Genomic DNA, 71,304 nt, shown 5'->3' on the forward strand with positions numbered 1-71,304 from the left:
CTAGGATTGGAAGGGACCACGAGAGGTCATCGAGTCCAGTCCCCTGTCCTCATGGCAGGACCAAATACTGTCTAGACCATCCCTGATACACATTTATCTAACCTACTCTTAAATATCTCCAGAGCTGGAGATTCCACAACCTCCCTAGGCAGTTTATTCCAATGTTTAACCACCCTGACAGTTAGGAACTTTTTCCTAATGTCCAACCTAAACCTCCCTTGCTGCAGTTTAAGCCCATTGCTGCTTGTTCTATCCTTAGAGGCTAAGATGAAAAAGTTTTCTCTCACCTCCTTATGACGCCCTTTTAGATACCTGAAAACTGCTATCATGTCCCCGCTCAGTCTTCTCTTTTCCAAACTAAACAAACCCAATTCTTTCAGCCTCCTTCATAGGTCATGTTCTCTAGACCTTCTTGTTGCTCTTCTCTGCACCCTCTCCAATTTCTCCACATCTTTCTTGAAATGCAGTGCCCAGAACTGGACACAATACTCCAGCTGAGGCCTGACCAGTGCAGAGTAGAGCAGAAGAATGACTTCTCGAGTCTTCCTCACAACACACCTGTTAATGCATCCCAGAATCATGTTTGCTTTTTTTGCAACAGCATCACACTGTTGAGACGTATTTAGCTTGTGGTCCACTATAACCTCTAGATCCCTTTCTGCCATACTCTTTCCTAGACAGTCTCTTCCCATTCTGTATGTGTGAAACTGATTGTTCCTGCCTAAGTGGAGCACTTTGCATTTGTCTTTATTAAGCTTCATCCTGTTTACCTCAGACCATTTCTCCAATTTGTCCAGATCATTTTGAATTTTGACCCTATCCTCCAAAGCAGTTGCAATCCTTCCCAGTTTGGTATCATCTGCAAACTTAATAAGCATACTTTCGATGCCAATATCTAAGTCATTGATGAAGATATTGAACAGAGCCGGTCCCAAAAGACCCCTGCGGAACCCCCCTCGTTATACCTTTCCAGGAGGATTGGAAACCATTAATAACTACTCTCTGAGTACAGTTATCCAGCCAGTTATGCACCCACCTTATAGTAGCCCCCTCTAAGTTGTATTTGCCTAGTTTATCAATAAGAATATCATGCGAGACCGTATCAAATGCCTTACTAAAGTCTAGGTATACCACATCCACCGCTTCTGCCTTATCCACAAGGCTCATTATCCTATCAAAGAAAGCTATGAGATTGGTTTGACATGATTTGTTCTTTACAAATCCATGCCAGCTATTCCCTATCACCTTACCACCTTCCAAGTGTTTGCAGATTATTTCCTTAATTACTTGCTCCATTATCTTCCCTGGCACAGAAGTTAAACTAACTGGTCTGTAGTTTCCTGGGTTGTTTTTATTTCCCTTTTTGTAGATGGGCACTACGTTTGCCCTTTTCCAGTCTTCTGGAATCTCTCCTGTCTCCCATGATTTTCCAAAGGTAATAGCTAGAGGCTCAGATACCTCCTCTGTTAGCTCCTTGCATATTCTAGGATGCATTTCATCAGGCCCTGGTGACTTGCAGGCATCTAATTTTTCTAAGAGATTTTTAACTTGTTCTTTTTTCATTTTCTCTTCTAAACCTACTCCGTTCCCATTAACATTCACTATGTTAGGCATTCCTTCAGACTTCTCGGTGCAGACCGAAACAAAGAAGTCATTAAGCATCTCTGCCATTTCCAAGTTTCCTGTTACTGTTTCTCCCTCCTCACTGAGCAGTGGGCCTACCCTGTCTTTGGTCTTCCTCTTGCTTCTAATGTATTGATAAAGTCTTCTTGTTTCCCTTTATTCCCGTAGCTAGTTTGAGCTCATTTTGTGCCTTTGCCTTTCTAATCTTGCCCCTGCATTCTTGTGCTGTTTGCCTATATTCATCCTTTGTAATTTGTCCTAGTTTCCATTTTTTATATGACTTTTTATTTTTTAGATCATACAAGATCTCATGGTTAAGCCTAGGTGGTCTTTTGCCACATTTTCTATCTATCTTACCCTGTTTTTAAGATCCTTGATGCCCTATAAGAGTCTGGGAACCCAGTTACCACTAGGTTTGGTTATGCTTGCTGTGTATATGGCGCCCAAATCAATTTTTTTTTTTTTTAAGGAACAAAGTCAAAGGAGATTGTTCCCATGGAATACTACATACATGGCAAGGCTGGATTTTTTTTTTAAATAATGCATTTCAGCTCTGAAAGTGCAAAGTAAACCTCACCTTTCCAGGCAAGAATTTGAATAATTCTTTCAACTATGACACATATGACCTGAAGAAACTTGTGAATAATTATAATTTTGAAGATTAAATGCCAGAAAACAGTGGTTTGTAATACATCTGCATCAGAACTAACATACATACTATTAGGACTCTTCAGACTCAGGTTCAATTCTCTATACCACAGCAGACTTCCTGTGTGTGACCGTTGGCAAGTCACTTAGCCTCTCTCTGCGTCATTTCCTTATCTGTAAAATGGGGGAAATACTTTTCTACCTCACAGGAGTGTTGCAAGGATAAATACATTAATGCATTTGCAGTCTACTGCTGAAAAGCTCTCTAACAGCTAGCTAGCTATTATTACTAGTGATATGAAATAAACATCCTCCATCTTTTCCCCTACAGCTCCTACCAGTCAATTGTAAGTCTTACAGCTCAACAATTGTTTTCCCAAGCTTCATATCAATACAGTTATACTTGATAACAAAAGAACAATGAATACTGAACACTTGGAAAATGCTTCTCTTTATAAGACTGTAAACTGAAGCAAACTATATTAGTTTATTAATTATAGTAAATAATTAATACTTTACCATTAGGGAAAAAAGGCATTCATTTCAATGAGAAGAAATGGGCTACTACTATACAGTTAGGTCTTTATTGTCTCAGGGGCTACCTGCAGTTATTAGTTTGTTACTCCTTTTCCCCATCATCTTCATTGGATCAGGCACTAAATGTTATATACTATGGGCTAGGTCCTTAGTTGGTATAAGTTGACATAGCCCTCTAAACCTACAAAAACCATAGCTGAATCATGGCTTTTCAATCAACACTTGCAGTAGGAGAAGACTAGATTGGGGCAGAAGTCCCCTCCACCAGAGCTGGCTGAGGCAGTCACCACACTTCTGGGCGCATGTGTCACTTTCAATATATACTTTTCCCTAGATGTGCCAACCCAATTTTGCTGGTCAGTGCAGAGAAGATAGCCATCACACTGTCCTTGCCCCCTCCCTACCTTTAAGAAAGATATCATTTTAGGCACTAGTTTTCAATGCTCAGCATTTGTGAAGGACTGAATGTGACTGTGACTAATACCTGCACAGGAGTGAGGGCCTTTTGTGTTCTCCCCCAATGTATGGTTAGTCTAAATTTAGGCCAGAGTACTCCATGTGGAGTACACACTGCAATCTTCTTGCTAACATTTTGGTATTACCTTGATTTTTGCATGTCCTCAGTAGTATGGAATTTGCCTGTGTATGTGCTGAGAATCCATTAAAAAGACAAATTTCACCAAGAAAAAATTAGAAGTCATTATGAATTTATTATTTACACAATTGGTAAAGTACACAAATACAGTGATAGTACAAATGAGATGTTCCGAGATATTGGTTACCAATACACACGTTTATACAGACATTGTAACTATTTTTTGCAGGTGATGGGATATAACTATTGTGAAAGGGCAAGAACAGCCCACAACCAAGAACAATTCTAGAAATTTGCATGAGTCAGCTTTTAAGTACAGTACAGCAATTTAAGGTTCTGGATACAGAGGAAGGAAAAAAAGTCGGCCTTTCTACATCTCTCTAACATTACATCATTAACCACACATATTTACAAAAAAAGTACAGTGAAATGTAGACCTGTACAAATGGTAGTGCACATGCCTTAAGTCCTGAAATCTACAGTAACTGAGTAAGGGATTCTGTTATGCAAAATTAACCACGGACCAAACTTTTAAACCTTTCCATTGCACTCCCCCAAAACACAGGTTTCCCCCAATGAGATCTAGAGCAAGCACAAGCAATTAGTTAGCATTCTGAAATCTCAAGAAAAGTGACTGACAGATTTAGTCCGTGGATTTTGGATAGAAAAGGAATTTGCAAAACTCTGGAACAATAAAAACTATCCTAACAAAGTTTGAGGCAAAAGGAAAACATTAATCGATTTGTTTTTAGCCAATGTTTCCAAATAGGAGGGAATCTTTCTAATAACACTTATGTATTGCACTTTCATTTTCAAGAGGGAAACTGACATTAACTTTGCTTGAGTATGACTAATAATTCTACTTTTCTAGTTCCTGCAAGGATAAAATATTTAGCATTACTTTATGAAAATGTTTTAAGTTAGAAACAATGTAAAGATCCTTCCCCATCTGCCAAGGGCACTTTTTATTTTGGAAATTCTAGGCATATGAACAAGTTATTTAACTCCAGAAAAAGAATAGCAATCCCAGAAATATACAACTTGTATTATATTACGAATGTAATTCATGCCTGAGAATCAGTTCTCAGGATTTCACAGCAGGAATATTTTGTTTATAATTCCTTTTTGAGTCTTGGTAATACACAGCAGACCAGAATTACTTGTTTTTATGTCTGTGGATACTGAAGCAAATGTACACAAATTCATTCAGTCTGCAATGGCAGTAATTCTTGTTCCACTTGCAACTGTCTTCAAACCAGCCAATCTCACAATGTAGAAAACTAGATCTTACCAAGGAAGAGTGTTTTATACACAATCCTCCTCCTCTAATGAAGGAGATACACATGCCATGCTTACCATCTCTAAACTCCAACAAATTTCTCTTAAATATCAGAGCCCTTCTCCCTCTTTATTCTTCACATTCTTTAGGAATAAGTTATCTATCAATATCACCATCTCTAAAAAGCCCAGACAATTCTTTTGTATCTTCAGTATCTTTTGTTTTCTCTGACTGTACTAGAGAAGAGTAAAAATTCAAAAATGTTTCTGTGTTGCATGGAGAGTTCCATTTAAAATGTGGAAGAAGCAAAGTAATAAAACTAATGCATATTAAAAAACTTTCAGGAGAACTTCCCCACCCCACATCCCAAATGGGACCATACAAAAAAAAGTAAACAGTTTAAATAAAATCAAATGGTTTTAATTAATTTACATATTCCCTGCCAGGCTAAATTTTACAAGAAATTTCAAGTCATTGTCTTTAATTCAGGATTGTTCATATTTGACATTTTTAAATCAGACAAAAGCAAGACAGAATTCTTTACACAGAATTAAGCCAATAATCTTAGCAAAATGATATAAAATTTTCTTAAACCAACCGGGTAAAAGACTTATAGTTACAGTAGAATAATAAAAAGGGGTAAAGTCTGCCACCTGTGGAGGGAGAACTGAAATGGCTATTCAACAACAGGCGGTTAACTCTGTAAACCATCTCTTCCTTTTCCAGCCCTGTTACTACAGAGTTCACTTAAGGTCATTGGGTTTCTGGCAAGAGCCTCTTTTAATGGCAGCTGTTGGTGTCTGTCCATGTTCCTGCAAGTATCTCTTTGTAAGTGGCATGGAGAGCTCCAGTTGTAATGTTTCTGCTCTAGGTTGGGGTATTTTTGCTAATAAAGCCATTGGTAACATAGGCGATCAGCCATGCATTATCTGCCCTCTGTGGCAAAATTATTTTCATCGGTGCACAGCAGACTGGAGAACACTGGTAGTCACACGAGCAGGAATCTATTAGAGCCAAAGAACAAGGTAACATCAGCACAAGTTATTTTAAGTAGCATAGATGGTGATACCAAAATTGTTTCAGTCACTTGTTGCAAAACATCTGGGCATAAAAACCCTGTTAAAAGAAAAAAAAAAGATCTTTCTAGAATCTGTAATCCAATGGACTACACAGGTTATTTCATACCTACCTGTAGCCACATCACATTATCTGCATTTTCCTTCTGTATTAAGGTTAACACAGAAAATGCACCTCTTCAGCAAAAACAGAGTTTGGAGAACAAATAAATCACAGCAAAAACATGCACGCAAAAAAAGAACAAAACCAGATTAAACTGCTGAGCTCTCAAAATAAAACTGATAGTGATTCAAGGCTGAAGAAACCCATATCGAAGCATAAAGTTAAAAATATGTTTAAAAAATAGAGCTCTTTGGCTTTTTACTGGTGATGCCATATTAAACACATTTCACAATATTATTTACTTAGCTTGAGCTTGTCTTAAGTAACATACTGCCCACAGAAAGTTAAAGGCATCACACATCAGTACATTTAATTTAAGAAGTTACAACTGTCAAAGTAGCAATATCACTCTAAGATAGAGAAGCAGAGTCTTAAATAGCTACCACATTTTTCACACATAAAGGTCAAGCACAACAGACAAGATCTTGATCCGGCTGGTTTCCTGCTGTCGTAACTCATGCAAGATTTGCATTGACTTCAGTGGGCGCTTTGCTTGAGTAAGGCCTAATGACTGGGGCTCTAAAGTAAACTATCATTTGCAGACAGTTTTGAATATTACAACAACAATTCAAGAAAGAAGCAGCTTCTGGAGTGAGCCAAGTACACAGAAATGGAGAAAATTAAATAAAAAAGAGGAAGAGAAGGATGCTACACCAACTGCAGATGTAGAATTAGTGCAAGCTGGAGCTTTATAGAGAAAGTAAAGCAGCAGAAAGAACTACAGAATTTAACAAGGAACAGAAAAATAGGATTGCCTTTTTAATATATAGCAAAGAAGCAGCTTCTAAAATAATTTAAGAGTCAGTATCCTTCAACAGTGAGGTACAGATTTTGACCCACAAATGTTTCTATTGCTAAAATACAATTGGCTTAAATACTAGAAAACTGCGCACAAAGGCAGAAATTATTTCACTATCCACTGGCAAAGGATTTTGAGTGTCCAAGTTCAAGCCTGCCTATATTTAAGGTGCTCATGTTTCAGCTACACTAAAGAGAAGTTCATCTGAAAATGTTTTTAATCTCTGGCAGCTCATAAGGGATGGAAGAGAATTTAAAAACATAGAAAAATGAAGGCTACTTTAATAACTTGTTCCACTCATGCCAAGATAAAGCCTTACTTGAATTAGTTAATTTTGTTCTCCAAGACAAGTCTTCAGAACAAGTAATCTGTTTTCATAATTTTAAAAGATCAAACTAGTTTAGAATGGATGTCTGAGATTGTGAGCATAATTATGGTGTGACCTTCAGGCTGATAGCAAAAAAATGGGCTATACCTGGAACCAGCTAGAGCGAATGGCCCAGGATAGAAGACTCTGGAGATCTGTGGTTGGCGGCCCATACCCTGATTGGGGTGACGGGCATGAGTGAGTGAGTGAGTGGTTCTAGGATAGACTTGGTTTAGAGTTGCTGGTCTGCTTATTTTATTAGCAATGCCTTAATAGCCATAGGAGCTTCCCAAACCACCAATTTTAATTAATTCTACTAAAGAATTTAGGAAGAATAGTAGTAAATACTTCAGCTCTTGGAAGGATGTTTACTTTTACAGTCAGAAGGAATCCTAATGCCATGTCAAGTACCTGACATCTGAGTGTAGGGCACAGAGATAAAGTGTACAATTGTAAGAGTTAATGTGAAGAGGAAGAGCCAAATCCGATGTTTCCACAGGATTTAATCCCACCCCATCCAAAAAGATTTGGGTCTAACAAGAAGGGACTCACCCAGTGCTGCCTTCCAACGAGGAGACGAGCAGCTACTTGCCATGATGTTCGAAGGGAATGCTATTCTGAGGTGGGGGGAAAAGACAGCAATTTGTAACAGTTCTACTGTCCAAATATATAAAGTTGACTACAAAATCCAACCTAAATTTGCAGTTGAACCTACATACACTTTCCAAAGACTTTAATTTCAGATTGCTACAAGACTTGTTTTTGTACGAATAGCTATTTTAAAAGGAACAAAAACATTCTTCCTCAAAGAAAGATGAAATCTCAGAGTTAGAGGAGTTATGTAGAAAATGATCCCTATAAAGATTAACATATGAATAAAGGTTTTCTCATTAGGAAGTGAACTGTATTTTGGGAGTGCATTTTTGTTCCAGCCTCTATTTTAGTCCAATAAAGTGAAACACACAGATTGTTAATTGCCAGTGCTGGCCATTGATTTAAAAACATTTTCCTTTGTCAAAGAGACTTATTCCATTATTCCTTTACTCTAAGTATTCTAAACCTTTTCCTCTCAACTAGAGAGAGAATTCTCAATCTACTATTAACATAAATATGAGTTGTGCAAGAGCTAGATCCTGCAAGGTGCTATGCATTCTGCATCCAGCAAAGCACTTACGCACGTGCTTAACTTTAAGCACATGAGAAGTTCCATTGAAATAGTCTTACAGAATTGAGCCCTGAAGAGAAACAAAGGTTACTCACCTGTTACTGGAGTTCAAGACAACCTCTGCACATTCACTTGCCTGAGATGTGCCCGATTGTACAGTCTGGACTGGAAATTTTAGTAGCAGTGCCCATGGGAGCGCTTATGCACCCACTATCCTTCCATCACTACTCTTAACACTCAAAGGGTGTAGCTATAAAAGGTAGGATGGCATGCTGACTGCCTCAGATACTTCCACCACCTTCTCAGATCCAAAGTTCATAGATTCATTTTAAGGCCAGAAGAGACCATTAGTTCATCTAGTACAATATCCTGCTTCACAGAGGCCATTTCTTCCAGTTACCTCTGTGCAGCCCATTAACTTGTGCTTGACTAGAGCATATCCTCCAGAAAGGAATCCAGTCTTGGATTTCAAGACATTAAGAGATGGAGAATCCACCATATTCTTTTGTAGTTTGTTCCAGTAGTTCATAATCCTCCCTGTTAAAATATTGTGCCTTATTTCTAATTTGAATTTGTCTAGCTTTAACTTCCAGTCACTGGTTCTTCTCATGCGTTTCTCTGATAGATTTAAGAGTCCTTTCGTAGCAAGTATTTTCTCCCCATGAAGGAACTTGTATACATAGTGATCAAGTAATCTCTTGAACTTTTTGATAAGCTAAACAGACTGAGCTCCATATCTCTCACTGTAAGGCATTTTTTCCAGCCCTCAAATCATTTGAGGCTTTTGTCTGCATCCTCTCCTTTCGAAATGTGAACACCGAAATGGGACAAAGTATTCCAGTATCACTCTCATCAATGCCATATACACCTCTACCCAGTGATGAGCTGCCAAAATCTTAACAACCGGTTCCCTACCGGGTCCTTCATTCATACCAGTTCTTCAGCAGCACTTCAGCGGCGGGTCCTTCAGTGCCGCCAAAGACCCGGAGCGAGTGAAGGACCCGCCGCCAAAGTGCCACCGAAGACTTGGAGCGCCACCCGGTGAGTAAGCCCCATGTGTTTTTTGTTTTTTTTTAAGTCATCCCTGCCGGGGCCCTGTCAAAACTGTTAAAATCGGGCCCCGCACTTCCTAAAGCTGGCCCCCGCACATCGGGGTTGCAAAATTGTATCAGAGGCCAGGTAGGGAAGGCTGTGCCTCCCAAAACAGCTGTCTCCCCCATCCAACACCCTTCCCACGTCCTGCCTCTGACTGCCCCCCTCAGAACCTGCAATCCATCAACCCCCCCGCTCCTTGTCCCCTGACAGCTCCCCCCAGAACCTCACTGTTGAATAATAGCTGACTGCATCTCCAAATGTAATACGTAGGTAGCCAATAAGTCAGATTTAATAGTCTTTATTGGATTCTGATATTTATTGCAAAATTGAACTAAGTGCTTTGAAGAAGTAGTTTTTACAAGCACTAGTATGAATTGAAGCTAGCAGTTACATTAATTTAATCTCTGTTCTGTGGATATGATGAAAAGCTTGGCAAAAATTTAGACAGTAGCCATGGCAAATGTTACAGAACACCATTGTGGGTAAGGGATTATATAGTAACTTACATGCTGAATAGCAGTGGGCCTAGAACTGATCCTTGCAGAACTCTACTAGAAACACCTCTATTTAATGATTCCCCACTGACAGCTACTTTTTGAAGATCTGTCAGTTAGCCAGGTCTTAATCCATTTAACATGTGCTTCATTATTGTTGTATAGGGCTAGTTATTTAATCAGAATGTCATGTAGTACCAAGTCAAATGCCTTACAAAACTTTATTACATCTATGCAGTTACTTTTATCATCCAAAAATCTCAAAGAATGAAATAAAATTTGCTTGACAAGACGTATTTTCCATAAAACCATGTTAATTAGCATTATATTGCCTTCTTTCAATTCTTTATTAATGGAAACCTGTAGCAGCTTTTCCATAATTTTGCCCAAATTGATGTAGTTGAAATCAGCATTCCAACCAAGAAGGGAAAGTGGGCTGGGAGTGTGAATTTGCAGAGGTCATCTGTAATAACCCTGGTTACAGGTGAGTAGCTTTTGTTTCTTCTTCGAGTACCTTTTTGGTATAGTCCCACTCTTGGGAATTTGGCAAGTAGTGCTCCTCTCTCTGCATGATCGGATGAGAATGCCTGGTTAAGTAAGGAGTGCAGTACTGTCTTATCAACTGAGCATCTGATCTAGATGCCAAATGGCAGATCTACAGATTTCTAATATGAGAGTATGTCTAAGGCAAGCCACAGAGAGTGCTCTGTTGCTTTTCATTAAGGATTTAGGGGTATTTTAACACTCCTCAATACATAGGGGTTTGGCTTCCTTGACGACAGGTTACTGTTCCAGGAAGGACAGCTGAGTGGAGATGGGGTCCATTTGTCAAGGAAGGAGAAGAGTGTCTTTGGAGAGAGACTGGCTAACCTAGTGAGAAGGGCTTTAAACTAGTTTTAATGGGGACAGGAGACAAAAGCCTACAAGTAAATCACAAACATGGACACCTGGGAAAAGGGTTGGAATGGGGGGGGGGGAGGGGAAGCATGGTCAATTATAGCAAGGATAAAGGAGAAACAAGAGGGAACAGAGAGGGAAAAATCAAATCATTATCTTAGATGTCTTTATACTAATTCAAGAGGTATGGGGAATAAACAGGAAGAACTAGAAATATTCATGAATAAACACAGAACAAAAAGATGGCTACTGAATCATGGAGCTTGCAATAACCTACAATTTGAAGGACGCAATATATGTTTTATTAGGCTTCTGATTAATTTTCAAGCTAACTGTTGGCTCTGGATCAGGGGCAGGGTATGGCTCTATATTACAACCTTGGTCCTCTATAATAACCATTTGATTTGCCTCTGGCTTCCACCTTGATGGAACAATTTTGGATTTTGTTGTAAGGAACAAGATTCTTAATGGCATGCTCTCGTACTCTGGCTCTTTCATAAGAGTCTGACACCTGTGAGGCTAGGGATTTCTCCACAGTATGATCCAATGAAGTGGATTCACCCTGACTGGCACCTTAGGACTGGCTCCAGTTAAGAAGATAGACCCCTGCACCAGAGAACTGTTGGGCTTTCTGGACCCATCATCATTTGTCAGAGGGGAATCGGGTCTCCAACACTTGTGGATCCCTTAGACTTGGAGCCAGAAAGTTTAGTTGCTAATGCTTCCTCCAGTAGCAATGCTTGGAGTTGATTTTGAAACTTCTTGCTAGCCCTGGTGGTCAGTCTGCTGCATACAGAGGATTAAGATAGTGAATTACCTTCCTCCAAGAAGGCCAAACAGTTCACACGTGCATCTGAAATAAGAAAGATAGCAGGGCAAAAGGCATATCTCTTGAACCCCAACTTTGTGGTCTTCGGTTCCACAGTTGGGAACTGGGGGATCTGAGCCTCTGTGAAATCCTCACCAAAAGAAAGAAATTAAAATTGCTACATAATAAACTAAAGACAGCACTGGGAATGATCTGTTCCATCAAATGCAGGTTGGGGGAGATGGCCAGATTCCTGGTTTGACTGCTATCAGGGTTGGAAAGAACTGAGGTGGTTGGCGGGACAAGCCCCCTTTTATAGCCATTCACTCCAAATATGTGTAGCAGCGAGAAGAGAGGCAGCACGTGTGAGAGAGCACTCTGACAAGCACTGCTACTAGAAAGTTACTTTGGTCCAGGCAGTACCATTGGTGCATCCCAGGAATGGGGATGTGTACAGACTACCTATATCTTTCCAGATATCTTCATCTCTTACAGATAAAACAAAACTAAAAGTAACCTGCAACATTCTCCTGGAGAACCCTTGACTGAAGTGAGACATGGCACATTTTCCTGATTAAAAAGATCCCAAATACCAATCAAGTTTATTTTATCTTATATAAAAAGGATTCTGTACCTTTGGAGTTAAATGTGGAAAATATCTCTTTTAGTCTGGTTGGACTGTAACAGTTAGAAAACAAAAATTCCCTAAACTAAGAGATGATTCACTATTCAAATAAAAAATTCTGAAACTTATTTCTGTAGTGTCAATGCAAATGAGAACCTTTAACACTTTCTGCTTTATTTTGGAGCTATCACAACCAACCTGAATCCAATTTTTCAGTGTCAAAAGAGGAACAATCAGCAATTTAAACGGCAGGATTCCTTAATCATATAAGATAATCTTAAATACATGCTTTGAAGAACATCTTGTGTCTGGAATTATCAATGAGGAAACTGACAACAAATCTGGATGGTTCAAGATATTCACATTCTCAAATATTGTATATGATATATATTTAAATTAGAAATTGATATTAAACATTTTCCTTAACTATTCTTATAGTATCATCTATATTACATTACAAAAGTGTGATTCAAATCTGAAATACTTGAAACATTTAGGAAGTCTCTGAGATCAGTGAAATTCGATAAATGCTAAATATGTTTGAAGTTTAATGGAGACCTGAAATGTTTTAAACTATGCACTAAAGTAAATAAGTGTATAGACTGAGAAACTACAGGACTTTTAAACAAAGTTTGAAATCCTTGGCTAGCTACCATGGTATGAAAATAGATTATTCTTTTCTATACTCCCTTTGGCTCCAAAATTGCAAAGGGATTCATGTATCCAGGCGGGCAAGTCCCAATATCTACATGGATCCATTTGGAAAGAATAGGGCTTCATATTTATAAAACTCTAGATGTAACAGGATTATGTTACTATACTCCTTGTACTTTAATACAGAAATGCTTTAGAAAAATGCAATGCACGAATTTGAGCCAAATATTCCATAACTACAGCCACGCTAAAGAACTAGAATGAATTACTAACCACACCAGGATTAAGAACGCTCTGAAACTTTACCATCGGGAGTTTTATTCCTTCATTACAAACAAGATACACTCAGACATGAAAGGGAATAAGAATAAAACACCACTTACTGCAATTTTTGCCCACTAATGACTTGCTTTTATGTCAACTGTTACAAAGACAATCTCAAATTCTATCAAATCTGAGAGTTAAACACTGAGTAAATACTGAAATAATGCCTATTGGGCTAGAAAAGACAATCATCTTTTCATCTGAAGACCTCCAAGGGATTTAATAATAATAACAATACTTTGCCAAATCTCTGAACATAATAAAACCATCACATATGGGGCAGTGAAAGCTATATGATAAGCTGTATTTAATGTCCAGATATAACCACCTCACTTACATTATTCTCACTATCTCAGCTAGGATTTATACAAATCCAGATTTAAGATTTCTCAAAATAGCTGCTTTCTGTCCTCCCAATCTGCTGAAAAAGCACCTCCTCCCTCTCCCCAACTGTACAACTCCAATCCTCCCCTGCTTTAAATTAAAGGGACCATGAGACAGGTCAGTGATCTGGGACTCAAATTTCAGTAACTTGCCCTTCAGAGCTAAAAATGGAGACCATTCTCAGATTTCAAAACAGATAAACAGGACTTGTTTCTAAACCTGGATGGGTCCTGGAATATCAGACTTTAAAAGTCATAAAATTTCTGTGTGTGAAGAATTTAAGGTAATTTTAAAAGAGGCTTTAAAAATATATTTCCCTCTTACTCAGATCTGTGGGAGTAATGATATTAAGAGAGTTTGGCTTTACAAGTGAAGGAACACAAAAAACAGTCCAAATAAAGATTTTATAAACTTAACTATTTCTAAAATGTATTAAGGGTAGCTATTACTTTATATATTTATGACATGCACGCATAAATAGAAAGTTTTCCACTTCCCCATTCACTGGGCAAGTTCAATGGTGAGAGAGGCAGAGAGCTCTGTATTGTCTGTGGCTGAAGCCCAGAGGAATGCGGCCTCCTTTGCTACAGAATTTGAACAGTGTAGATTGAATTAAACTGTGTTTTGCATAATCCTGGCTCATTCAATGGGAGATGCATGATGTGCAGAGTACTGACTCTCGCATCTACAACCCTCTTTCAATTATTTGTAATCTTTGATTCCCTCCTTCACTCTCTACTGCCAAAATCCACATTGAGGATAGTTTCCCCTGCTACAGTTTAGTATATTTCTAAAGCCAAGTAAAGTGAGAGCTCTCTGCATTGTTTTTTTTTGTTTGTTTGCAATGTCCAATTTTTGCAAGATTTTGGTAGGGAGAAAGCTTTTAAGTTCACTTTCAAAATAAACGTATTTGCAATTAATTCTGAATGCATTAATTCTATTATAAAATCCCAGATCATTAAATTCATTTTTTAAAATGGAAAATGTTGATTAGCACTTAGCATCTCAAAATTTGACACATTTGCAAGGAAAACAAAGTGGAATGCCAACCATGACAGCTGAATTTACTTCCCTGATAACAATACTCCTGTATATCAACTAAGGCTGTTAAAGAATTAGAAAAATTAATTATGATTAATTGTAACATTAAAAAAAACCACAATTTATTGCAGTTTTAATTGCACTGTTAAACAATAACAGAATACTATTATTTAAATATTTATGGATGTTTTCTACATTTCCAAATGTTGATTTCAATTATAACACACAATATGAAGTATACAGTGCTCACTTAATTTTATTACAAATATTTGCACTGTAAAAAAAGAAATAATATTTTTCAATTCATCTCATACAAATACTATAGTGCAATCTCTTTGATGTCAAAGTGCAACTTTGAATTATTTTTTTCCCAACTGCACTCAAAAATAAAACAATATAAAACTTCAGAGCCTACAAGTCCACTCAGTCCTACTTCTTGTTCAGCCAATCACTAAGACAAACACATTTACATTTTTGGGAGATAATGCTGCCCACTTATTTACAATATCACCTGAAAGTGAGAACAGGCATTTGCATGGGACTTTTGTAGCTGGAGTTGCATTCGTATGCCCCTTCATGCTTCAGCCACCATTCCAAAGGACACACTTCCATACTGATGAAGGGCTCTGCTCGATGACCTTCCAACGCCAGTTACAAGAGTGCCATGTGAATGCGTGTTCTCACTTTCAGGTGACATTCTAAGTTCCCTGTAAGCTGCATGGCTGTGCAGCAGGCTCTCAAGGGCTGTGCAGGTGGGGGGAGGACCCCCTCCCCCACCCAGCCACACCTCACTGGAGCTGAGGAGAAGAGGAACCTCTCCCCCAGCCCAGCCACGCTGCACTGGAGCTGAGGAGAAAAGGAACCCCTCCCCCAGCCCAGCTCAGCACCACCAGAGCTGCCGCCGCCAGGGAGAGGTGCCTCTCACCGGGCCCCAAGCTTCTGCGGGGAGAGAGGGCTGGAGAGAGTCTTCTCTCCCCCCTCAGTCCTGGGGCAGCCTGCACCCCAAACCCTTCATCCCCAGCCCCACCCCAGAGCCTGCACCTCCCTGCACCCCAACCCTCTACCCCAGCCCTGATCCCCCTCCTGCACTCTGAACCCCTCAATCCCAGCCCAGAGCACCTTCCTGCACCCCAAACCCCTTAGCCCCAGCCTCACCCCAGAGCCTGAACCTCCAGGTGGAGCCTGCATCCATTCACACACCCCAGGCCCCTGCCCCAGTCCTGATCCCCCTCCGAGCCCAGAGCACCCTCCTACACCCCAAACTCATCCCCAGCCCCACCCAAGAGCCCTCACCCCCCCCCACTGCCCCAGTCCAGAGCCCTCTCCTGAATCCTGAACTCCCCATTTCTGGCCCCTGAACTCCTCATTTCTGGAGCCCGCACCCCCAACCAGAGCCCTCATCCCCTCATGAACTCCAACCCCAATTTTGTAAGCATCCATGGCCCGCCATACAATTTCTAATCCCAGATGAGGCCCTTGGGCCAAAAAGTTTGCCCACTCCACTGTACGGGGTGAACTGCAAATATTTCTTTTGTTTATCTGTAATAAATATTTGTAACAAATATCTGTAATAAAAATAATAAAGTGAGAACTGTACACTTTGTATTCTCTGTTGTAACTGAAATAAATTGGTATTCTATTATCGTTTAACAGTACGATTACAATTGCGATTAATCAAGATTATTTTAATAGCGTTAATTTGTTTTGAGTTAATCGTGATTAATTGATAGCCCTAATATTAACTAAACTACCTGAACAATAGACGGACACTGTCAATAACTGATATTTCAAAGCAAATGTACCGCTGAAGTCTCCAGATAAGTTTGTATTCTAGAGAACCCTAAGACAAGCCATGTGTATACTAAAATTTAAGATACAGGTTCTGTTGGGTCTAGAATTTCTCATCTTCTCTATACACTAAGAATGCTGTATTGATTTAAAGGCAATTCTATAGTGAGCACTACCACAGTATGACCATTTACACTATAGCCTACTACCATGCTACACAGGTTGCACTTAAACAGTCAGTAAAGCACTTTAGGCACAATTTTAACTATGTGTGTAGGAAAAACAATGGCATTATAAATTTTAAAAAGCGTATTAATTTCACTAATTAAAAAGCTACTGTTAACTCCGAACCTTGTTAAAAAGTCTATTAACTCAGAGAACTTTTCAGAAGGCATACAAATTGAATACTGACAGAATTATGTCACCCTAACTAAAGACAGTGATGATGTGCTTGTCAAATAAGTATTAAATACTCAATTAGCAGTTTTGTTTCTCCTAGAAATCCACAGATGGGAAGAAATAAGCCAATGTTTACAAAATGTCCAAGAGACTAGTAAAGTTAAGAAAATTTTACTTTTACACTTTTAAATGGGAACTACGAGTACTGGGAAAGTTATAAATGAAAGGTACCTGATAGCTAGGTAGAACCCTTAAAGCAAGATATAGTGAAAGAAGGAACAAGGTAGAAGTGGAATAGAAAAGTAAAAGATTACATGGAAGAAAAAAAATGTTGTTCAAGACTTAATTATCTTGACTAAGTATACCACATCACCATATTTCCACCTCAGAATCACAGCATTTGCTATATTTCTACAATATTAGATCCTCTCAGCAGTAAAAAAAAAATAAAATAAAATGCACAAGCCATGTTTTCTAGATTGTGCAAGACTTTTGAATTCTGTAGTTAAAATTGCTAAGATAATTTTAAGATCCTGAATATTATACTACTTGTAATCATGTCTAATGCGACATTGTTCGGACTGCTTCAGTGAAACAAATATATAGCATATGTTCCACCAAATAGCACACACAACTCTTTGGGCTCCTACTGTATACTGAACATCTTCTCAAATGTCTCTTTAATACAGCCCTGGCATTAAAAGGCTTGCCACTGGGCATACAAAGAAACAGAAAGATGGAGATTAAACAAACAAATTGCCCTTGTTCAGTTCTTTAGAGATAAATATGGTACTTTGTTATATATTGTATTGATATCGTAAGACAAAGGCCTTATGAGTGGTGCCTCCAACAAAGCAAAAAGGTAGGAACTACATACCTAAATATTCTAAACTCTTTTATAAAATAATGAAGTGAATATTCTTCAGTATGAAATTCCATTGATTAACTGGTAAACTGACATAGGAAAGTACAACAGCCTGATCAAAATAAGTACTCTCAAATTAAACCCCTCCCTTTCCCATAAAAAGGTGTTTATTCTGTACCTGTGAAGTTGACATGCGAGAAGTATCTTGGTGGCCTGTTAAATCAGATGAAGAGATATTGACAGGGGCACCACGATGCAATCTCATACTCACTTTCCGTTCTCGCTCCATTCCAGACACTGGCCGAGGAGAGGCGTTAGCTGTGAGAAAGACTGTATTAGCCTTATCACTTAACTTTCTTGTAATACAGTTTTAAACAGGATTTAAAGAGGTGTTAGTTTTTAAGACCTTTAAAAAAAACAAACACCAAACTTTCACCAGGGAACGGACAAACACCTAAGGGTACATCCAGACTACCCACCGTATTGGTGGGTAGCGATCGATTTATCGGGGATCGATATATCGTGTCTCACCTAGATGCGATATATCGATCCTGAACGCGCTCCCCGTCGACTCCGGAACTCCACCGGAGCGATCAGCGGTAGCGGAGTCGGCGGGGCAGCCGCGGACGTCGATCCTGCGCGGTGAGGACGGGAGGTCAGTCGGGATAAGATACTTCAACTTCAGCTATGGTATTCCCATAGCTGAAGTTGCGTATCTTACATCGACACCCTCCCCTAGTGTAGACCAGGCCTAAGTCTCTTTTGCAGTGACAGTAGGCAGAAACAGCAGTTAAGTTATATGTAATAACCAGGTGTTGGATTTGATAACAGCAGAGAGAGAGAAAAGAAAAGTATACACTCATTTAAAGTGGACAGAAGACCAGGTCAAGATTTAAGAACAAAAGAGCTTCCACGCTGGTTCAGACCATGGCTTATCCTGCCCAGCACCCTGTCTCCAACAGTGGCCCATACCAGAGCTCCAGGGCAATTATGAAGTGATCCATCCCTATTTATCTCTTCTGGCTTCTGACATTCAGAGGTTTAGGGTCATCCTGAGCATGGTGGTATGTCCCTGACCATCATGGGTAATAGCTATTTATGGATCTATATGAACTTAGTTTTTTTTTTTTTTTTAAACATCACAACATTCCACGATAATGAGTTCCACAGGTTAGCTGTGCATCATGTGAAGAAGTACTTCCTCTTGTTTGTGTTAAACCTGCTACCTATTATTTTTATTGGGTGACCTCTGATTTATGTAGGAAAGGGTAAAAAACACTCCTCTATTCACTTTTTCCACACTGTCTATGATTTTATAGACCTCTATCAGATTCCCCCCCTTAGTCCTCTCTTTTCTAAGCTGAACAGCCCTAATCTTTTTAGTTCCTTGTATGGAAGTTTCCATATTCTTAATCACCTTTGTTGATTTTCTTTGAACCTTTTCCAGTTCTTTGGCGATGGGCTGACCAGAACCGGACACATTATTCAAGGTGTAGGCGCACCATATATTTATGTAGGAGCATTATGATTCTATAATTATGATATTTTCTGTCTTATTTTCTATACCTTTCCTAATCGTTCCTAACAGACTTTTAGTCTTTTTGACCGCTGCTGTGTATTGAGTGGACCTTTTCAGAGAGCTGTCCACAGTGATGCCAAGATCTCTTTCTTGGGTGGCAATAGCTAATTCAGAATCCATCACTGTGTATATATAGTTGGGATTATTTTTTCCAATGTTCATTACTTTGCACTTAACATTGAATTTGATCTGCCATCTTGTTGCCCAATCACCCACCTTTATGAGATTCCCGTGTAACTCCTCAGAGTCTGCTTTGGACTTGACTATCTTGAATTAATTCTGTGTTGTCCAGAAACATTGCCATGTCTGTTCGCCCCCTTTTGCAGATCATTCATTAATATGCTGAATAGATACAGATTGCTGGGGGAACCCGCTATTCACTTCTTTTCACTAGGAAAATTGATCATTTATTCCTATCCTTTAATAAACCCTTTAAACCTGTTTTATTTAGAAGACGACAAACAGGACTGTCTCGATCTCAGATCAAGTATAAAACATCAAGCTCTAGAAATTCATGAGTTATGCTGTCAAGTATCAGAGGGGTAGCCATGTTAGCATAAGCTTTTGTGGGTAAATACCCACTTCGTCAGATGTCGCTTTATGAGCTATGTTGTTAGCTGAGGGACCAGCAGTCAGTTGCACCAGATGCTGTTCTCCTGTGACAAGAAATCTTGTATTGGAGGAAGCAGGGAGAAGAGGGAAGAGAAGATCGATCTTTGGACAGATGCAGGAACTTGGATATAACCAGGTCTGCCATGTCCAGGTTGGTGAGACTAAGATCATGCTGGGTCTCTTCTGCCAAATCTCCATAAATATTTCAAGGATGAATGGAAATGTGGAGGAAAGGTGTAAGAGGAGCTCTTTCTTGTCAATGTAAAAAAGGTGTCTAATACACATGGGATCCCTGCTTGGTCTCAAACAGATCTTCACATGAGCCACCAAAGGTCTGAATGCTCACTTGTGATGGATGATGTGTCCCCTTCCATTTGATGTAAGCAACTTAAAAAAAAAAAAAAAAGAGTGTCAAGTGCAGAGCAGATATTTTTTTAATGAACCATCCACTTTGACCGATTACTTTCTGACACAGGATTCTTTGCTGCTTCTACAGAACCAGACTAACACGGCTACCCCTCTGATACTTTCTGACAGAGGCAACACAATTATGTTTCTGATCTGTGGTGAAAAGATTTGTAAGCCAGCCTGATGGCCCTCAGCTCTAGCAAATTTATGTGGAGCTGCAGCTCATTAGGCTTCCGAAGACCCCAGACAGAGATCCTAAATGTGTTCCCCGACCTAGACTGGCAGCATTCATGACATTTGTTATCAGAACAGGCTGAGATAAATGCATTTTTTTAAAAGACATTCCCTGGTTTTAGCCACTACCATAGTGAGGTCTGAGGGAGAAACGATAATAAAATGGGACATGATAGAAGTATATAAAATAATGGTCTAGAGAATGCAGATTAGAAGCTTCTGTTTTCCCTATCTCATAACACAAGAACAGGGGACATACAATGATATAAGGAAATACTCTCTTGTTTAATGCATAATTTAACTGTGGAACTCACTGCCATAGGATGTTGATGAGGCTACTACTTTAGCACACTTCAGAAAGAGAGCAAACATTTATACGGATAAAAATAATATCTAGAGTTATAATGGCTAATATTAAAGAGTATGGAAGGATTATAAAATTTGTGCTTCAGAGTTTAACCCAATTTCTCATGGATTGGTAACTGGTTAAAAGATAGGAAACAAAGGGTAGGTTTAATTGGTCAGTTTTCAGAATGGAGAGAGGTAAATAGTGGTTTCCCCCAGGGGTCTGTTCTGGGACCAGTCCTATTCAACATATTCATAATTGATCTGGAAAACAGCGAGGTGGCAAAATTTGCAGATGATACAAAATTACTAAAGATAGTTAAGACCCAGGCAGACTGCGAAGAGCTACAAAAGGATCTCTCAAAATTGGGTGACTGGGCAACAAAATGGCAGATGAAATTTCATGTTTATAAATGCAAAGTAATGCACATTGGAAAGCATAATCCCAACTATTCCTATAAAATGATGGGGTCTAAATTAACTGAAGAAAGAGATCTTGGAGTCACTGTGGATAGTTCTCTGAAAACATCCACATGTGCAGCGGCAGTCAAAAAGCCAAACAGAATGCTGGGAATAATTAAGGGATTGATAATAGGACAGAAAATATCATGTTGCCTCTATATAAATCCATGGGATGCCCACATCTTGAATAATATGTGCAGATGTGATCATCTCATCACAAAGAAGATATATTGGAATTGAAAAAGGTTCAGAAAAGGGCAACAAAAATTATTAGGGGTATGGAATGGCTTCTATATGAGGAGAGATTAAGACTGGGACTATCAGTTTATGAAAGAGATGACTATGGGGAGATATGATTGAGGTCTATAAAATCATGACTGGTGTAGAGAAAGTAGATAAGGAAGTGTTGTTTACTACTTTTCATAACACAAGAGCTAAGGGTCACCAGATGAAATAAATAGGCAGCAGGTTTAAAACAAATAAAAGGAAGTATTTCTTAACACAACACACAGTCAACCTGTGGAACTCCTTGCCGGAGAATGTTGTGAAGGCCAAGACCATAACAGGGCTCCAAAAAACCCCACAAACAAACTAGATAAATTCATGGAGGATAGGTCCATCAATGGCATCCCTAGCCTCTGTTTGCCAGAAGCTGGGAATGAGCGACAGGGGATGGATCACTTGATTACCTGTTCTGTTCATTCCCTCTGGGGCACCTGGCATTGGCCACTATCGGAAGACAGGATACTGGGCTAGATGGACCTTTGGTCTGACCAAGTAGGGCCATTCTTATGTTATTTTAATTAGGGAATAGGATAAAATTTTCAGGGGGGGGGGGAAGAGGGGGAAGGGGGCAGATTATCCCACATCTGTCTACTGAGAGCTTTCTCACCCCTTCCTGTGAAGCATCTAGTACTGACTACAGTCTAAACAACAAAGAGTCCTTGTGGCACTTTAGAGACTAACATGTTTATTTTGTTAGTCTCTAAGGTGCCACAAGGAATTCTCATTGTTTTTGCTGATACAGACTAACATGGCTACCACTCTGAAACCTGACTACAGTCTGAAACAGAATGCTAAACTAGATGGATCACATGTCTGATTTGGAATTTCCTAATTTTGGGTAAAAATATCAAAAATCTGAAAAAGTGAACTTTTCAGCCTAAAATTGACAATGAGATTTGTTTGTGTAATATGAAGCAAAAAGGGAGAGGTTGGTTCCAGCAGGAGGATGGGGCTTGAGGGAGCGCTCTGCTTCCCTTCAACTACTGCTCCAATGTGTTCAGTAGCAGAATGTCTTGACATATGATTTCTGCGGTGAGGTTCTACGGAGGTAATACCATGAAAAAGAAATTGATTTTATTATCTGAATAAGTGGAAGTCAGTATGGAACTACTGATCTGTTATGTAACAGCAAGATCAAAGTGTATCTGAAGTCATTTCAGTGTGCCACTGAGCTGGAAATCTATTTTCTCATAACTATGCTGAGGTGCAATAAAAGAAGATCTAAGCCCAACTTCAGTACACTAGGCGATTATTTAAATCTTTAACAAAGCCTTAAAGAAAAAATAGATCAGTTCTATGGAATCTTATGTTATTCCTTACATAAGTAGAAAATCATTTTGGTATACAATTAAAATAAAATCACCATTAGGGAAAATCTCTTTACATACAAATGTTTACATTTATTAGTCTGAATTGGGGACTCAGCAAAACACTTAAAAATGTAATGACTTTATAAATGGAATGTCCTGAGAATAAGTTCACTTGGAAAAGGTGATCCTTCTAGAGTGAGTAAAGTGTGTAATTGTTACCAAACCACAGCAGGTATTTAAGGCAACAATCTAAATCAGACTAGCATGTAGCAAGGCAATTATTACGTGCAGCAGAAAGGAAAACCTGTCCAGTAATTTATGGAAAGAAAGCATTTACAGAGAGTATATTTATAAAATATTTCCCTAATCCTGGTTATTTACTCAAGTTGATTTTGAAGGATGGCAAAATGGTATAGTTCAGTAACCAGGAAGTAGCTGAAGAATAGCATAGTCTGCAAGATGAGTCTGCCCCAGGAATCTGATTACTTACCAGTATGCGAAGTTGGAGTAAGGGGAGGAGGAGGAGCTACGTCTTGCGTTCCCCTCAGCCTCCCAGAGGCAGTGGAGGGTAAACCACGTACTGCAGAATTTCGTGTATGTCTCAATCTTTCCTCTCGTTCTCTCCTTTCACGTTCAGCATCTTCAGCGGCTCTGCTTGCACCCTGTAAGTCATGAAACTAGTTAACAATTAGGATGAGTATTGAGCTTAGAACTCCATTTCATATAAATACTAATTACGAAAATAACATTTGACACATGGAGTGTGAAACGGAACCTGACAGTTTGTTCCTGCTCCTGTAAGTTCCCATAAAAACTATGGTATTGAATTTAATTTGTATTTCATTATAGCATCCAGATATTATAGTTATGAGGAGGACTAGGGTGTCAGAAATCCTATCTAACACATGTCCATTGTCATGGCATCTGGGTACCTCACAATAGTTACAAGTAATAGTAATTGCCTTCATCCAAAAATTCAGAAGTTGACCTCACAAACCCCAGAACCTGCTTTGATGGGAAAATACCAATTAAAGATCTGGTTGTACTTGATCTTACTTTGTACCCTGAAGCTGATCACACTCGCAGACCACAAGAGGAGTGGAATTCATAGGTGAAGGCCTTGACTGAGAACACCCTTTTCCTGGGTCTGAAAAATACACCAGAAACAACCCTGCTGATATTAGGGCTTGTCTTCTCTACGGGAAGATCAATGCTGGCGTAATCGATGAAACGGGTCGATTTAGCGGGTCTAGTGAAGACCCGCTAAATCAATGGCAGAGCGATCTCTGGTCGACTCCAGTAGTCCAGCATTCTGAGAAGAGTAAGGGAAGTCAACTGAAGAGCGTCTCCCATCGACAGAGCGCAGTGAAGACACCAGGGTAAATCGACCTAAGCTACGTCGAATCCAGCTACGTTATTCACTTAGCTGGAGTAGCATAACTTGGGTTGAATTATCCCAGTAGTGAAGACAAGGCCTTAGTCATTGTGACAGGACATAGTGGAAAAGCAATCTTTAGGGTTCCATGTCACTCAAGACTTACATCAATCAGCACCTGAAGCTGCACTCTGAAGTATGAAACACTGGTATAATATACTCTTAGAAAAATCACCCTCTCAAGAGCTGAACCATTTCATTCTCCACAAGCTGAGTCCGCTTGAAACTCTTAGGGAAGCTACTGGCAGAGGACATTGCAGTAATCTAGTTTTTAAGTGAAAAACAAGGATCACCATTAGGTCAGCATCTGATTAGAAGCTGGTTCAAGCTACTGCCAACTTTCAAAAAATCCAGGAGTAGGGCACTTATCAAAGAATAATCTGAACTGGCAAACTAAGTTATGTAACTTGCACAAATTTCTGTAGCTCTCATTCAATCCATATAAAATGCAACTGCTAAGCTTTCCTTACCAGTTGATCTGATCACATCCCTGGCCCCCTCTGAATATGCAGAATGATTCCCTTCACTTATGTACTGCATCAACTTTTGCTGGCATGGGCTTCTATTTAGCACTTTTTTGTTCTTGTATCTTCTGTCAAGGGTGTCTAAGGGTTTGAATAATGATAACTGACACCCTCTTGTCCATGCCTCTCAGCTATCACTAAGGTTTCTTTTATGTTGTCCTCTATGCATGCAATTCCATTGCTGAACTGATTTACAAAGCCACTTTCCTCTCTTTCATTTAAATCCCTCTTGAAGGTACACCTCTTTCTGGAGGCATAACAAAAGCAGCTGACAAAATCACTGACTTACTTCCTTCACTTATTTAACTTGTACTTTAAACTGCTCATCCATGCTGAAGGACTCAATGCAGAACATAAGAACATTGCAACTGAACTGTAAATTGGTCTCAGGGAAATACATGTGAGGTTGAATGGTGGATAATTAGAATTTCACTTAAAAACCAATCATATAGCAAGAAGCATTCAGTCACCCCCTGATCATTTTGCTTATACATTTTATCCCTTTCCTCCACCCTTGATGATCCTTGGTGTTTTTTTTTCCCCCTCAAGATTATAAGCCTTTCCAAGCAAGGTGTGTGTCTTCTTCTATGTTTGGGAGGGACACAGCATGGGAACTAATGCAATATAAAGTTTTAAAAGTTATTTGTTTTTGTAGATGTTTTATAAGCTTGGGTAGTTTGCATTTTCTGATAACTAGATGCAGCACATTTTTCTTTGAATGATTTGAGATTAATAGTAATGAAACTGGGATGGAGAGCAGCAAGATCAGAAATTTTGTTTCAACAAATAGCTTAAAGAAAACTGGGATGGAGATTGCCAGAATTAGAGCTACAATAGCAGAATTATATTTTTCCAAACATCCCCTACATCTCTCCAGAATGCAGGACTGATCAGGTGTCCCAAGAGCGACAGGCTCGGCAACTTTGAAAACCCTTTCTGTACAAAAGCATAATGAAAACTCCAATAAATATTATTCTAAGCACAGAGATTCAATCAAAAGATTTCCTACTTTGGGGAAGACCACTTGTGGCAAATTTCTCCCTCGTGATCAATTACTGTCCTGTTCCTCCTACTCTAGGTATTAGACATCCATTATTCTGGTACAGTGATTGGGAACCAACAGGTTCAATGGCGTAGACTTCACTGTGGTCGTGCACCTTTCCGTTCTGGTGGAGGACCGCTCGGGCCAAATGCCCAGGTGCCGGCTGCCACGGTCATCCTACAAAAACAGTCAGGAATCACACAGCCCCAGTGAAGACGGTTGCCATCTCGGTAGAACCTCCAAATTGTCAAAGTTAGACTCAGGACTCACAGTTTGTCAGACCACTCTGTTTTATTAGCACAGCGCTCTGCTAATAACACCCAGATAATGTGAGCACCATGCAAGACACAAACTATCTTATTTATACAGATAAAAGGGTGAGAACTTAACAAGATAACAAAGGAAGCAGAATCAGATAAGTTTACCTGGGCTAGGCATGCATATCTTATTTCCTTACTAACTATTATCCATCTTCTGTTAATGTTTCGCCATTAGCACCATTGTTTATGCCTAATGTTTCTTTTCCTGGCACCTGTATTTCAACATTTCTTATTTCTGCTTAAAGGTACATACAACATTTCTTTAATCCATTCTTATTTTTACAATATAATTTATTCTACTTTCACACTGGTTATGTCTACACTGCAATGTAAGCCTGGTCTCATATTCATGCTTGAGCCCAGACCACCATTCCATCTACAAACAAATCTCTCAGAATGGTGGGAACAATGTAGTAGTACCTTTTGCAGTTTATATACTCTTGTGCTCCTTGAGGAGGGCAAGCTATGGGCACACAAGTCCCATCAATGGCCCCAGCGCAATCTGGAAAACTCCATTCTCTCAAAATTAGCAGTTACTTCAGGAATATCTTTTATGCTCGTCACCTTAGGGTAAACCATGCGCCTGATTGCCTCAGGAACCTCTGCCACCACTTTACTCACAGTTGACTTTCCATCACCAAACTGATTTGCAACAAACATGTAGCAGTCTGGGGTAGTCAATTTCCAGATGGCTATAGCAACCTGCTTTTGGACCAGTAAGGGTGGCTTCATGCATGTCTTTACACTAGTGGGTTGGGCAAACTTTCACAAAGCTCCAGAAACATAGCTTTCTTCATGCAAAAGCTCTGGAACCACTGCTGGTCATCCCAGGTCTGCATGATGTGATCCCATCAGTCTGTTCTTGTGGCCCTGCACCAAAAGCATTAGTCTACACAGGGAGCATCAGCAGCTATATGGAGTGTCATGAGCAGCCTTAGCCAGTAAGAGTCTGCCATGGCTGGGTATTCCCTTTCCTCTGCCTCCTCGTGGTCCATCATAATCTCTTTCAGTTGCTTTTGGTGGGCCAAAAAACACTGCCACAATGTCCACCAGCAGCTCACGGAAACTCTGCCCATTTCCTGACACAGGAGTGAAAACAAAAGCAAAATAAGTTCTTGAAAAGGCACCTCCTCCACGATGCTGGGAGCACAGAGACCAAAAAGACCGATCAGCAAGATATGTTGGCAGGATGTTCAAACTTGCAGGATGGATGATCAAGTTTTCCCACAGTGCACTATCGTTAAAGGGCTAGAGCAGATAGATTTCAGGAAGGCACCAGTGAGTCTGGGATATGGCTGGTTTGACTCAGGTCTGTGTGCTGCAGTATTGATCCTGGAGCCCCAGGTTCAAACTCAGGTTAGAAAAATCTTAATAAAGGGTTAACAATCAGTGTAGACTCTCAAGCCCTGGGTTGTCTAACCCAGGGTCAGCCAACTTACGTCCCACTAATCCTGGATTTACATTGCAGTGTAGCCATACTATGATCCCAGAGAGCGACAGAAATTAGATTTTCGATGTAAAGAATTAAATGTAACACATTTTCACCTACAAGTTAAGGAATAAATTTACTAGAGAGTTTCAACAGTGATCTCACTTGAAAATTAACATCTTACCACCTATTAATTCATAATGGGGCGTTCCAATTCCCCTTAAGATTTTATTCTTCGTGTAAGGAATGTACTAGTTGATTTGAACATCTCAATATTTCTTCAAGCCAATGCCCTCTCTCTTTACTAAAGAAATTAAGAGGTACTGTAGAAAATCTTCAAGCTTTCAGACCGCACTCAAACACCAAAAGAAAGCTGGGCCCTCAGAAATGTTGTTTGAACACAAGGAGTCTTGGGTAGCAGTCAAAATATACACTGTTAGTAAAGAAATCAAACTTAAAATATATAGCAACTATCCTAAATAGAAGAATTTGATTCTTCCAATGGCCTCTTTTACTAAGTCAGCAATGTTATCTACTTACAAATTTGAGCATGTTCCAGTCAAATACATAGTCATAGGAGAAGCCTTGTCGGTGGAACAGGTTTCTGAATAACTGTCTTAGATAAGAATAGTCTGGTTTGTCATCAAAACGCAAAGAGCGGCAGAAATTCAGGTATGTAGCAAACTCGGCTGTAACAAGAGAGATCTAGTTTACTGGCTTCATATTTAGTTTTACATTAATTTTGGAACAATTATTTACTGTTTTCTGGGATAGCACAATTTTATCATCCTTTTCTACATGCAACACTATCTTCCCAACTATTCCTTCAGACACATCAAGCAATCAAAAAGATGCAGCACCATTTTAGTTGCTAAGCTATTAATTTTTCCTGGGGCAACTACACCGCTCCCTCGATATAACGCTGTCCTCAGGAGCCAAAAAAATCTTACCGTGTTATAGGTGAAACTGCGTTATATCGAACTTGATTTGATCCACCAGAGCGCGCAGCCCCACTCCCTTGGAGCACTGCTTTACCATGTTATATTCAAATTTGTGTTATATTGGGTGGAGTTATATCAGGGTAGAGATGTATAATATTTACACTGCCAAGTCTACAGAAATTCTAAAGCCTAAAGACATTAAGATTTGGTTCAAGGATATAAATGTCACAGAATCCCCTGAATGAAAGGAAAATCAAAACCATAATGCTGGGACTTGGAGGAGACAGTACTGTGTCTCAATGGCACGGAGATAGGGTGGAACAAGGAAATGGTAGAAAATAAGCTATTGAATGGACTCCACCTAAAAAGATGTGGGCATCAAAGGAAGGATTCGTGTGACATTCCATATTTCATCACCAATCAGAAAGTAGGTAGAGACCCCACTTGCCAGCAGCAGAGAACATGACCTGACGAAAGAGTACCCACCCAAACAGCTGAAGATGGGAGAGGAAAGAACAGGTTATGCTCCTACAGTAGCAATGCGGACAGTGGACAGGAAAAACTGTCTTATTTTGTGCGTGCCATTCACTGCTTCTGAATGCATTTAAATTGTACTTTTCTCAGGATAGGGGCAGTCTCTATTTACGTAAAATTCCATGGAAGAGTATTCATTTTTGCTATTGGACACACCTATGTATTTAAAATGCAAAATGTGGCATAGCCTGCATCTACATAAAGGCAATAAACATGGGGAATGTTTAAAACATTGAATAAGCCACACTGAAATATAAATATATATGACTGTGATTAATCATGATAAATTTTTTTAGTTAATTGCGTGAGTTAACTGCAATTAATTAACACAAACAATACCAATTGAAACATTAAATATTTTTGGATTTTTTTCTGTATTTTCAATATTGATTTTAATTACAACACAGAATACAAAGTGCACAATACTCACTTTATATCGTTTTTTATTACAAATATATGTACTGTAAAAAATGATAAAGAAAAGAAATAGTATTTTTCAATTCACCTCATACAAGTACTAAAGTGCAATCTCTTTATTGTGAAAGTGTAACTTACAAATACAGATTTTTTTTTGGTTACATAACTGCACTCAAAAAGAAAACAGTGTAAAACTTTAGAGCTTAAAAGTCCACTCAGTCCTACTTCTTATTCTGCCAATTGCTAAGACAAAGAAGTTTGTTTACATTGACAGGAAATATTGCTATCTGCTTCTTGTTTACAATGTCACCTGAAAGTGAGAACAGGAATTCGCATGGCACTTTTGTAGCTGCCGTTGCAAGGTATTTACATGCCAGATATGCTAAACATTCATATGCCCCTTCATGCTTCAGCCACCATTCCAGATGACATGCTTCCATGTTGATGATGCTTGTTAAAAAAAACAAAAAATACGTCAATTAAATTTGTGACTGTATTCCTTGGGGGGAGAATTGTGTGTCTCCTGCTCTGTTTTACCTGCACTCTGCATATATTTCATGTTTAGCAATCTCAGATGATGACCCAGCACATATTCCTTTTAAGAACACTTTCACAGCAGATTTGACAAAACACAAAGAAGGTACCAATGTGAGATTTCTAAAAATAGGCACAGCACTCAACCCAAGGTTTCAGAATCTGAAGTGCCATCCAAAATCTGAGAGGAACGAGGGGTGGAGCATGCTTTTAGAAGTCTTAAAAGAGCAATACTCTGATGCAGAAACTACAGAATCCAAATCACCAAAAAAGAAAATTAACCTTCTGCTGTTGACATCTGACTCAGATGATGAAAATGAACACGCATCAGTCCGTACTGCTTTGGATCATTATCAAGCAGAACCCATCATCAGCATGAAAAGCATGTCCTCTGGAATGGTGGTTGAAGCATGAAGGGATATATGAATCTTTAGCACATCTGGCACGTAAACCTCTTGCAACGCGAGCTACAACAGTACCATGCAAATGCCTTTTCTCACTTTCAGGTGACATTGTAAACAAGAAACAGGCAAAATTATCTCCTGAAAATTGTAATCAAACTTGTTTTTCTGAGTGATTGGCTGACCAAAAAGTAGGACTTGTAAGCTCTGAAGTTTTACACTGTACCAAAAAAACCCGCATTCAAAAATAAAACATAATTCTACATTTGTAAGTTCAACTTTCAGGATAAAGAGATTGCACTACAGTACTTGTATGAGGTGAATTGAAAAATATTTTTTTACTATGCAAATATTTGTAATAAAACATAAATATAACTATAAAGTGAGCACTGTACACTTTGTATTCTGTAATTGTAACTGAAATTAATATATTTGAAAATGTAGTAAACATCCAAAAATATTTAAAATAAATGGTATTCTATTGTTGCTTAACAGCACGATTAATTTTTTTAATCGCATGATTAATCACGATTAATTTTTTTAATCGCTTGACAGCCCTTATATATACACACACACAAGCTATAACTCTGATATTCTTGTTACTTACACATTACTATTCTACATCCTCCATGCAATAAATTATATATATAGTTATACATATACACAGTGACAGAGTTAACGTTGCTTGAGAACTTTAGACTGCAAGCTTCCCATTTTTTATATTTTCAACCATAATGTAGCTTTGTCTCCTTAAAATGAAATGCAGACAACTCAAATGAATGGTTCAGAGAAGACAGATGATGATCTTTGTTGTCTCTTGTAACACAAGAACAAAGGGACATTCAATTAAATTGAAAGGTGGCAAAATTCAAAACATATGAAAAGAAATGTTTTTCACACAATTCCAACTGTGGAAGTGTCATCACAGGTAGTTGTTGAGGCCAAGAACTTAGCAAGATTCAAAGACTGGACATTTCTATAACTAACAAAAATGTTCACATTTTTAGTTAATGATAATAAACTGTGCAAGAGATTAAACCGCGTGTCTGGGTTTAAAACAATTTTTAACTGCCAGAGATTAGGAAGATAATTAATTTTTGTGGGGGGAGGGAAGGGACAGTGTGACAGGGCAGATCAAATATGGGGGAAAACACTAATCTAATGCAAGGTTTCTTGCATCTTCCTCTGAGGCATCTGGTGTTGGCCAGTCTCAGAGACAGGATACTGGATCAGATGGACCATATATCCAATCCAGTATGGTAATTCCTTTGCTCCATGTTCCCAAGTATAGCAGGTGCTATTGGTGCATCTGACTTTGCAATCCAGCCCACTCAAACAAAGGGATGAAAACCTGGAACTGGTCAACTCCTATAAATAATTATTTGTCTGTCTTCATACAGCACAGCATTTTTACATGAGCAAAAAGTATGATATAAGTACACAGTCAGGAGGCCAGGAGAGCCAGCTTTCAACCTCCAAGTCCCAATGAACGCACATTCAAATAAAATATAATATTGAAGGTGAGGAGAGCTGGTCAAGGGACAAGGAGGGGTCCTGACAAGCAAGTGTGATATCCATGTACATGAACATTTAGCTCATCATGGAGTTTGATATGCCTATTTATGAACAGATGTCAAAGTAATCACCAAATTAATGTAGCTTAAAATGTAAATAGCGATAGAACCTACCATTCAATGTCAACAAATTTTAAAAAAAGCTAACTTTGTCAATACACCATCAAAAGGATAACTTACAAGGATATCCTTTACACAAAACCTCAATGGGTGTAGACATTTTCTTTTCGCTGATACGTTCATATTTCTGTCTTTTTGTTGCTGCCTTCAGTCCCTGCCAGGGGAGGGAGCCCAGGTTAAAATACATCAGTACATAGCCCAAGGACTCCAAGTCGTCTCTGCGAGACTGCTCTACAAGAGTATAAAAGTGGAGTTGTTAGGTTTGATGTTCTGGTGTGAAGGTACAAAAATGTTTATGCCACAAACTGTCACTGAAAACTTTACAAATACATAATATATGGCTGAAGGTCAATAAGTCCATCTTAAACTCTGTTTGCCTCTCCTCCCCCCACATTTGCACCCTTTCAGTTTTCTAATTTCCCCCCAAAATCAACAGGGTTCTGCACATTGTTGCCTAAAATATTTGCTGAAATTCTGGAATTTATTGGATGCAGCGTTCAAAAGTTATTGCATGACAAATAGACAGCATCAAGTTGAGTGTAAGCCTTGCAAACTCAGCCAATTAATAGTAATAGGCATTTTCTTTCAATGCATCAGCTACAAAAGAATATCTGCTTGCTAAAAGGATTTATCCAAATTGTGTATTTCATTAACTGAAGACTCAAAATGACAGATACATATTTTGCTAGACAGAAAGATATCTTCCTTCAGCTCACCAATTCCAAGATGAGTGTTTATAGATGCATAACGGGCAGTTCCTGTTAAGTTTTTATTTTCACGATATGGAATGTGCTGGTGAGTTCGAGCATCCCGATACTTCTTGGCTAACCCAAAGTCTATGATGTAGACCAGATTGCCTTTCTTTCCCAGACCCATCAGGAAGTTATCAGGTTTTACATCTCGGTGGATGAAGTTCTTAGAGTGGATATATTCAATCCGACTAATCTAGACACAGAGAAGAAATTAATTCAAGAGACGTGCATGAATTTCTGCTACTAGAAATAGTCTTAAAAACAAAACAGCTAAGAAAATTTGTATATCATTTAAAATCTCAGATTAAAAGGAATGGATTTTACAAATATTGTTTACTTTTCACTAGTTGTTTTCATATCTTTCTCCAGTTCCCTCACCTAAGTAAATTTCACATTTGTTTCTACTCAGCTTCATTTTCTGGCTGTTTTGCACTAGCACAATGTAACAACATCTAGGTAGTAAACAATTCAGAAGAATATTTAAATTCTAACAAAAAACTGTTTTAATTTAAACATTCATCAAAATTACTGATTTAAAGTTTTGCATTTACAAAAATAAATCTAATTTTGAGTGTTACAACCTTTAAAAGAGATAGCAAACCCCACCCATCTCTGAATTCCTGACAAGGGCTATAGCTCAGTAAATTCTCTTTGAAAACCTTATTATGACAAGTATATTTCATCATCAAGAGCTTCAAAGCAATTTCCTACCATTTGGTCAGCAAGCAACAGGACTGTCTTCAGACTGAATTTCCTTGAACAAAAATTGAATAGATCTTCAAGGCTTGGTCCCAACAACTCCATCACCATTACATTATAGTCTCCTTCAGCTCCACACCATTTAATTGTGGGAATACCCACTAGAACAGAGAAAAATAGTTTATTCACAGTGCTTTTCATCAGAATTTTATAGGTCATGAACGTGGACCTTCAAGACCCTTAAAACAGATTTAAAAAACACATTCTTCTGTAAATTTTAAATATTCCCAATGAGGGCTATTTTGTGTTTCCAGTGATGTATAATATTTTACACTATGTAAAGGCTTTTTGAGAACATAAACCTAAGATTCTGCAGAAGGACTAACACAAAATTTCTAGCAGGAGAGATCTAAACTAGCATCCTCCTCTTTCAAAAGAGAACTGACACACATACTGTGCTTAGCATGTAATCCCATGCATTGGTGCTTTGTTGGACCAGGGCCTTAGACAACATTTCACACATTCATACAGTCCCTATAAGGGAGGTAAATAGCTCCATTATACAGATGGACAGCCTGTGACAAGTAAGTGACTGAGGTAAAGTGATAGACAGTGTGCTTGTCAGAACAAGCTTCTGAACTCAATTTCCTGATTTCTAGAACCATGATCATAAATCACAATAAAAACATTTATCTGTGCTTAGTGTTTGAAATGGATTTTTTTTTATTTGAAGCAGTTAACAAAAAAATAAGTTAACTATATATTTAGGCCCCAAACTTCTGTTGGGATTGGCTAGCATAATCCTCTGTGCCTGGACAGCATCCCACTGAAAATCAATAAGATATCAGTATTGATAACCACTTCTTCTAAACTTTTAAAAAACTGAACAGAGAAAAAGAGCTATATTTTAACATTTTTCTGAGTTGTGTTGACTAGATTAGCAAATGGTAGTGTTCGGGGCAAATCCTCGAACACAGAAAAACAGAAGGAAACCTCCCAATTTCCAAAAGGGAACTTGAACACTAATGTATCTGATATCTATGAACACAGACAAAAATACTATCATTAGACAGAAACTTAAGTTTACCTCCTCCCTGCATCATTTTGTAGATTTTACTCTCTATGTGGAGCTGAGGATGTTTGGTTTTCACACATTCCAATTTGATGGCAACCTCCTCACCGGCAGCAATGTCGGTTCCTAAGAAAAGAAAAGGACAATTGATATTGAAACGCAAGAAAAGCAAGATATTTATTTCCAAATGTGTTTCCGGTATGGAAATTGATAATTTCAATTAAACAAGACGCTGACAAACTGTTCTATATGATCATATGACAGACAGACAATATCCTGAGTGAACCATATGGAATTAAAATAAACTTTACAGAATTAAGTTAAACCTTACTGAGTTAGGGTTAATATCTTTGGAGTACATTGTATTAAAATGCTACTGTACATGTGTTATTGTGGCATTGCATGTACCTTCTCTAATAGGGAGGGGGATGCTAATCTAGTTCCTCTATTATTAGTCCTTTGAAGCCACACCATGGAGAGGTACCCATATACTAGTTCAAACTGGATTCTCCATTAACCAATAGACAACTGAAGAGTTTTTGAACAAATAGGCTGGTTATAAACTGCCCCATGGCAGAGGGCCCCAATTCTTAGGGAGGTTGGAAGGAGTTGGCCTACTGAGGCCCCTGGAGACTGGGTGCTTATTAACATAAATATAGGTTCTTTTATTATTTTTATTTTCTCTAGAATGCTTTTTACCTTAAGAATAAAGTGGGCTTGAATAAGAAGTGCTGTTTGGTACCTTATAACTTTAGCAACTGCACCTGTTAACTATTTCTGAAGAGAAAGCAAGCAGGTGTTGTTGGGCAACCTGTCTGTGCTGGGAACAACAGTGAAGGTAGGAACTTCCCATTCTTGGTTCTGTATTACTACAGCTTCTAACCCAATATTAGAAGTGTCATGTATAAGTGAAAGGGTTTATCAAAATTATGTTTGATCAAAACAGGCTTTTTCTTTTTAAGGTTCATTATGGAAGTACCAATATCATTGAATCCCTTTATAAACCCCAAGGTAAAACTTGGTTAGACCAATAGTGGATTGGATTTGCTCTTGCAGCATAATTCCTGGGCATGTGACACTGCACCCCATATTTGTCCTAGTAATATTATTATAATATGGTTATGGCATAATTATGATGCATTTTGTGCAAGATAAGTCATGTGAGATGTCATTGGAAAAGTTATGATTTGCTGAATATGATTATCCTATTTGTATGCATGCCTCATTTTTGCATCTGAAGTTATAAATGCTGACTACGTATCTGTACCTCAAATGTAATTACATCTGGGTTACACCCACTAGACAAGATGCTTTCAGTCTAGATAGCTGGTTTGGATGGGCCTATTCAGGGCAATGAGCCATTAGGGAAAACAATAGGCCTTAGGAGAAGCTTATCTCCCACCTGGTGAGCCTTTCTGAGAAGGCTACAGCCAGCCTGTAAGTAATGGCTGCTATGACTACAAGGAGATGTGACCAGACCACATGATTCTGGACACCAGCTTGGGATATCAGTATTTTTCCACTAACAGGTCTGAGAGCCAGGTTTTGAAACAAAGGGTTCCCGCCATATGCTAAAGCTATATGAGACAAGGAGTGCCATCATCCATGGTTCTTCACTCCACACACAAGAAGACTCCTAGAAACACCTGCAGAATGAAGACTGAACTGGGGGAAGTGCAGGACCCAAGCTAAAGGGATTTCTAGCCTGTGTATGAAACACCTGGGGATTCCAAGGTGCAAAGCAAGTGTAGCTGTGCCTTAAGAATCTACACATCTGCCTATACCATCAGTTAGGGTCAGAATCTGCTATTCATATCCAATCTATTTAGTATATTAAGCTTAGTTTTCGTTTTTTGTTTATTTGCTAGGTAATCTGCTTTATCTGTTTGCTATCACTTAAAATCTATTTTTTGTAGTTAATAAACTTGCTTTTGTTTTAATATAAACCAGCTTTGACTGGAGTGACGGAGGAAAATCTCTGCTTGGTTACCACAGGTGTGCATTGATCTCTTCACATTGAGGAAGAGGTGGAATGGGTATTTACCAGATTTGACCAGGGCAAGATGGTACTGCTCTGGAGTACTAGGCTGAGAAACTGGTGGTTAGAGAGCCTGCGTGTAACTGCATGAAATTGTGTGTCCCTACCTGTGTGAATGCTGGTGAAAGTGCAGGCTGGAGGGCTTTGCAGCTTGTCACAACAGCAAAGTATGAGAGTGTGCCTAGGCTTGTGTGTCAGAGTGCTCAGTGGTACCCCAGTTCCAGGTGGCACCCTGGGGGGAACCCGTCACAGAGGGTTCCTAGAATATACCCCGAAAAACAACTTTTCTTAAGATTGACAGATTTTATCAACTTTTCTCCAAAGCCATGGTTTCATTGCCCAAATGGACTCAATCACTCAACATTTACCCCAGCTAGTGCATGGCAACCACTAACTCTTTAAGGAAGAAACACTGAAAACAGTACTCAAAAAAAGATTTTGGCTCCACAGATAGGCATGATGCTAAATGCTCAAATGCTAAACGGATTATGCTGCACAGATGCAGACAGATTTCCCAAGAGAACTGTGAGCCAGTCATGATTCTGAGCATGTCGTGGGGGCAGCGCCGGAGTGGCGGTTTCCCTCATGGGCTTTGCAATAGGCACTCCGCAGTTCCTTCACTTTAACCCTGTACTGCAGCGCGTCCTGGTCATGGCCCCTTTCCAGCATGGCCCTTGATATCTGCCCATAGGTATCGTAATTCCTACGGCTGGAGTGCAGCTGGGACTGCTCCATGCTGGGGCTTGTTTGCCACACGGAGCCACGGTCACCTGGAAAGATTCACTGATTGCACTCCACACCTGGCTGAGCAAACAGGAAGGGGATTTTTAAAATTCCCGGGGCATTTAAAGGGCGGGTCACCTGAGGCCAGGGCAGTAGAGTTTGAACTGATGAGCAGAGTGGCTGAACAGGCATTCTGGGATACCTCTGGAGGCCAATAACAGCGCTTTTGGTGGCCACATTGGCGGAGCAGCGCTGCATCAGCAGCGCTATAGTCGTTATTCCCCAGGCCGAGGTGGAGTACAACCAGCGCTGTAGCCAGGGAGATACAGCGCTGTATGTGCCTTGCAAGTGTGGACGGTGAGTGAGTTGCAGCACTGTAAAGCCACTACCAGCGCTGCAACTCTCCAGTGTAGCCAAATTACGTAGCTTAGACTGAATTTCCCCTATAGTGTAGACAAGGCCTTAGGTACGCAGGCCTCAAACTAACTAGCATCTTAAACTCCACCCAGAAACCCATAGGTATCCAGTGCAGATTCTGGAGTACTGGTATTACATGTACCACCTTTTTCAGCCTTCTAAATGAATACATTAATAGACCCCGAGAATCCTGATCTCTGTCTATAAATACTGCAGACCTTCAGCTAGAAACATGGAGACTTCATTACACACGTGTTCTGTTCAGGGATAATCAGTATTCAGTGCCTGTGAACAAGTGATTTTAGTTTAGAAGTTATTTCTGAGGAACAGCTGTCCATTGCAATAAGAAATATTGTAGTGTAGAAAAGTAAATTAATTTATTTGTATACAGATGCAGCTGATACACACACACAAATCAGTGATATTCTTTTTAATTTAGGTGGCTACAATTTTCCAGCAGCGGTTGCAGTAAAGTATGTTTTTCTGGCTCATCTTTACTCCAATTTTTGAAAGCAGACACCTGTGCTAACATGCTACATATTGGATTTTTTACAAATTCTATATGTAGCATGTTAGCACAGCTGTCTGCTTACAAAAATTGGAATAGCCTTCCAAAGATAAAAATCCAGAGACCTTTTTTTAGAACACATTAAAAATGTGTTTTAAAAGATGCAATTTCTCAAGTCTGCATATGATTTAAATTATTAATTGAATCCAGCGGCACCAGTCAGAACTGAGGAACCACTGTAATAGGTGCTGTGTAAACATAGAGGAAGAAACAATCCCTGCCCTGAAGAACTTACACTTAAGCCAAGACTGGGTATGTGAGATACACAAGGCATGAAAAGTCACATAGGCCAACTATAGTATAATGGTTTAAAAAGGGTTTGTTTTTTTGCCCATACCTAATTATTATTAGTTGGCCAATTTCTTATAGGCCAATCAGAAATGTAAACAAAGTCACAGCAGTTTCACCAACTCTATAGCAATTATAATGGTATCTAGCACCAATGTTCATATTTCATTTTCAAGTCACTTTACACAGTCATCAAATGGTGAGTCAGTATCCTTATCCATTTTACAGATGGGAAGAGAGTGGAGCAGGGTGTGAAAACACCTTGCCCAATGTCACAAAGGGAGTAAATCACCAAAAAATGTGTATAGGATGCAGGAGATCTGGCTGTCAACCCTGTCTAAATTAGAGCATGATGCTTCAATGCGAATTTAGTCTCTCCTCCGTACGTGGCAACAAGAAGTTCCCCGAGATTTGGGGGCATTTCTTTGACAGTGGAACAGCTCAGGCGACACCGGAGGATGAAATGACTCCCACCCCACCACCCGGCTCCCTATCCCGGCCCGGGCGAACACAGTGAGAGACTTCCGACAGCCCCCACCCCTCGCGATAGGCCCGTGAGCCCCAAGGCAGCTGCTCAAACACCGCAGAGACAGAACCCCGCAGGACAAGGCTCCGCGCCACGCCTTACCTAGGTAAATATCCCCGAAAGAGCCGCTCCCGATCTTCCGGCCCAGCCGGTATCGGTTCCCGACTCTCAGCTCCATGGCAGCGGCCCAGTTCGGCTGCTCTGCCCGCCCAAGTCGGCTTCACGGATGCCAGTTCAGAGCCCGGCAACTCCTGTGACCATCGCAGCCCCCGGTCCCGCCGCTCAAAACCAGTGAAGCGAGCGGGCAGCGCCGCTCCGGGTCGGATGGACGCGGATTCCCCAGGGTCCCGGATCTCCTCAGCGTCTCCGGGCCCGAGCCGCCATACTGTGTGACCTCACTTCCCTGGTAACGGAGAGGGGGCGGGGCTCACTTGGTTGAAGGGCGGGGCCTGGGTGGTTTCTTGGAGGGAGCGTGCTGCTGAGGCCGTGGAGTGATCCGGAATCAGCCGCCACATCGGAGCCCAGACCGCAGCCCCACCCAGGTCTGCAGCCCCAACGTGGGCCCCCAACCCCGGCCTCAGGGCTAACGTAGAGGAAGCGTTAGCCTGGCTACAGAAACTGTCAAAACCAGGTGGACCCTCGGTGCCAGACCCAGTCAAAGGCCCCTAGGCCCTAGAGCTCTCAGACTTGCCCCCATTCAGACTTCTCCTGTAGCACCCTTCGCCCACTCCTGCTCTGCACACAACCAGGGGCGGCTCTACAAATTTGGCCGCCCCAAGCAGTCATGCCCGGGAGGCGCCCCCGAGCCGCGGGAGCAGCGGGCCTCCCGCGGGCATGACTGCGGAGGGTCCGCTGGTCGCGCGGCTCGGCTGGACCTCCCGCAGCTGCGGGCGGTTCGCTGGTCCGGCGGCTCCGCTTGAGCTGCCGCAGTCATGCCTGCGGGAGGTCCAGCCGAGCCGCGGGACCAGCGAACCGTCCGCAGTCATGACTGCGGCAGGTCCGCCGGCCCAGCCTGCCGCCCCCCCGGGGAAGGGCCGCCCCAGGCAGGTGCTTGCCCCGCTGGGCTCTGGAGCCGGCTCTGCACACAACCTTCATCTAAAAGGGTAGAATCCTCTAGAAATGCTACACCTGAAGTTTTGCAAACATACTGTGTGCTACACAGAAACTCAATCAATGTCTACCAGACAGAACTAGGATTATTTGCATGCATAGCAACATCCCAAAAAGATGACGAAAAAATGGCAACAGATATAAATTGCTACCAGATCTGGCATGTACTAAAGTGCAAGTAGAATTGGAAAAAGTATAGAGACAGTAACTAAAATGATTGGGGTATGGAACAGCTTCCTTATGAGGATTGATTAAAAAGACTGGGACTGTTTAGCTTCATGGTTGGGAGAAAATGAATAAGGAAGTATTATTTACTCCTTCACACAACACATGAACTAGGGGTCACCCAATTAAAATGCTTTACAAACATTGTTTTCAGTCCTATGAAAACTTAAGCTTTAACAAATAATGTTATTGATTCCAGACTCATTTGGAGGTACATTTTCTTTATATTATCAGCTAAAAGATAGGTGCCTTCAGGAAAGAGTGATACAAGAATGGAGTTTCCTTTCCTTTAGATGTCTAAGTCCATACATAATATTTTCCTATAACCTTAAATAACGCATGTGGGAAATATTATTCAGGTCATTGCAGAACTCTGGGTTATGGTTTGCGTGCTGTTTGATTTCAGTGGGGCTGTGGTTTCATGCCTAGCCATAGGCGGCAGGTTTGTATAATTTTTGGTGGGGCCCAAAATGGTGGTGCCCCCCCGCTCCCGCCCTGTAAGCCGATATAAAATGAAGCTACAACGCGTCAGTGCCACAAGATTACAAGGGTCAATTAAAAGTGGAAAGTCAGAAGCAGCACTTGCCTACTTCAATATACAGTATTATATTTTGTTGCATCTGTTGTGATGAAGTGGGAATGTTCTTAATATTTTCTCTGAATACTGTGTGGGTGCCTCAGTTTCCCCTGCAAGATGCCAACTGAAGGTGTTGGGGACAAAGAGATCAGGTGGCCTCCTTGTCCAGAAGAGACACAGAGGCCAGAGGAGGGAGTGTCAGTTTGGAGCTGGCTGGGGAAATGGGGAGAGACCCAGAACTTGGTTCTGGGCTCCCTACCCCCCAAGATGGACCTGACAGAGGGGTTCTGTTTTCTGTACCAACAAGCTCTGTTTAAACTGTGTTCCCGTCATCTAATAAACCTTCTGTTTTACTGTCTGGCTGAGAGTCACATCTGACTGCAGAGTTGGGGTGCAGCGACCTCTGGTTGCCCCAGGACCAGCCTGGGCAGACTCACTTTGGAAAGTGCATGATGTGGAAGGGCATGCTGAATGCTCCGAGGTCAGACCCAGGAAGGTGTAAACTTCTTGCCCTGGAGACAGTATGCTCCGAGAGAGGAGGCTCCCCCAGAGTCCTGACTGGCTTTGTATGGAGATGTTCCAAAGCATCACAGCATCCCCTTCCACACCGTGCACTTCCCAGAAGTCCGCACAGGCACTGACACTCCCTCCTCCGGCCTTTGTCTCTTTTCCAGGCATTAGGAGGCCACCTGATCTCTCTGTTCTCCAACACCTTCAGTTGGCACCTTGCAGGGGAAACTGATTTGGGAGAAATGAAGTAAAAGCTGCCCAAACCGAGCTTGAGCACTCCTGAATTTTGAGGTGTTCAAATCTGGAAGGCAGGTGCTGGGGGTGGGAGAGGGCTGTGGGCTCCATGGGGGAGCATGGCAGCAACTGTCTGGAGCTGCATGGAGCCAGATACGCTGGTCTGAGTGGCACAGTAAGCGGTTTGGGGGTTGGTGAAGAGGTAGGGAGTTCCGGGGGGCAGTCAAGGGACAAGGAGCAGGGGGAGTTGGATGGGGCAGAGGTTCGAAGGGGCAGTCAGGGGACAGGCAGCAATTGGATAGGCATGGGAGTCTAAGGTTTATCAGGGGACAGGTAGGGGGTGCGGTCCTGGGGGGGGGAAGTTGGGTGGGGTCTCAGGAGGGGGCAGTTGGGGACAAGGAGAAGGGAGGCTTAGATAGGGGCTGAGGTCCCAAGGGGCAGTTAGGGGCAGGGGTCTCGGGAGGGGGTAATTGGGGAACAAGGACCAGTGGGGCTTAGATAGGGGGTGGAGGTTCTGGGGGGCAGTTGGGGCAGGGGTCTGGGGAGGGGGCAATCAGCGGACAGAGGCTGGGATTCAAAGGGCTCTGGGCTGCTGGCAGCCGCGGGGATCCCAGAGCCCTTTAAATCCCAGCCCCGGCTGGGAGTCAGAGGACTCTGGGCTGCCTGCAACCGCAGGGAGCCCAGAGCCTTTTAAATCCCAGCCGGGGCCGGGAATCAGAGGGCTCTGGGCTGCCCGCTGCGGCGGGGAGCCCAGAACCCTTTAAATCTCAGCCGCGGCCGGGAATCAGAGGGCTCTGGGCTGCCTGCAACCGCGGGGAGCCCAGAGCCTTTTAAATCCCAGCCGCAGCCGGGAATCAGAGGGCTCTGGGCTTCCCGCTGCAGCAGGCAGCCCAGAGCCCTCTGATTCCCAGCCGCGGCTGGGATTTAAAGGGCTCTGGGCTGCCTGCAACCGCGGGGAGCCCAGAGCCTTTTAAATCCCAGCTGCAGCCGGGAATCAGAGGGCTCTGGGCTTCCCGCTGCGGCGGGGAGCCCAGAGCCCTTTAAATCCCAGCCGCGGCCGGGAATCAGAGGGCTCTGGGCTGCCTGCAACCGCGGGGAGCCCAGAGCCTTTTAAATCTCAGCCGCTGCTGGGATTTAAAGGGCTCTGGGCTGCCTGCAACCGCGGGGAGCCCAGAGCCTTTTAAATCCCAGCCGCAGCCGGGAATCAGAGGGCTCTGGGCTTCCCGCTGCAGCAGGCAGCCCAGAGCCCTCTGATTCCCGGCCGCGGCCGGGATTTAAAGGGCTCTGGGCTGCCTGCAACCGCGGGGAGCCCAGAGCCTTTTAAATCCCAGCCGCAGCCGGGAATCAGAGGGCTCTGGGCTGTCTGCTGCGGCGGGGAGCCCAGAGCCCTTTAAATCCCAGCCGCGGCCGGGAATCAGAGGGCTCTGGGCTGTCTGCTGCGGCGGGCAGCCCAGAGCCTTTTAAATCCCAGCCGCCGCCGGGAATCAGAGGGCTCTGGGCTGCCTGCAACCGCGGGGAGCCCAGAGCCTTTTAAATCCCAGCCACAGCCGGGAATCAGAGGGCTCTGGGCTTCCCGCTGCAGCAGGCAGCCCCGAGCCCTCGGATTTCCGGCCGCGGCTGGGATTTAAAGGGCTCTGGGTTGCCTGCAACCGCGGGGAGCGCAGAGCCTTTTAAATCCCAGCTGCGGCTGGGATTTAAAGGGCTCTGGGCTGCCTGCAAACGCGGGGAGCCCAGAGCCTTTTTAATCCCAGCCGCAGCCGGGAATCAGAGGGCTCTGGGCTTCCCGCTGCAGCAGGCAGCCCAGAGCCCTCTGATTCCCGGCCGCGGCTGGGATTTAAAGGGCTCTGGGCAGCCCCGGCGGCGGCGGCGGCAGCGGCGGGGGGCGCTCCAAGCAGGGGAGAAAAAATATTGGTGGGGCAGAGCCCCTGCTTGGGATTTATTCATGGGGCTAAAGCCCCAGAGCCCCATATAAGTCGGCGCCTATGTGCCTAGCGATGAGCATCTTGGTGTGTAGGGCTTGTGCCCTCTTGGGCTAGGTGGGGTGTCACAGCGAAAGTCTGAATTTACAGCAAATGGCAGCATGCTAGTAACATGTTAAACAAAATAAGCAACCAACAAGACTAGTTGCATTCCCCAAACTGAGTGAAATCCAAAAAATAAACACCATGTAAATGACAAAAAACAATGTTATAGTTTTCCAAGTTTATAATTTTAATAATCTAGAGATACTTCCGGAGTGGATTGATTTAAATCAAAGTGATCTAAATTAGCAAGCAGGAACATTTGTTACATAATAGATTTTAATCGTGTTTTGCATTTGTACTTTTTAGTTATTTTCCTAAAGAAAGTTTGTATAATTGATAACCATTATAACACATTGATTTGCAACTATATATGGAGCTTTTACACTAAATTTGGTATTTCTTTTTGCTAACCAGGAGGTTACACTGTAGCTGTACACATTTATTTAAGCAGTTACGTAGCTTAATTTATATTTATTCAGATTCTTAATTTTTACATTTTTCTTATAAAATTATGAATGATACATTTCTTATTTATTACATGATTAATTTTTTACTTGTCATTTGTGTCAAGCTGTATTAGGATGGAAATTCAAATGCAATTTAAAATGCACAAAATTAGCATTTAAAATTTATTATTAAATAAAACTACCTTAAAAGTACTGGATACATAATTATCAAAACATGTTTGGAATTTAAAACTAATTGATTTATTAAATTATTAAATAAAGGAGATAATGGAAAGGGTGGCCAATTCAGACAATCAGAACAGCAGCGCAGACCGATTTGTGAACATCCCTATACAGATGTGTCCCTTGTATGTAAACACCTGAATGAAGGTGGTGAGTATTTAAGGATGGGGGGTATTCGATGTGTGTGTGTATAAGCTTAGGGTTAGGGTTCGGTTTAGCGTTAGGGTTTAGGGTTAGGGTTCGGGTAGCGGTTAGGGTCAGGGTGAGTGTGAGGGCTGGGTCAGGTAGGGTTAGGGTCAGGGTCTAGGGTTTGGGGTTGGGGTTTAGGGTTTAGGGTTAGGGGTTGGGGTTAGGGTCTGGGGTAGGGGTAGGGTTAGGGGTTAGGGTTAGGGTTTTAGGGTTAGGGTTAGGGTTTTAGGGTTAGGGTTTTAGGGTTAGGGTTAGGGTTTTAGGGGTAGGGGTAGGGTTGGGGTTAGGGGTTGGGATTGGGGCGGGGGCGAGGGGTAGGGGTAGGGTTGGGGTGGGTTAGGGTTTAGGGGTTAGGGTTAGGGTTAGGGGGTTAGGGGGAGGGGTTAGGGGTAGGGGGTAGGGTCGGGGTGGGGGTTAGAGGTTAGGGGTTGGGGTCAGGGTCAGGGGTTAGGGTTAGGGGGTTAGGGGTAGGGGTAGGAGTGGGCGTGGGGGTTAGGGGTAGGGGTTAGGGTAGGGGTAGGGTTGGGGTTAGGGGTAGGGTGAGGAGTTTGGGGTTAGGGTTTGGGTTAGGGTTTGGGTTAGGGCTAGGGCTAGGGGTAGGGTTGGGGTTGGGGTCGGGTGAGGGGTAGGGTTAGGGGTTAGGGGTTGGGGTTAGGGTTAGGGTTTGGGTTTAGGGTTAGGGTTAGGTTAGGTTAGGGTTGGGGTTCGGGTTGGGGTGAGGGTGAGGGTAGGGGTTAGGGTTGGGGTTGGGGGTAGGGGTAGGGGTAGGGTGTTAGGTTCAGGGTCAGGGTTTAGGGGTAGGGTTAGGGGTAGGGTGAGGGGTAGGGTGAGGGTGAGGGGTAAGGGTAGGGGTAGGGTTAGGGTTAGGGCTTGGGGTTGGGGTTTAGGGTGAGGGTGGGGGTTAGGGTTGGGGTGAGGGTGAGGGTGGGGGTGGGGGTGAGGGTGAGGGGTTAGGGGTTAGGGTCAGGGTCAGGGTCGGGTCGGGTTAGGTTAGGGTCAGGGTCAGGGGGTTAGGGTTAGGGGTTTAGGGGTTAGGGTAAGAACATAAGAACATAAGAAAGGCCGTACCGGGTCAGACCAAAGGTCCATCTAGCCCAGTATCTGTCTACCGACAGTGGCCAATGCCAGGTGCCCCTGAGGGAGTGAACCTAAAAGGCAACGATCAAGTGATCTCTCTCCTGCCATCCATCTCCATCCTCTGACGAACAGAGGCTAGGGACACCATTCTTACCCATCCTGGCTAATAGCCATTTATGGACTTAGCCACCATGAATTTATCCAGTCCCCTTTTAAACATCATTATAGTCCTAGCCTTCACAACCTCCTCAGGTAAGGAGTTCCACAAGTTGACTGTGCGCTGCGTGAAGAAGAACTTCCTTTTATTTGTTTTAAACCTGCTGCCTATTAATTTCATTTGGTGACCCCTAGTTCTTGTATTATGGGAATAAGTAAATAACTTTTCCTTATCCACTTTCTCAACATCACTCATGATTTTATATACCTCTATCATGTCCCCCCTTAGTCTTCTCTTTTCCAAACTGAAGAGTCCTAGCCTCTTTAATCTTTCCTCATATGGGACCCTCTCTAAACCCCTAATCATTTTAGTTGCTCTTTTCTGAACCTTTTCTAGTGCTAGAATATCTTTTTTGAGGTGAGGAGACCACATCTGTACACAGTATTCGAGATGTGGGCGTACCATGGATTTATATAAGGGCAATAATATATTCTCAGTCTTATTCTCTATCCCCTTTTTAATGATTCCTAACATCCTGTTTGCTTTTTTGACCGCCTCTGCACACTGCGTGGACATCTTCAGAGAACTATCCACGATAACTCCAAGATCTTTTTCCTGACTTGTTGTAGCTAAATTGGCCCCCATCATGTTGTATGTATAGTTGGGGTTATTTTTTCCAATGTGCATTACTTTACATTTATCCACATTAAATTTCATTTGCCATTTTGTTGCCCAATCACTTAGTTTTGTGAGATCTTTTTGAAGTTCTTCACAATCTGCTTTGGTCTTAACTATCTTGAGTAGTTTAGTATCATCTGCAAACTTTGCCACCTCACTGTTTACCCCTTTCTCCAGATCATTTATGAATAAATTGAATAGGATTGGTCCTAGGACTGACCCTTGGGGAACACCACTAGTTACCCCTCTCCATTCTGAGAATTTACCATTAATTCCTACCCTTTGTTCCCTGTCCATTAACCAGTTCTCAATCCATGAAAGGACCTTTCCTTTTATCCCATGACAGCTTAATTTACGTAAGAGCCTTTGGTGAGGGACCTTGTCAAAGGCTTTCTGGAAATCTAAGTACACTATGTCCACCGGATCCCCCTTGTCCACATGTTTGTTGACCCCTTCAAAGAACTCTAATAGATTAGTAAGACACGATTTCCCTTTACAGAAACCATGTTGACTATTGCTCAAGAGTTTATGTTTTTCTATGTGTCTGACAATTTTATTCTTTACTATTGTTTCAACTAATTTGCCCGGTACCGACGTTAGACTTACCGGTCTGTAATTGCCGGGATCACCCCTAGAGCCCTTTTTAAATATTGGCGTTACATTAGCTAACTTCCAGTCATTGGGTACCGAAGCCGATTTAAAGGACAGGTTACAAACCTTAGTTAATAGTTCCGCAACTTCACATTTGAGTTCTTTCAGAACTCTTGGGTGAATGCCATCTGGTCCCGGTGACTTGTTAATGTTGAGTTTATCAATTAATTCCAAAACCTCCTCTAGTGACACTTCAATCTGTGACAGTTCCTCAGATTTGTCACCTACAAAAGCCAGCTCAGGTTTGGGAATCTCCCTAACATCCTCAGCCGTGAAGACTGAAGCAAAGAATCCATTTAGTTTCTCCACAATGACTTTATCATCTTTAAGCGCTCCTTTTGAATTTTGATCATCAAGGGGCCCCACTGGTTGTTTAGCAGGCTTCCTGCTTCTGATGTACTTAAAAAACATTTTGTTATTACCTTTGGAGTTTTTGGCTAGCCGTTCTTCAAACTCCTCTTTGGCTTTTCTTATTACACTCTTGCACTTAAGTTGGCAGTGTTTGTGCTCCTTTCTATTTGCCTCACTAGGATTTGACTTCCACTTTTTAAAGGAAGTCTTTTTATCTCTCATTGCTTGTTTTACATGGTTGTTAAGCCACGGTGGCTCTTTTTTAGTTCTCTTACTGTTTTTCTTAATTTGGGGTATACATTGAAGTTGGGCCTCTATTATGGTGTCTTTAAAAAGGGCCCACGCAACTTGCAGGGATTTCACTTTAGTCACTGTACCTTTTAACTTTTGTCTAACTAACCCCCTCATTTTTGTATAGTTCCCCCTTTTGAAATTAAAGGCCACAGTGTTGGGCAGTTGAGATGTTCTCCCCTCACAGGGATGTTGAATGCTATTGTATTATGGTCACTATTTCCAAGCGGTCCTGCTATAGTTACCTCTTGGACCAGCTCCTGTGCTCCACTCAAGATTAAATCTAGAGTCGCCTCTCCCCGTGTGGGTTCCCGTACCAGCTGCTCCATGAAGCAGTCATTTAAAGTATCGAGAAATTTTATCTCGGCATTTCGTCCTGAAGTGAAATGTTCCCAGTCAATATGGGGATAATTGAAATCCCCCACTATTATTGGGTTCTTAATTTTGATAGCCTCTCTAATTTCCCTTAGCATTTCATCATCACTATTACTATCCTGGTCAGGTGGTCGATAATAGATCCCTACTGTTATATTTTTACTAGAGCATGAAATTTCTATCCATAGAGACTCTATGGAACCTGTGGATTCGCTTAAGATTTTTACTTCATTTGAATCTACACTTTCTTTAACATATAGTGCCACTCCTCCCCCTGCACGGCCTGTTCTGTCCTTCCGATATATTTTGTACCCCGGAATGATTGTGTCCCATTGATTGCTCTCAGTCCACCAGGTTTCTGTGATGCCTATTATATCTATATCCTCCTTTATCGCAAGACACTCTAGTTCACCCATCTTATTATTTAGACTTCTGGCATTTGTGTACAAGCACTTTAAAAACGTGTCCCTGTTTATTAGCCTACCTTTTTCTGATGTGCCAGATTCTTTTTTATGTGACTGTTTATCATCTGATCCAGCCCTTACATTATACTTCTCATTCCTCTGCTCCTGACTATAACCTGGAGATTCTCTATCATCAGACTCTCCCCTAAGAGAAGTCTGTGTCCGATCCACACGCTCCTCTGCAGCAGTCGGCTTTCCCCCATCTCCTAGTTTAAAAACTGCTCTACAACCTTTTTAATGTTTAGTGCCAGCAGTCTGGTTCCACTTTGGTTTAGGTGGAGCCCATCTGTCCTGTATAGGCTCCTCCCATCCCAGAAGTTTCCCCAGTTCCTAATGAACGTGAACCCCTCCTCTCTACACCATCGTCTCATCCACGCATTGAGACTCTGAAGCTCTGCCTGCCTACCTGGCCCTGCGCGTGGAACTGGGAGCATTTCTGAAAATGCCACCATAGAGGTCCTGGATTTCAGTCTCTTCCCTAGCAGCCTAAATTTGGCTTCCAGGACATCTCTCCTACCCTTCCCTATGTCATTGGTACCTACATGTACCACGACCACCGGCTCCTCCCCAGCACTACACATAAGTCTATCTAGATGCCTCGAGAGATCCGCAACCTTCGCACCAGGCAGGCAAATCACCATACGGTTCTCCCGGTCATCACAGACCCAGCTATCTACATTTCTAATAATCGAATCTCCCATTACTAACACCTGCCTTTTCCTAGAAACTCGAGTTCCCTCCCCTGGAGAGGCAACCTCAGTGCGAGAGGCAACCCCAGCACCATCTGGAAGGAGGGTCCCAACTATGGGAAGGTTTCCCTCTGCTCCCATTGACTGCTCTACTTCCCTGAGCCCTTCTTCCTCCTCAACAGCACAGGAGCTGTCTAAGCGGAGGTGGGACAATTCTACAGTGTCCCGGAAAGCCTCATCAACATACCTCTCTGCCTCTCTCAGCTCCTCCAGTTCCGCCACCCTGGCCTCCAAAGTCCGTACATGGTCTCTGAGGGCCAGGAGCTCCTTGCACCGACTGCACACATACGCCACCCGCCCACAGGGCAGGTAATCATACATGCGACAGTCAGTGCAATAAACTGGATAGCCCCCACTCTGCTGCTGGGCTTCTGCCTGCATTGTCTCCTAGTTAGTGAAAGGGTGGTTTACGGAAAGTAGTTTTAGAATGTAGTTTGGTATATAGGTTTTAGGGTTCTAGGGGGGGCTACAGGGAAGGGGTTAGGGCCGGCAAGGGACTCCCACTCCCTTCCCACTCCCCCTCTAAACTCCCTTGCGAAACTCCCTGTTAGCAGCCCCTGGTCGCTTGTGCGCGGCTTTATAAAGCCCTGGCCTGAGTGAATGCCCCGCCCACTGATTAAGGCTCAGCCAATTACCAGAGGCTTCGAGCTTTCAAACCTGCCTCCAACTGCCAGCCAGAGCACACGGTCCCTCAAACAACCAAACAAACAAACAGACTGACAAACACAAGCTCAGCACACAGCAAGTAACCCCCAAACACAAACAAACACACACTACAGACAGTCACTTACCCCACAGATGCTGTATTAGCTCCTCCTTCACCTGGAGAACTCCCTTGCGAAACTCCCTGTTAGCAGCCCCTGTTCGCAAAGCTCCCTGGTCGCTTGTGCGCGGCTTTATAAAGCCCTGGCCTGAGTGAATGCCCCGCCCACTGATTAAGGCTCAGCCAATTACCAGAGGCTTCGAGCTTTCAAACCTGCCTCCAACTGCCAGGGGTTAGGGGTTTAGGGTTAGGGTCGGGTTAGGGTTGGGGTCGGGGTCAGTGGTAGGGGTAGGGGGTTAGGGTCAGGGTCTAGGGTCTAGGGTTAGGGTTAGGGGTTAGGGTTAGGGGCTAGGGGTTAGGGGTAGGCGTTAGGGTTAGGGGTTAGGGTTGGGGTTAGGGGTTAGGGTTAGGGTTTAGGGTTGGGGTTAGGGGTTAGGGTTAGGGTTTAGGGTTGGGGGTGGGGTTGGGGTTGGGGTAGGTTAGGTTAGGGTTAGGGGTAGGGGTTAGGGGTAGGGGTAGGGTCAGGGTCAGGGTCTGGGTCAGGTGTTAGGGGTAGGGGTAGGGTTGGGGTAGGGGTAGGGTGAGGGTGAGGGTTAGGGTGGTTAGGGGTAGGGTTAGGGTTAGGGTTTAGGGTTAGGAGTAGGGGTAGGGTTAGGGGGAGGGGGAGGGGGAGGGTAGGGGGTTAGGGTTAGGGGTTAGGGGTTATGGTAGGGGTTGGGGTTAGGGTTAGGGGGTTAGGGTTAGGGGGTTAGGGGGTTAGGGTTGGGGTCAGGGTTTAGGGTCGTGGTCGGGGTCAGGGGTCAGGTTAGGGGTTAGGGTTTAGGGGTTGGGGTCGGGTTAGGGGTAGGGGTTAGGGGTAGGGTCAGGGTCAGGGTTTAGGGTTTTAGGGTTTTAGGGTTAGGGTTGTTAGGGTTAGGGGTAGGGTTAGGGGGTTAGGGGTAGGGTTAGGGTTAGGGGTTAGGGTTAGGGTCGGGTCAGGGTCAGGGTCAGGTGGGGTTGGGGCGAGGGCGAGGGCTGGGGTTGGGGTTGGGGTTAGGGTTAGGGGTTAGGGTTAGGGCTAGGGCTAGGGTCAGGATAGGGTTGGGGTTGGGGTGGGGGTGGGCGTGGGGGTGGGGGTTAGGGTGGGGGTGGGGGTTAGGGTTAGGGGTGAGGGTGAGGGTTAGGGGTTGGGGTTAGGGATAGGGATAGGGTTAGGGATAGGGATAGGGTTAGGGGTGAGGGTGAGGGGGAGGGTTAGGGTTAGGGTTGGTTGGGGTTGGGGTTGGGGTTAGGGTTGGGTTTATGGTTTATGGTTTGGGGTTGGGGTTAGGGTTAGGGTTGAGGGTGAGGGTTGGGGTTAGGGGTAGGGGTTAGGGTTAGGGATAGGGTTAGGGATAGGGATAGGGTTGGGGTGGGAATGGGGGGGAGGGGGAGGGTTAGGGTTAGGGTCAGGGGTAGGGTCAGGGGTAGGGTTAGGGTTAGGGGTAGGGGTAGGGTCGGGGTCAGGGTTAGGGGGTCAGGGGGTCAGGGGGTGAGGGTTAGGGTTAGGGGGTAGGGTTAGGGTCAGGGTCAGGGTTAGGGGTTAGGGGTAGGGGTAGGGTCAGGGGTAGGGTCAGGGTCAGGGTGAGGGTTTAGGGTTTAGGGTTAGGGGTGGGGTTGGGGTTGGGGTTAGGGGGTTAGGGTTGGGGTTAGGGTTAGGGGTTAGGGTCAGTGGTCGGGGTCAGGGGTCAAGAGTTAGGGTCAGGGGTTAGGGGTCAGGGTTTAGGGTTAGGGGTTGGGTTAGGGTTTAGGGTTGGGGTTGGGGTTAGGGTTGGGGTTGGGGTGAGGGTGAAGGGGTTAGGGTTAGGGTTAAGGGGTTAGGGTTGGGGTTGGGGTTGGGGTGGGGTTGGGGTGGGGGTTGGGGTTAAGGGGAGGGGGAGGGGAAGGCGGAGGGGGAGGGGGGGTGGGGGTTAGGGTTGGGTTAGGGTGAGGGGTAGGGGTAGGGGTGGGGTCGGGAGTTAGGGTGGGGGTGGGGGGGAGGGTTGGGGTTGGGGTAGGGGTAGGGTTCAGGGAGGGGTTGGGCTTAGGGGTAGGGTTGGGGTTGGGGTTGGGGTTAGGGGCAGGGTTTGGGTTAGGGTTAGGGGCAGGGGCAGGGGTAGGGGTTGGGGTTGGGGTAGGGGTGGGGTTGGGGTTGGGGTGAGGGGGTTAGGGGGTTAGGGTTGGGGTTGGGGTTAGGGGGTTAGGGGTTAGGGTTTTAGGGTTAGGGGTTAGGGGTTAGGGGTGGGGTTGGGGTTGGGGTCAGGGGTCAGGGTTAAGGGTTAGGGTTAGGGGGAGGAGGAAGGGGAGGGGGGGTGAGGGTTGGGTTAGGGGGAGGGTGAGGGGTTGGGTTAGGGTCAGGGTCAGGGTCTGGGGCAGGGGCAGGGTTAGGGTTTGGGTTGGGGTTGGGGTGAGGGTGAGGGGGTTAGGGGGTTAGGGTTGGGGTGAGGGGTGAGGGTTAGGGGGTTAGGGTTTTAGGGTTAGGGTCAGGGTTTAGGGGTTAGGGTTAGGGGTTAGGGTTAGGGTTTAGGGTGAGGGGTAGGGGTAGGGTTAGGGGTTGGGGTTAGGGCGAGGGTCAGGGTCAGGGTCAAGGTCGGGGTCAGGGTCAGGGTGAGGGGTAGGGTTAGGGTTAGGGGTAGGGGTAGGGGTAGGGTTAGGGTTTTAGGTTGTTAGGGTTAGGGTTAGGGTTGTTAGGGTTAGGGGTTAGGGTTAGGGGTTAGGGTTGTTAGGGTTAGGGTTAGGGTTGTTAGGGTTAGGGTTAGGGTGCCTCATCTTCTCTGTAGCACCATGGCACTGTTACGCCATAGTGACTACCTGCAGGGCACAAAACTGGCTCAGTGGGGTGGGCAAAGCTGGGATGGGGATGTAGCATTACAAGCTGCACGACGTACCAATTTCCTACCGCTAGCAGTTACTGACACCTAGTTTTGTTTTGTTTTGTTTTTGTTTTGCTGTCCTGTCACCAGGGGCGGCTCTACCTTTTTGGCCGCCCCAAGCAGTCATGCGCGGGAGGCGCCCCGGAGCCGCGGGAGCAGCGGACCTCCCGCGGGCATGACTGTGGAGGGTCCGCTGGTCGCGCGGCTTGGCTGGACCTCCCGCAGCTGCGGACGGTTCGCAGGTCCGGCGGCTCCGCTGGAGCTGCTGCAGGCAGCCTGGGGCAGAGTGGGTCTGTTTGGGTCGCTGTGGGGCACCCTGAACCTGCCTCCTGAGTGACACCTGGTGGTCAGTCGAGGTAATGCACAGAGTGTGTTTCCATTGGCACAGCAGTGACACCCTGGTGGCCAGTCAGGCAAATGCACACAGCACGTTTCCCTTGGCACAGAAGTGCCACCTAGTGGCCAGTCAGGGAAATGCACAGAGCGTATCGCCCATGAAGCAGCAGTCGAGGTAAAGCACAGACTGTATCTCCCATCAAGCAGCAGTGCCACCCGGTGGCCAGTCGAGGTAAAGCACAGAGCATGTTTCCCTTGGCACAGCAGTGACACCTGGTGGCCTATATGGTTATTGCACAGAAGGTGTTTCTCTTGGAGCAGCAGTGACACCTAGTGGCCAGTCAGGGTAATACAGAGTTTCGCCCTTGGAGCAGCAGTGACACCCAGTGGCCAGTCGAGGTAATGCACAGAGCATGTTTCCCTTGGCACAGCAGTGACACCTGGTGGCCAGTCGAGGTAATGCACAGACTGTATCGCCCATCAAGCAGCAGTGACACCCGGTGGCCAGTCAGGGTAATGCACAGAGCATGTTTCCCTTGGCACAGCAGTGACACCTGGTGGCCTATATGGTTATTGCACAGAAGGTGTTTCTCTTGGAGCAGCAGTGACACCCGGTGGCCAGTCAGGCAAATGCACACAGTGGGTTTCCCTTGGCACAGAAGTGCCACCTAGTGGTCAGTCAGGGTAATGCAGAGTGTCGCCCTTGGCGCAGCAGTGACACTCAGTGGCCAGTTGAGGTAATGCACAGAGAATGTTTCCCTTGGCACAGCAGTGACACCTAGTGGCCTATATGGTTATTGCACAGAAGGTGTTTCTCTTGGAGCAGCAGTGACCCCCCCGGTGGCCAGTCGAGGTAATGCACAGACTGTATCGCCCATGATGCACCAGTGACACCTGGTGGCCAGTCAGGGTAATGCACAGAGCATGTTTCCCTTGGCACAGCAGTGACACCTGGTGGCCTATATGGTTATTGCACAGACGGTGTTTCTCTTGGAGCAGCAGTGACACCCGGTGGCCAGTCAGGCAAATGCACACAGTGGGTTTCCCTTGGCACAGAAGTGCCACCTAGTGGTCAGTCAGGGTAATGCACAGTGTCGCCCTTGGCGCAGCAGTGACACTCAGTGGCCAGTTGAGGTAATGCACAGAGAATGTTTCCCTTGGCACAGCAGTGACACCTAGTAGCCTATATGGTTATTGCACAGAAGGTGTTTCTCTTGGAGCAGCAGTGACACCTGGTGGCCAGTCGAGGTAATGCACAGAAGGTTTTTCTCTTGGGGCAGCAGTGACCCCCCGGTGGCCAGTCGAGGTAATGCACAGACTGTATCGCCCACGATGCACCAGTGACACCCGGTGGCCAGTCAGGGTAATACACAGAGCATGTTTCCCTTGGCACAGCAGTGACACCTGGTGGCCTATATGGTTATTGCACAGAAGGTGTTTCTCTTGGAGCAGCAGTGACACCCGGTGGCCAGTCAGGCAAATGCACACAGTGGGTTTCCCTTGGCACAGAAGTGCCACCTAGTGGTCAGTCAGGGAAATGCACAGAGCGTATCGCCCACGAAGCAGCAGTGACACCCGGTAGCCAGTCGAGGTAATGCACAGACTGTATCGCCCATGATGCATCAGTGACACCCGGTGGCCAGTTAGAGTAATGCACAAAGCATGTTTCCCTTGGCACAGCAGTGACACCTGGTGGCCTGTCCGGGTATTGTACAGAAGGTGTTTCCCGTGAAGCAGCAATGACACCCGGCGGCCAGTCGAGGTAATGCACAGATTGTATCTCCCATCAAGCACCAGTGACACCCGGTGGCCAGTTGAGGTAATGCACAGAGCATGTTTCCCTTGGCACAGCAATGACACCTGGTGGCCTATATGGGTATTGCACAGAGCATGTTTCCCTTGGCGCAGCAGTGACACCTGGTGGCCAATCGAGGTAATGCACAGAAGGTTTTTGTCTTGGGGCAGCAGTGACCCCCGGTGGCCGAGATAATGCACAGACTGTATCGCCCATCAAGCAGCAGTGACACCCGGTGGCCAGTCAGGGTAATGCACAGAGCATGTTTCCCTTGGCACAGCAGTGACACCTGGTGGCCTATATGGTTTATTGCACAGAAGGTGTTTCTCTTGGAGCAGCAGTGACACCTGGTGGCCAGTCAGGCAAATGCACACAGTGGGTTTCCTTTGGCACAGAAGTGCCACCTAGTGGTCAGTCAGGGAAATGCACAGAGCGTATCGCCCACGAAGCAGCAGTGACACCCGGTAGCCAGACGAGGTAATGCACAGACTGTATCACCCATGATGCACCAGTGACACCCGGTGGCCAGTTAGAGTAATGCACAAAGCATGTTTCCCTTGGCACAGCAGTGACACCTGGTGGCCTGTCCGGGTATTGTACAGAAGGTGTTTCCCGTGAAGCAGCAATGACACCCGGTGGCCAGTCGAGGTAATGCACAGACTGTATCGCCCATGATGCACCAGTGACACCCGGTGGCCAGTCAGGGTAATGCACAGACCATGTTTCCCTTGGCACAGCAATGACACCTGGTGGCCTATATGGGTATTGCACAGAAGGTGTTTTTCTTGGGGCAGCAGTGACCCCCGGTGGCCAGTCCAGGTAATGCACAGACTGTATCACCCATCAAGCAGCAGTGACCCCGGGTGGCCAGTCGAGGTAATGCACAGACTGTATCGCCCATCAAGCAGCAGTGACACCCGGTGGCCAGTCAGGGAAATGCATGGGGTGGGTCTTCTCCCATGGAGCATCAGTGACACCCAGTGACCAGTTGGGGTAATGCAGCATGGCCAGCAGGTGTGGCATCAGCCTTTTACCATTTGCTGGGGTGGGGGGCTGAGGTGGGCTGGAGAAAAAAATTGAGGGCCTGCACCCTCCTCTTCACCTTGCTCCACTCGCATTGGGGCCATGCTTCTGCTCCTTAGTTAAATACTCCTCTCCCCCCCCCCCGGCCAGGGTTTACAGCAATATCACTTTTATTAAAATAAAATAGTAAAAAGGATTTAGTCCAAATCCATATAAATAATCTAAATCTGTCCAAATGTTAGTATTAAATCCCAAATCCTCTTAAATAGCTCATCAGAAACCAAAATTTGAAACTGTAAACAATGCTTAATTTAAAACACAAACATTAAGCAAAACTATTTTGTTTTTAAAAACAAAAATTAACAAATGTCATAAATTATCAAAAAAGAGTGCTACTACAGGATGATAAAATAACATCAAATAAGTAAGCCCTACTATTAAAACCACCTATAAAGCAATTGAATAGTTGAATACTGGCCAAATCTGTATAAAATATGCAGAACTATGTAAAAACTGGTATTGCATGTCAGACATTCCAATCCAGCAAACGTCAATTAAAAGCTCCACTTTAACTTAAAAAACAAAAAACCAAACCAATAAACCAAAACAGTCAGCCCTAAACAAACCTGCACTTAAGCGAAATTAAACCTGTACCAACATTGGAACAAACTATGTAATTTTCTAATTCTAACTTCTTGTTTCATCCAGGAGGGAAAGTATTTTGTAGCCCCAGTAACTGTGCTGTCACACCAGCATTTCTTTCACTAAATAAGGTTTTTGCCAAATATAAATTGCCCTTACAATTGTCTAACAGAAATTCTAATTGTATTTTTGCACTAATATCCCAAGTATGCAAGTAAGTCCCCTCAGAGCAGCACCACATTCCTCAACTGCTAACCCAAGTGATTAAGCGATATTCTGCCGCTAGAATCCTAGAGATTCATTTGCAAACCCTGGGGCCTGAAGCTGATGGGAGAAATGTCAGTGAGCGAGCTCCGCCACCTGCTGGAGAGCAGAGGGAATTGACCGAGTGACGTACTAGCTAATTTAAATATCAACGTTGTCTCTGGCGGCAGCTTCCACTGGAGGGTAAGGGGAGTTGACTGAGGGTGGCATATCTTATTTGAATATTAAAAGCCAGCATTTTGGGGACACTGGTGTAAATTTTGAATAAGTTTTGGGGTTGGAACCCATATTTTTAGCGTAGCTTCTTGGGAGTCCACCACTCATGGGTGTGGGGGGTGTCACCAGTGATGAGCTGCCAAAATATTAACAACCGGTTCCCTCCTCCTCACCCCACGAGGAGGTGGTGAACCCCCGCCCCCCGGGACTCCTGCCCTGCCCCCCCGGGACCCCTGCCCTATCCACCCCCCTTCCCTGTCCCCTAACTGCCCCCTGCCACCCCATCCAACCCCTCCTCTTATTCCTGATGGCCCCCCAGGACCCCTGCCCCATCCTACCACCCCTTCTCTCTGTCCTGACTGCCCCTGGAACCCCTGCCCCTGACTGCCTCCCACCGCCCCATCCAACCCCTGGTCCTTCCTGACTGCTCCCCCAGGAGCCTTGCCCCCATTCAATTCCCCTGTTCCCTGCCCTCTGACCGCCCCCAGTCCTGACCCTAATCCACCCCGGCCCTCTATCCAACACCCTCTCGCTGCTCCCTGCCCCCCTTACCGCGCTGCCTGGAGATGGGGGCCATGCCCCCCAGAGCCAGGGCTGGGAGCCATGGGCGCTGGGCTGGAGTTGGGGGCCGGGCCAGAGCCGCTGGCCAGCCCGAAATCAGGGTCAGAGCCGGGGGCTGGCCCGGAGCCGTGCCGGCCGGAGTCGGGGCCGGATCAGAGCCGGGGGCCGGCCCGGCGCCACGCTGCCCGGCCGGCCGGAGTCGGGGCCGGGGCCGAGGTCAGAGCCAGGGGCCGGCCCAGAACCGCGCCGCCCGGCTGGAGTCGGGGCCGAGGTCAGAGCCGGGGGCCGGCTCAGAGCCACGCCGCCCGGCCGGCGGTAGTCGGGGCCGGGGCCGGGGCCGAGGTCAGAGCCGGGGGCCAGCCCGGAACCGCGCCGCCCGGCTGGAGTCGGGGTCGGGGTCAGAGCTGGGGGCCGGCCTGGAGCCGCACCGCCTGGCTGGGGTCGGGGTTGGGGGCCGGCCTGGAGCCGCGCCGCCTGGCCAGGGTCGGGGTCGGAGCCAGGGACGCGCGGTGCCTAGAGCCCTCCTTGTGCCCCCCCCCAGCTTACCTGCAGGAAGCTGTTGCTTCCTTCTCAGCCCTCCCAGGCTTCCCGCGCTAAGAGCTGATTGGCGGGAAGCCTGGAGGGGGAGTCTTCAGAGGAGGAGGCAAAGGCAGAGCTGGAGCCAGGTTAGCTGGGGCTGGGGGCAGGGCAGGGAGCGGAGCTTTTGTTAAATTTAAAAGCCCTTTACAACTGGTTCTAAAAGGGTTTCTAAATTTAACAACCGGTTCGCACGAACCGGTGCGAACCGGCTGCAGCTCACCACTGGGTGTCACCCTGAGCTGGAAGCCTGTTGCCTGACGTGGGGAAGGTGCACCCGGCTTTCTGATTAACCCAGAGGTGAACAATCTTTCAGAAGTGATGTGTTGAGTCTTTATTCATTTACTTTAAAGTTTCACAAGCTGGTAATACGTTTGAACTTTTTTAGAAGGTCTCTTTCTATAAGTCTGTAATATGTAACTAAACTATTGTGGTATGTAAAGTAAATGATGTTTTTAAAACATTTAAGAAGCTTTATTTAAAATTAAATTAAAACACAGACCTCCTGGGATCAGTGGCTAGAACCCGAGCAGTGTGAGTGCTACTGAAAATTAGCTCATGTGCTGCCTTCAGCACCTGTGCCATAGGTTGTCTACCCCTAGACTGAGCTAAAGAAGAGAAATTATGTAAGTTTGGTGTTGGGCCACAATTATGTTTCCTGGCAGTTAGGGGCTAAACCGCTGGTTTGTTTTTTCCCGTAACCGAGCCGGTGCCTGGCTGTGCTGTGGGGTGTTGGTGACCACGTCTTAGGCACGTTATGTGACGGCGGCTCCTGGTGACTGGCCACAGAATGGGCGTGTGTGTGTGTGTGTGTGGGGGGGGGTTTGAGGCGCGCAGCAGGGCCTGGACTGGAAGGCAGCGTGGGGCCGATTAGTGCCCGCTGGGGATTGTGAGACGTGCCATTCTGGGCTTGGCTACACTTGAGAGTTACAGCACTGGTGGTGGCTTTACAGCGCTGTAACTCACTCCCTGTCCACACTGGCAAGGCACATACAGCGCGGTATCTCCCTGGCTACAGCGCTGCATGTACTCCACCTCCACGAGAGGAATAAAGAGAATAGCGCTGCTCCTGCAGTGCTGGGGTGCCAGTGTAAACAGGGAATAATCTTACTACGCTGTGACTGACCTCCGGAAGCTTCCCATAATGTTTTAAAGTAAAGATTAGGCTCTTTGTTTTGTTGTGATGCCTGTTTGTTTTGTTCTGAACTCCAGGCTCCCGAAGCTGCTTATCAAAAAAACAAACACAGCTCCTGTTTGCTGTGAATGAGCTCTCTTTGGAACGCCCACAGCTAGAAGAGAGGGGACTTGAGGAGAGAAGCAGCACGGCGTGTGTGTGTGGGGGGGTCCGTTTCAGGGAGGTTGCGTATCTGGTCTGTGAGGAAAAAAACAAAGAGGGCTATTTGCTTTCAGTGAGTGAGAGAGGTAGGGGTAGGGGAGGGGATCAGAACTTGCAGGTGCTGACACAGTGTCGGATCCAAAAATCCACTCTCTCTCTCTCTCTCCCCCACACTCCCCCCCTCCCCTTTTGAAAAGCACTTTGCAGCCACTTGAATGCTGGGATAGCTGCCCATAATGCACCACTCCCAATGCTGCTGCCGATGTGGCCAGGACCGTGCGCTGGCAGCCGGCAGCGTGGACAGACGGCAGCACTGCCCCTGCTCAGCTGTACGAAGGCAGGTTTAACTCCCAGCGCTGTACAGCCGCAAGTGTAGCCAAACCCTCTGTTACCCACGGGGGAGGGGGGGGAGGGGGGCGCTCGCTGTCCGGCCACCTGAGAAGACTAGAGCTGCGGCGCCGGCCTGCCCGGCCTTTTCTGAAAGCTGATCTCCCATTGGGTCCTCGGTAAATGACGTTTTCTGACAGCTGATCTCCCATTGGGCCTAGTGACGGGCCGCCTTCTAAGAGCTGATCTCCTATTGGTCCTAGTGAGGTGAGGTTTTTCTGAAAGCTGATCTCCGATAGGGCCCTCACTAAGTGACGTTTTCTGACAGCTAATCTCCCATTGGGCTGTGCCTAGGTGACGCTTTCCGAAAGCAGCGCAGGGCGGAGCCGTTAGGGCCTTGTGCACTCAGAGCTCAGCGCACGCCGGCGAGAAGCAGATCGAGGCCGAGCGGCGCCGATTCCGGCTGCCCGGGCAGAGAAGCAGAGACCGCAGCAGCGGGCGCTGCCCTCCCGCCTGGCTGCCGAAAAGCCGCAGCGCCCAGCGAGCTCACAGCTCGCGCCCACTTGCGCGCTGGGGTTTTCTGGCAGCCAATGGGCTGTCGCTAGGTGACGTTTCCTGACCGAGCTGGCAGCCAATGGGCTGTCGCTGGGTGACGTTTCCTGACCGAGCTGGCAGCCAATGGGCTGTCGCTAGGTGACGTTTAGTGACCGAGCTGGCAGCCAATGGGCTGTCGCTGGGTGACATTTCCTGACCGAGCTGGCAGCCAATGCGCTGTCGCTGGGTGACGTGTCCTGACCGAGCTGGCAGCCAATGGGCTGTCGCTGCCCGGGGGCGGAGTCGGTGCTGCCGGCGCCGCGGCTCAGAAACTTCTCGAAGCCCGGGGCCGTTTGGCATCGCTGAAGGGAGGCGGGAAATCGCTGGGCTGGAGCGCGAGGATCCTGCGGGCAGCGAACCCGCCGCGGGCGCGGGGGCTTGGGCCGAGCTCCCTGATTGCGGCGGGCGGGCGCGCGGGGGATGTTTGGAGCTGCAGCATCTGCCCCGTAGCCGGGTGGCCGGTGCGAAGCAGGGTCCTGGGGGCGGCCCGGGCTGGGCGTGGGGACCTGGGCTCGGAGCTCGCGGTTGGGGGGGGGGCCCAGGTTATAGCGATTTTCGGTTCAGTTTGGGTTCCGGGGTTTGGCCAGCAGCAGCAGCACAGCGGCGCGGGGGGCAGCGGGGAGCCGCCCGGCGGTGAGTGCTGAGCGGGGTTGGTGTGTCAGTGGCGCCCTGCAGAGGGGGCAGGACCATGTTTGCTACACGGGTCTGTTTGCAGTGAGGCGGGGCCGGGGGCCCCACGCCATCAGCGGCTGTTGGGGACTCCTGGGCCCACCCGCAGCGGCTGGGAGCTCGGGGGTCCATATGCAGCGGTGTAAGCCTGGGGGGTCCCCCGCTGCCTGCTGAAGCTGAGGGGCCCTGCCCCTGCCCACAGTGGCTGGGGGCTCCTGGGTCCTGCTGCCACCTGTGGCAAATGGGTGCTCTGGGTTCCCCTGCTGCCTGCAGCAGCTGTGGGAGCTGCCCTCACCCAAGGATTTGGGGTCCCTCCGCCATATGCAGCAGTTGGGAGCTCTGGGGTCCGCACGCAGTGGCTGGGAGCAATGGCTGGGAGCTACAGGGGTGCACCTGTAATGGCATGGGCAGTGTGGGGTCCTCCTGTCACCCCGGCTGCTGGGAATTCCTGGGTCTTCTCATGGTGGCTGGAGCTATAGGGTCCCCCAGCTGCCTGCCTGCCAGGAACCCCCTAAGCCCCCTGGGACCCCTACAGCCTGGAGATCGGTATCTGTGCCCCCCACAACCCCCTAAGCCCCCCTGGGACCCCTACAGCCTGGAGATAGGGCCTGCACCTCCCGCCCAGCCAAAGCCCCCTCCCCATCCCCACCTGCCCCTCGGCACCCCCAGCGCGCCTTTCCTCCCCCTCGCCCAGCCACAGCCCCCTCAACCCCTCCGCCTTCCCCCCCGCACCTCAGCCACAGCCCCCCCATCTCCATCGCTTCCCTCACCCAGCCACAGCCCCCCCCGGCACCTATTTCCCCACACACACGGGCTCCCCCAGCCCCCAGCCACAGCCCCCTCCCCACCTCCCCCCCCGGCACCCCCAGCGTGCCTTTCCTCCCGCCCAGCCACAGCCCCTCCCATCCCCCCTGCTTCCCTCACCCAGCCACAGCCCCCCACCCTTCCAGCACGCCTTTCCTCCCCCCAGGCTCCCACAGCCCTCCCCCGCCCAGCCACAGCCCCTGCGACCTTCCCCAACCTCCCATGGCCCCCGCCAGTGCCCCTGCACTGCTGTGAGCTTCCCCAGCTCCTCATGGGCCACCCCCTTCCCCACACACCCGCAGTGTGCTGCAAGCTTTCCTCCCCCCACGGGCCCCGCCGGTGCCCCCAGCACACTGCGAATTTCCCAAGCCCCCTTGGTGCCCCAGCCCCCCTGCATCCCTAGTGCGCCGCGACCTTCCCCAGCCCCTCCGGTGTCCCCGCACCGCTAGCATGCCGTGACCTTCCCCCCCGCACCCCTAACCTCGCCAGCTCCCCGTGACATTCTCTAGTCCCCCTCAGCCCCCCACAACCTTCCTCTTCCCTCCCGCACCCCCCAGCCCGCCCTGACTTTCCTCATCCCCCCTGTAACCCTCAGCCCACCCCAACCTTCCCCAACCTGCTTCCCCGATCCCCAACCCACCCACCCACCCCGCCCCGTATGCCTGCAGCCTTCTCCAATCTGAAGGCCCATTCCTCTAGCTGAAACCAACCCGCCCCCGTCTATCCCCCCATCCGTTGGGCCCCTCAGTCCTTTCTTCTCCCTCCAACACCTCCTAGGCCACCCCAACCTGCACCCCATCCCTACTTTCCCCCATACATGCCTTCTCCCATAGCCCCCTTCCGCCCCCTCCCTCCCTTCCCAACACCCCCAGCCTGCAACAACTTTCCCCAACCTACACGCCTGTATCCCCCAGTTCATTCCTCCATTCAAGGAACTCCTCAGACCCCATCTCTCTCCAACATCCTCCCAGCTCACCACAACCTGCGCCTCCATCCATGCCCCCACCTGTAGGGACCGCTCAGCGCCCCTTCCACCCCAACAGCCCCCCCAGTTCATTCCCCCATCCATTGGGCCCCTCAATCCCCTTTTTTCCTCCCTCCCACCGCAACCTGCACCCCACTCTGTCCCTAGATCTGTGGGCCCCCCAGTGCCCTTTTCTCCTTTGTCCAACATTCCCCAACCTGCACCCCCATCCCTCCCTCCACCCATGGGGCCCCTCAGCCCTTCTCTCCTGCCCAACACTCACCCTTCATAGCACATGGGCAGGTGAGCTAGGGGACGAAACCCGTGAGGAGCAGTGGATTGTAGAGTGGTGCGGTGACTGATAGTGTGGGCTCAGTCTCTGTTCCCTGACTGGGGCGGCTGTAGATGGGATGGGAGAGGGATGCAGGGATGAGGGTGTTAATAGAGCTCTGTGTAGTGATAGTTCCTGCTTGTCTTTATTAGCTTGCAGAGGAATTGTCCAGGAGCTGGAGCCGGAGGAGAAACTGGAAGAAGTGAACCTGAGCAGCCTGGATATCCTTGTAAGCAGAGATGAAGAGTCCTCAGCTTTCTGCCTTCTCCATGACTGGCTGTGAGTGAACAGTTATGGCCTCTATCCCTCATCTGTACCACTCAAGTTTTCTTCAGAGGCCGTGAGCCTCCTTGTTGGCCATGGGACTCTGTGGGATTACGACCAAGGGAAGGGACAACAGTCTCCTCTGCTCAGTGACTGCCTTGGATGCAGGTGCAACAGGCTGCTTAACATATGAACGTAAGAATGGCCAGACTGGGTCAGATCAAAGATCCATCTAGCCTAGTATGCTGTCTACCAACAGTGGCTAATGGCAGGTGCCCCAGAAGGAATGAACAGAACAGGGAATTACCAAGTGATCCATCCACTGTCACCCATTCCCAGCTCCTGGCAAACAGAGGCCAGGGACGCGATCCCTGCTCATCCTGACTCAGCCGTTGATGGACTGATCCTCCATGAATTGACAGTAATTCTCCACTTAACATCCTCTCGCTTAACATTGTTTCAATCTTATGTCCCTGCTCAATTACAGAACATGCTGTATTTAAAGTTGTGCAATGCTTCACTATAACGGCGTTTGGCTGCCTGTTTTGTCCACAGTCGGTAGCCCCCATCAGCTCTCCTGTGCACGCCCCCCCCAGCACTTCCTGCCCGCCAGCAGACCCCGCGGATCAGTGCCTTCCCCCATGGCCTCCAGCCTGTGGCAATCAGATGGCTTGTGGCGTCCGGGGACGGGGAGTGAAGACTCGTTGTGCAGGCTCCCCCTCCTTCCCCTGCTTCCAAACGCCGCAAACCAGCTGATGGCTGCGGGCAGGAGCGAGGACGCGGTGTGTGAAGTAAAGGGGAAGGAGGGGGGAGGAAGAGGCAGGTTAAGGGTGGGGGCTTGGGGTAGAGGCGGCAGAGGGTTGAGGCCCCCGACCCTGGTGCTTGCAGAGAGGGGAAGCTGCCGCTGCTCCTGTGCAACGTGCTTCTCCTAGCCTACCGCACCTTCAGCCTCCTTGCCTGCCTCATTGTCACCAGTGCCAGTGGGCTGTGCCCGTGTGGGGTAAGGCGGGGGCACCCCCCAACTATAGTACAGTACTGTACTGTATGGCAAAAAATAATTCCCTGGAGCGTAACCCCCCCATTTACATTCATTCTTATGGGGAAATTGGACTTGCTTAACATCGTTTCACTTAAAGTCGCATTTTTCAAGAACATAACAAGAATGTTAAGTGAGGAGTTACTGTACCTAGTTCTTACTTGAACCCCATTATAGTCTTGGCTTTCACAGCATTCTCTGGCCAGGAGCTCCAAAGGCTGAGTGTGCGTTGCGTGCTTTTTAATTGTATCTATAAAGGTGTAATGGGAGAAGAAGAACCTACACAACACTGCAGATTCTGATAACTTCTGTTTTTCCCTCTTGTGTTGTGCTTAGTACCATGGAGAAAGAAGTGAAGGGTAAGAGCCCACCCCAATTGTGAGATGGAAGGCGCCCAAGAGCCGTGAGACAGTGAGCGTTGTTGATTCCAGGATATGCAGATGCCATGAAGCTGGGAGTGGAGCAGATGTCACCATCAGTGAGATAAGTGTCTGGTTTTGTGAGGACACTTTTGTGAGGACTCTGGTAACGGCCCACCTGCCTCCAGGCCAGGACTTGTCGTTAGCTGGGGCTGAGTTTGTAGGAAAAGGTTCCTGAATAGCTGTAGTTACGAGGGAGACAAGGTCCCCATTTTCAGGGGCTGGTCTTTTCTCTGTCCACAAGCAGTGTGTCCTCTGCAGCAGAACGTTGGATCCAGGGGGATGACTCCAGCTGGTGAGTTTCTTGACTTCCTCCCACGTTTTTCTCTCTCTCTCTCCTCTAATGTGTTGGCCAACACGCTCTCTCTGTCTCTCTCTCTCTCTTTGTCCTTGCCTCTCCTTGAGCTGTCTCCCTTCGTAGGACATGGGCAGGGGTGTAGGTGTGCATCCCCACAGGCTAGGTCTTGTGAGCTATGAACAAGTAGGGGACCAAAATCATGCAGGGTAGCGGGCGCAAGAGTGGAGTGGATACTCTTGATGTTGTCTGTCTGTTTGAGTGTGTAATGCTGGCTGATGCATGGCTTTTGCAGCTGCGCTGGCAGAGGAATTGTCCAGGGGCCCTACCCGGAGGAGAGACTCTCAGAAGTGGACCTGATCACCCTGGACATCCTTCTAAGCAGACATGAACAGTCCTCAGCTTTCTCCCTCCTGCATAATTGGCTGTGAGTAAATGGTCAGTGCTTGGAATTCCTTATCTGTACTTGCTGTAATTTTCTTCAGACACCATGTGCATCCTCGTTGGGTACAGGGCTCTGTGGGATTAAGGCTGGGGAAGGGACCAGAGTTGCGGTTGCTTGGGCTACTAGGATGATCTGAGGAATGGAAAACCTGTCTTAAAGAGCTTGGCTTGTTTAGCCTAACCAAAAGAAGGTTGAGGGGGGGATATGATTGCTCTTTATAAATATATCAGAGGGATAAATATTAGGGAGGGAGAGGAATTATTTAAGCTTAGTACCAATGTGGACACAAGAACAAATTGATATAAACTGGACACTAGGAAGTTTAGACTTGAAATTAGATTAAGGTTTCTAACCATTAGAGGAGTGAGGTTCTGGAACAGCCTTCAAAGGGGAGTAGTGGGTGCAAAAGACATATCTGGCTTCAAGACTAAGCTTGATAAGTTTATGGAGGGGATGGTATGATGGGCTAGCCTAATTTTGGCAATTAATTGATCTTTGATTATTAGCAGGTAAATATGCCCGATGGGATGTTAGATGGGGTGGTATCTGAGTGACTACAGAGAATTTTTTTTCCTGGATGCTGGCTGGTGAGTCTTGCCCACATGCTCAGGGTTTAACTGATCGCCATATTTGGGGTTGGGAAGGAATTTTCCCCCCAGGGCAGATTGGCAGAGGCCCTGGAGGTTTTTCGCCTTCCTCTGCAGCATGGGGCACGGGTTACTTGCTGGAGGATTCTCTGCAACTTGAGGTCTTCAAACCACAATCTGAGGACTTTAGTAACTCAGACATAGGTTACGGGTTTGATATAGAAGTGGATGGGTGAGATTCTGTGGCCTGCATTGTGCAGGAGGTCAGACTAGATGATCATAATGGTCCCTTCTGACCTTAAAGTCTATGAGTCTAAGTGAAAAATCAAGCTAATTCCATTTCAAAACATGCCAATCCCTAAGAACCCCAAAGCTCTGTGACTAGATCTCGCCTGGTGTGCAGTCTGGGACTGCGGTGGGCTGGCTGTGGACTCTCTTCCCCTCTTTCCTCCTGCTTGCCCCTGACTGCTGGGAGCCGATCAAAAAAAAAAAAAAGACAAGAAGCTACAACAAGGAACAACCTACAAGCCAAAAACTAGCCAACAAGCAACTCACGAGCCAATTAAGCCAAAAGCAAGCCCAATTGCTGCATATTTTTCTGCGGGTTTGGCATTTCTGTGCAGAGTGGCTTTTTCGGTGGTTATTGCAAGGGGTCTGTAGTGAGTTGGTGTGGCTCCCCTCCTGCCCAGCAGAGGGAGCGCCCCTGCAGACACCCAAGTGGGCGGAGCCACCGCCGCCTGTTCCCGCCCCCCGGAAGTCAAGAGGCGGGACAGGAAGTAGAAAAGCTGGCCGCCAGAGCTCAGTCAGGGCCCAGCCGCTGCAGGGAGCAGACGTGCCACCTGGAGCTCGCGACTGGGAAACCTCCGGGACCCGAGGCAGTTGCCCGGACTGGCCGGAGCTTCCCCGCACCCGCTATGAGGAGGAGCCGTCGGAGCCTCCCTGCGCCCGTTACTGGGAGGAGACGTTGGAGCTTCCCCGCGCCCACTACAATGAGGAGCCGCCGGAGCCTCCCCGTCCCTGCTGTTACCCGGAGGAGCTGCCTGAGCCCGCCTGGCCGGACTTCCCCGAGGAGCTGCCAGACCTGCCACCAAGCCCCAGTCGAGAGGAACCTATGCTGGTGGACTGGCTTGGGACGGATACCATGGACGAGGTAGGCCCTGAGGGGGAAACTGGAAGTAGCCTGGGGGTAGCCGACCCCATTCAGGCTGCAGACACATACGAGCCTATGTCAGTGTGTTGCGGTCAGGACCCCACTGACCTGCAGCGTTGATAGCCGCTGCTAGGGCCCCGGGCTGGGACGCAGTAGAGTGGGTGGGCCTGCGTCCCCCCTGCCACCCCACTGACGGGTGGCAGTTTTCCCCCTCACCCAACGCTCAGGTGTAAGGACCTGGTCCTATATACCAACCTGTTGCTGCTCAGCCCCTGCACCAGAGGGCCTGAGCCCCCTCCTTGAACTGTTGATTGCTGCTCAGCCCCTGCACCAGAGGGCCTGAGCTCCCTTGAACTGTGTACTATTGCTCAGCCCTTCTAACAGAGGACATGTAGTGAGTCGGTGTGGCTCCCCTCCTGCTCTCAGGAGGGTCGAGCCCTGGTGCGAACGATTACAGGGTCCTTTCTACTTTTTGTCCTAAATGTGTAATGGGAAAAGGGTTGAGGGTGGAGTCCCACTGTGTGGGAGAGGCGAAAAAAGCCTACCCGACATTGCTGACTGAGAGGGTAACTTAATTATTTACCTCCTTTGTGCTGGTTTTAGTACCAAGAGAAAAGAAGTCACGCGTCAGTCTACTGTCCTCACACAATGGAAAGGGAGCAAGAGCGACGAGACCACGAGCATTGTTGTTGCGATGCAAAAGCCGTCCATCTGTGAGTGGAACCACCACCACTCTCAGTGAGATAAGTGTCTGGTTTGGTGGTTGCTCTGCTCACGGCCCACCTCCTGGTAGGGACACCCCGTTAGCTATGGCTGGGTTTGTAAGAAAAGGTTCCTAACTAGTGGTTACGAGGGAGACAAGGTCCCCATTTTCAGGGACTGGTCATTTTTCTGTCCACGAGCAGTGTGTCCTCTGCAGTAGAAGGTTGGATCCAGGGGGATGACTCCAGCTGTTGTTTCTTGACTCAATCCCACATTTTTCTCTCTCTCCTCTAATGTGTTGGCCAACACACTTTGTCTGTCTGTCCTTGCCTCTCCTTGTGCTCTCTCCCTTAGTAGGACACGGGCAGGTGTGTTAGGTGTGCATCCCCACAGGCTAGGTCTTGTGAGCTATGAACAAGTAGGGGACCGAAATGATGCAGGGCAGTGGGCGCTAGAGTGGAGCGGTGACTGTGGGTGTTGGCTGAGTCTCTGCTGTAGTGGGGCTGATGGGGATGGGATGGGAGAGGGAGGCAGGGATGAGGGCAAGATTTCACGCATCAATTGTATTTTGTGTAGCGATGGCTCTTGCTTGGCTTATTTGCTGCACTTGCAGAGAAATCATCGGGGAGCAGCAGCAGGAGGAGAAACTAGCAGACGCGGATCTGAGCAGCCTGGACATCCTTCTAAGCACAGATTAACAGTCTTCAGCTTTCTGCCTTCCACGTAACTGGCTCTGAGTAAGTGATCGGTGCTTCAAATTCCTCATCTGTTCTCGCTCCAGTTTTGTTCCTGGTCGGGTACATGGTTCTGTGGGGTTAAGAGGAGGGAAAGGCACAAGTCTCCTGTGCAGAGTGGCTATTTTGAGTGTAGGTGCAACAGGCTGCTTTCTAGTTGTGGTCCTGAAGGTGTAACGGAAGAAGGGTTATGGGTGGAGGTCTGGGGTGCGGTAAATGGGAGAAGAACTTATGTGATGTTGCCAACTGAGATGCTAACTTGTTTGTTTCTCCTCCACCCCCTTGTGCTGGGTTCAGGACCAAGAGAAAAGAAGTGGAGGGTCAGCGTCGGCTCACCTCATGTTACAGAAAGCGAGTGAGAGTGTTGGTGTCACTAGGCCTAAGTAAACCAAAGTTGTGACTGTAGGCCTGAGTGAACCAAAGTTCTTCCATGCTGTGAACTTTAACCAGCCTAAGATGCTAATAAACAGCAAGCAATATTTGTAACTGTCAGCTTTCTTAGCTTGCAGCTGCAGGACAGTTTGAAACAGCAAAAAGCAGCGGGGAGAAGGGGGAGGAAAGTCTGCATGCATCTGTGCTGTGAAGGCCATAGATAAATATGCGAATGAGAACAGTTCTAACAAGCTACATTATAGTGTTAAGTGTAACTGTTGCAAGAGGGGGGGGGGGGGAAACAAGGAGGGTATAAATGCTGGGACCCCGCCTGCGCGCGGGTGTGCAGGATTTGAGAATGCTTTTTCTCCCTGGCACCTTTTTTGAGCTCAAATAAACTTGGTTTGTTTCTCCACCCTGGTGTGTTAATTAGTGCGATGCACACCGGGCAACAAACCCCCACTGTTGCTCCTCCTCGGGCCCTTTGGGCCGGCAACAAGAGCGACGAGATTGCAAGTATTTTGGATGCCAGGCAAGAGCTGTCCAGCTGGGAGCGGAGCAGCCGCCACTGTCAATAAGTATCTGTTTTGGAGATTGCTCTGCTCACTGCCCACCTGAATCCAGATACAAACGCCCCATTAGCTGGGACTGGGTTTGTAACAAAATATTCCTGACTAGGTGTGGGTTCTGAAGGAGACAAGGTCCCCATTTTCAGGGGCTGCTTATTTCTTTGTTCACAAGCGCTGTGTCCTCTGCAGAAAAAGTTGGATCCAGGAGGTTGATTCCAGGTGGCGAGTTGCTTGCCTTCCTCCTGTGTTTTTTTTCTCTCTCTTTCTTCTCCAGTACGTTGGCCAACACACACCCTTTCTCTTTCTGTCCTTGCTTTTCCTTGTGCTCCCTTCGTACGACACGAGCACATGTGCTCGGTGTGCACTCCCACAGGGTAGGTCTCGGGAGCCATGATGAAGTAGGAGGGGACGAAAATTGTGCAAGGTAGCAGGCGCGGGAGTGGAGGCGTGACTGTCAGTGTTAACTTGGTCTCTGTTCATCAAGTGGGGTAGATGTAGATAGGCTGGAAGAAGGAGGCAGGGATGAGGGCAAGATTTCAAGCATCAATAGAGATGTGCGTAGTGATGGCTCATGCTTGGCTTTTGCAGATCCATTTCCAGAGGAATTTCCCAGGAGCCGTAGCCAGAGGAGAGGTTGGCAGATGTGGACCTGAGGAAACTGAACATCCTTCTGAGCAGACACTAACAGTCCTCGGCTTTCTGCTTCCCGCATAACTGGCTGTGAGTTAGCTGTCGGTGCTTTGAATTCCTTATCTGTTCTTGCTGTACTTTTCTTCACATGCCGTGTGCTTCCTCATTGGGCATGAGGCTCTTTGGCATTAAGGTGGGGGAAGGGCCAAGAGTCTCCTGAGCAAAGTGACTATTTTGGGTGCAGTTACAATGGGTCCCTTCTAGTTGCAGGTGTAAAGTAGTGATGGGAGATGGGTTGAGGGCAGAACCGTGGGATACAGGAGCTGTAAAATGAAGAGACTACGCGACATTGCAGACGGAGATGCTATTTTCTTTTTTTGCTTTTCTCCCCTCTGCTGGGTTTAGTACCAAGGAAAAAGAAGTCACACGTCGGAGTCTACTGCCCTCCTGCGATGGAAAGTGAG

General features: G+C 46.0%; 2 protein-coding genes across 5 annotated transcripts; one reads left to right on the plus strand and one right to left on the minus strand.

Annotated features, from left to right (window-relative positions):
• Positions 1-3,498: 3,498 nt before the first annotated feature.
• Positions 3,499-39,626, minus strand: CSNK1D (casein kinase 1 delta). 4 transcript variants are annotated; one of them, XM_044982741.1, is made up of 10 exons: positions 39,318-39,626; positions 34,671-34,781; positions 33,596-33,744; positions 32,849-33,077; positions 32,193-32,363; positions 28,152-28,300; positions 23,352-23,523; positions 17,898-17,944; positions 7,640-7,704; positions 3,499-5,686 (listed from the first exon to the last, which is right to left on the minus strand). In XM_044982741.1, the coding sequence occupies exons 1-9, from the start codon at positions 39,391-39,393 to the stop codon at positions 7,672-7,674; spliced, it is 1,137 nt and encodes a 378-aa protein (XP_044838676.1). In that variant the 5' UTR covers positions 39,394-39,626; the 3' UTR covers positions 3,499-5,686; positions 7,640-7,671. The 4 variants fall into 4 exon arrangements, with proteins under 4 accessions (XP_044838676.1, XP_044838674.1, XP_044838675.1 ...); XM_044982739.1 differs by having other exon boundaries at positions 17,805-17,944; positions 39,318-39,624; XM_044982740.1 differs by lacking the exon at positions 7,640-7,704.
• A 26,997-nt stretch (positions 39,627-66,623) lies between these two features.
• LOC123347022 lies at positions 66,624-69,233 on the plus strand. The gene is made up of 4 exons (XM_044984448.1): positions 66,624-66,638; positions 67,069-67,833; positions 68,437-68,546; positions 69,149-69,233. Exons 1-4 carry the CDS (start codon positions 66,624-66,626, stop codon positions 69,231-69,233), a joined length of 975 nt encoding a protein of 324 aa, XP_044840383.1.
• Positions 69,234-71,304: the final 2,071 nt, after the last annotated feature.

This window comes from Mauremys mutica, chromosome 12, assembly GCF_020497125.1.
Source record: "Mauremys mutica isolate MM-2020 ecotype Southern chromosome 12, ASM2049712v1, whole genome shotgun sequence".
Lineage (NCBI taxonomy): Eukaryota > Metazoa > Chordata > Testudines > Geoemydidae > Mauremys > Mauremys mutica.

Coding starts and splice junctions, on each gene's coding strand:
- CSNK1D (XM_044982738.1), bottom strand. CDS start 39,393: ATGGAGCTGAGAGTCGGGAACCGATACCGGCTGGGCCGGAAGATCGGG. Junction 33,745..34,670: donor CAAAATGATGCAGGGAGGAG/GTAAACTTAAGT, acceptor TCTCTGTTCTAG/TGGGTATTCCCACAATTAAA. Junction 28,301..32,192: donor TTTGTGTAAAGGATATCCTT/GTAAGTTATCCT, acceptor CTCTTGTTACAG/CCGAGTTTGCTACATACCTG.
- LOC123347022 (XM_044984448.1), top strand. Junction 67,834..68,436: donor GGACGGATACCATGGACGAG/GTAGGCCCTGAG, acceptor TGCTGGTTTTAG/TACCAAGAGAAAAGAAGTCA. Junction 68,547..69,148: donor GATGCAAAAGCCGTCCATCT/GTGAGTGGAACC, acceptor CTGCACTTGCAG/AGAAATCATCGGGGAGCAGC.